General features: G+C 40.7%; 2 protein-coding genes across 2 annotated transcripts; one reads left to right on the top strand and one right to left on the bottom strand.

The window, feature by feature from the left end:
* Positions 1–36,198: 36,198 nt before the first annotated feature.
* Positions 36,199–45,890, top strand: nrsn1 (neurensin 1). Its single transcript, XM_030103356.1, has 6 exons — positions 36,199–36,311; positions 43,147–43,262; positions 43,371–43,463; positions 43,579–43,697; positions 44,040–44,227; positions 45,578–45,890. The coding sequence occupies exons 2-6, from the start codon at positions 43,164–43,166 to the stop codon at positions 45,679–45,681; spliced, it is 603 nt and encodes a 200-aa protein (XP_029959216.1). The 5' UTR covers positions 36,199–36,311; positions 43,147–43,163; the 3' UTR covers positions 45,682–45,890.
* Positions 45,891–50,628: 4,738 nt separating this feature from the next.
* On the bottom strand, positions 50,629–69,254 carry LOC115396853 (doublecortin domain-containing protein 2-like). Its single transcript, XM_030102920.1, has 9 exons — positions 68,955–69,254; positions 68,093–68,147; positions 64,568–64,644; positions 63,778–63,912; positions 62,882–63,031; positions 62,248–62,302; positions 61,610–61,793; positions 51,465–51,535; positions 50,629–51,334 (listed from the first exon to the last, which is right to left on the bottom strand). Exons 1-9 carry the CDS (start codon positions 69,239–69,241, stop codon positions 50,654–50,656), a joined length of 1,695 nt encoding a protein of 564 aa, XP_029958780.1. The 5' UTR covers positions 69,242–69,254; the 3' UTR covers positions 50,629–50,653.
* Between the last annotated feature and the right edge of the window lie 2,835 nt (positions 69,255–72,089).

Below are 72,089 nucleotides of genomic sequence, written 5' to 3'. Positions count from 1 at the left end.
CGAAATACTGGGCGAGGTAATTCTTGACAGGTGATACCACAAATATACCGATATTATTCCAAATGTATTTCACATTTATCCCTTTCCCCACTCCACCTAAACGTACTGAAAAATATGCTCCCACCAAAAGTTGGAAGAATTTGTGCGAATCACTCCAAAGAGATCTATTCAATCTCACATTGCCTTTGATTCAAAGAGGCCAGATAATACCTCAATATGCAGGGCTGGCCTATACTTACCGATAGTCATCCGTGTGAATTCTGCCCGTGCTTGACAAGCTCCAGAGAGCAAGCAATATGTAAGAAAATGAAAGGTGGTCTGGGAGAGAGAGAGAGAGAGAGAGAGAGAGAGAGAGAGAGAGAGAGAGAGAGAGAGAGAGAGAGAGAGAGAGAGAGAGAGAGAGAGAGAGAGAGAGAGAGAGAGAGAGAGAGAGAGAGAGAGAGAGAGAGAGAGAGAGAGAGAGAGAGGAGGGCTGTGGGGACGTGGAAGGGTAGATGAGGGAAAGAGGAAGGACAGAAAAGCAGCATATGAGGAGGAGAGATCAACAGATACACAGCAGACAGGGAGATAAAAAAAATGGAAGTGAGAGAGAGAGTGAGAGAGAGAGAGCGAAAACACAAATATGCTGGGATGAAGGGGCTACTACCTAAATCCATCATGATGAAATTCTCCTTTGTACTGGGAGGCCTCCACTTCCTTCAGGTCGATTGGCTTTGATGGCTATCATTCTAAAAGCTCGAGACATCTTACTTACAAAACCACTGTAAAAACTGTAATGGGGTTTTTCAAGGTATTGATGTGGAGTTGGAGTCTAAAAAAACTGTTGAAAATCACTATTTTTTTGTAGTTGGGGGGGTCCATACGTCTGACTATTTACAATTAGTCTGTTCTTTCAGCAGTTAGGTTTCCTATTTAGGCCAAAATATCTGACCTCACAGGAAGAGATAAAGTCCAGGAAAAATTCACATTTGTCTCATAAAGAGGTAAGATGTTCTTGTGCATGTTTCCACTTACTAATGTTTTGTTTGTTGGACAATCACTGTACTTACAGTTTGAAGGCCATGGATCCGTAAACTTGTGCAAAGATGCCCGTCTAGAACATTTCATACAATAACAACTCATTACCGTCAAATACACACAGCAAATGTGATATTACCACATACTGAAAGATTAAATCATCCTGAAAAAAGGGTTAGAGCCACTCACTCATTGCACATCTTTTGACAGTATTGCAGCCATAAAACGAAAAAGAAATCCAGTGAATCAGTTCATAAGCGGCCCATCTTCCTCACGCTCTTTAAGTGTATGGTATATTAGGTCGTTATGGTATGCTTCAGGTGCTGAGCATCAGTGTTGAGCTCACATTAAGGTGCCTGGGTTTGCTGAAGCTGACAGTGTTTGGGGTGTGATACCCATGTGTTAATCTTAGTAAGTGAAATGGCATGCACGTGCAGCATTTGGCTAGGTAAGTGAGCATCAGTGCTATCACTACATGAGGCTTGGCTAAGCGGAGGGGTGTTGGTCAAGCTGTGTAGGAGCCGTGGAGAGTTGGGATTAGCGGGAGTGGCTCTGAGACACCCGATCACTGTCGAGCCTAATGGAGGTGTTGGGGGACCCAACCAAACCTAACATGGATAAAAGGACGTTCTCACCTGATGACCCCAGAAACACATTAGCGATCGCCGTTCATTGGTCTTTGTTTGTGTATACACTCGCACACACTCCCAAGTACAGTTCCTTCAACATCGCACAACGTTCTTCCATTTGTCAAATTTACAAAATGAAACACTATTTGTCTACCAGTAACTATACTACGGCATCGGTTCAGGGGCGATAGAAGCCAGCAGAGATGCTGGCAAAAGCATGTTAATGACTTGAAATTCTGAAAAGCAGAACAGAGTTGTTGATGCCAACACTGAACAGGAGTTTTTAGTTTGCTTCGATAAAGTTCATGTTTTAGCTCGTCTGGATTATTTTCACCCTTGCTTTCGCTTGGCAATGTGCTCTAGAATGCATTTATCAAGTGGGAAAATAAACAACCTTCTATTGGCCTTAAGCTGGTTGAATCCACACCAGTTTTGCGCCTGACCTCAAGAAGAAGGATGCAGACTAAAACAGTCCTACAGCAATCAATAAAGTATGTTACACGCAGGCATGTCAGTGTCTGCAATTATGTGTGTGCAGGTGTTAACGTGTGTTTACAGAGAAGCAGAGCGAGAGGAGAAGAGATTGTTTGACTTGAAATAAAGCTGGAACTCGCGCTCTTGTATGGGAGGCTATTTTAAGCTATCACATCAGCTGCACATTTCCAACATTAGGTGTTTTGCAGTCAGTTTCACACATACACGCACACACATCTGTTATGTTGCTGTTCAGGCCAAATGCCATTATTCTAATTCAAGACTCAAGCAGTCCTGGACCACAAGAGGCAGTTGTTGGATAGCCGTACCCTTCAAGCCATTGACACAGAGTCTGTCTCTCACACACACACACACGCGCGCACATGTGCACACGTGGATACACACCCCCCTCATTCCCATCTCCTCACCTTACCCCCAAAACACCCTGAAACAAAATTTATTCATTCATTTATTCATTCATCCAATCATTTTGGCCCCTTCACTATTTGAGAGGAGGTGAATAGGCCCATTGTGCTGCAACCTGTGTACCTCTACCCCTCAAGCACTCTGGCCAATTTTTGCTCCCATGCTGTCCCCTTAAGAGGAGAGAGCTGAAATGAAAAGCCTTGTCCTTCTTCCTCCCTCCTGCTCTCCTTCCCCCCCTGCCATCATCCTCCCATCCTCCTCTCCTCTCCAAAAACAACCCATAATGGGGGACTGGAGGCTGTCTATCTATTTTTCTGCCAAAAGAGGAGAGAGAGAAGTGAGAGAGAGAGAAAGAGAGAGACCAACAGTGAGCTCATCATCCTTGATTAGGCCTGTCACCACCAGGTAGGAGGCAGCAATTAGCCTTGGCCAGGCCTGTTCCACAGAGACACACGCATGCACACATGCCCACACGTGCTCCCTCGCACACACATGCATAATTACGCCGACACAACAGACACTCGCTCAGACACACACCCATACACTTGGGAGACCAACTGAATGAGTGCGGCATCTGTTAGAGAGTGATTTGGCTGGTGAAGTGAAAGAAAGGATGGATGAATGTGTGGCGAGGAGGAGAGCAGCAACAGCGGCACACTGGCATGGAGGGACGACAACGGGAAAGAGAGTCAAAGTGAAGGACGGGGGCAAAAGCAGGGAGGAAGGAAAAGTTTGTCCTTTTCTTTTAAAAGACAGGAGAGAGGGAAGAGGACAGGTGTGGAAGGACAATGGCATGACACGAGGAAAAGGAAACAAACTAAGGATTCATGAATGTTTGAATTACTACAACAGTTGGAGTAAGAGGGCGAGCGGGAGAGGGAGGGAGGAGTAATAGAAACGCTGGAGAGGGGAGTGGGTGGGTCAAGAAATGAAAATGGGGGAATTAAAAAGAAGTGCAAGGGCGCATAAATTGAGAGTAGAGTTTGTGTCGGGACAAAAAGAAAAGGCCGAGCAAGGCATGGAGGGGAGAAGGGGGTACGGGGTGGAGAAAAGAGCGGCGAGGGGGAGTAGCGAAAGTGAAAGAATAAATGAGAGATGGAGGAATGGTGGGGAGGGCAGATGGAGTGAGGAAAAGGGAAAAGGAAAGCAGGCACGGAGTAAATGAGAGGTGGGGAGACGGGAGGGAGGAAGAGTGGGGTGCTGAGATGGACGGGGGAGAAGAGATTGGCTGTTTGGTTTTGATAGCATGTGCCAAATCGATTGTGGCTGACTAATCCAGTTAGTTATGGCAGAGGCATGCAGAAGAGGCGCTTATGGGGGTGTTAGGTTATAGTGTAGTGTGTGTGTGTGCGTGTGTGAGAAAGTGTGTTGGTTTTACTGTCTGCGATTGTGTGATTGGTGTATGTTTTCTGCATGTGTCCGCATGTGTGTTTGTGTGAAGCATGTCCAAAGCTGACATGAGGCAAAGCTACTGAGACTTTGTTCTCATGGGGGGGGAAAAAAAAAACAAAAAACCTCCAACACATTCACACAAACACAAAATGCAGTCGTCAATATGCACACATACATTTGCATAATTTTTTTTTTGTTGTTGCTAACATTACACTAAATTCAGCCGTATTGATCTGAGTGATGGATGCCACATCACTTCTGCAAGGTGTCTTGATACTATTGGCTAAGGCGTTGGACTGATTGGACTGTCTTAAGCAGAGATTTTGAAGCACACACAGATGAGGACAGATGGAGTCTGCTGGCAAACACAACCATTCGCAAAGAGTTCCCTTCAGCTCAAAACGGAGTCGTTCAAATTTCCCCTTCCACTAGATATTTCCAGGAAACATGGTGCAGAATAAAAATTTCTTTGTCACACTCCTTTTAAAGACATGGTCAAAAATTATTGCTTTGCCCATAGTCATAACAGGAGCAGTGCTATTGGGTGCTTAGTCTACTCTGCTCTGTTAGACTGCTCTTTACAATGAGCCACTTATGTAGAAAAGGAACGCTGGCATGTTAAATCACTTCATCTATAATTGCCTGCATTTACTTCTCCTGAGAGGGGCAAACATAAGAAATTCTCCCAGGCCCAATAAATGCTGCTGCTGACCATATTTCTGATTAGGGGCTGGGGGCGGAGGACGGGGTTTTGACGCTCATTTTTCACAAACAATTTTTCCATTTTTCTTCACAGGCAGACAGTTGGCATTAGATTAGGGCAGGCCTAACAGAGGCAGGGCTGCTAGCAAATTGTGCGGCTTGAAGGGCAAATGCCCCTCTGAATTTATCAACTTATGGCTCCAGTGAGCTGCGAGGGATGGTGATGACCTTAAGATACCCTCCTAAGGATGCCTTTTACCGTCACTCCATGCTACACGCAGAGGCTCTTTACAGGGCCATAGGCTACGAGTCCTCTTTCTATTTTTTTTAAGTTTCATTTTTAATAAATCTCCAAGTAAATTGGCTATACACGGCTGTGCTCATTTTATGTCTTTGCCATTGAACTGCAAACAAGATATGCATGGTTCTTACATAAATATACAATGTTTTCACAAACACAGACCGCACACCGAGTTACATAACCTTAATACTTTTACCGATATTTATTGCAGTGGATACATTCCCATGATACCTTGGGCAATATCATAAGTAAAATGTATTCATTATTTATAATAATGTATTCAGGTAGGCAATCAATATGTTTTTTCTGTCCGATAATGGGTAAAAAAAAACAATTGTTTCTGAATTTAAACAATTTTATTTGGATACATTTTGTGCAAATAATTTTAAAAAATTTTCAATTTTATTACTTTGTGAGATTATTTGTCATCAGAAATTACAAAAAGAAAGAAAAACCATTTTTTTCTAAGGTGGATTTTTCTCAGTGTACTAATATTATTTGCTTTTGTCTAATGTGAGATGTCCAGTGATGTTTCACACTCCTGTCTCACAATGAGCGCGCTCCTGTATTGACCCCACCGGTCAGTGGGGGCTGGGGAATTTGCATGTTATCCCTGTCCCTGCGGCTTTCCCTCACAATCAGGAGACATGCTCAAGTTAATTTGTGACAGTAAATTGGCTGTAGGTGTGATGGTGTGCCCAAGTGATTGTGTCTCTCTCTGTGCTCGCCCCGTGATGGACTGGCGGCTCAGTTTCTACCCTGACGCTCATCTGTTAGCGAGAATAGGTCGCAGCTCCTCGTCACTCCGGTCTAAGATAAGAGGAATGGACGGACGGACGGACAGAAGGACGACAGGATTTACTCTGACTGCTCTAACCATTTTATTTTATCGTTTAAAATGTAAGTGCTGGCCTCGTTAACTACATTATATGAATAGGAACTGCAGGAATCAAAGGAAATAATTCCAGTAATGTGAATCCCAATAAAAACCTTGACATAACTGTTGGGGTCATTTACCATTAAATCCCATTAGAATAGGTAATGATGCTCTTTATGTGCCCGTATACAAGACCGGATGAACTTGAGACACAGAAAGTGTGATAGAGAGACCGTGTAGCCACAGCTTGAGCACAGACATGTGTAAGTGTGTGCACTCTTGTGTAAAGCCGAAGTGTGTTTTCCCCAAACCCCATCACTCACTGTCTGTGACAACTCCATACAAAGAACTGTTTTTCCATCGGGGCCGTAACTCAACTGGAAGAATGGGGGAAACACACACATTTCAAAGCCATTCCAAAGTACACCATACTGTACTGCTGTCTTTCCTTTGAGGACTTGCACGGTTGAATAAAATCCAGCTGAATGAACTGTATAAAGACATTGTAGCTTTAAAACATTTGGTAAATGATACATCTGTTAGCCACTGTATGTGGCAGGATGCAAACACAAAAGCATGCGCGCACACACACAGATGGAGGATGATTAAAGTAAGTGAGTAAAATGTTTCATGTAACTCTGTATGGCTTCAATAGGGGTTATTTACCGCTGATGGCTTATAATACGCTGACATGTATCCTTATTTTCACAGAGAAAGAGGAAACAGTCAACAGTATAACTAAATATCCTCATGTGTGATGATGACACATTTTGTGCTGTGCGTTTCGTTGCTACATTTTGGCACATTTAAAAAAAAAAAAAAAGTGGCAATGGCGGTACGTATTAACAGGAGAGCACCACTACTGCTAATAGCATTATGATAATAATATATGTATTATCACAAACCTATTACATGCATGTGATTTAATACTCTGATGGAGTCATTTATCCAGACTGTAATTATCATGCAATCTGGATAATCAAAATGGGTGTTAGTAGTTTCGAGTGAAAGGTCACCCTTACTAATGCCTACTAAATGAAAAACGAGGTGTTACAGTATATGCTAATGTCACAAACAGCAGCAGTCCACCAGCAGCACAAGGCACAGAGCACGGCCCTCTCTCTTTATCACATAATCTTTACTGTCATTTTAAATGCAGCATGATTAACATGGTGTTTTCTGGATAATGCATCAACTGACATTGGACTAAATGCGTGGAGGCCTTGGGACTGATGGTGTGAATCCTGCTCTGTGGGGTCTCACTGCAACCCAAGCACATCCTCATAAACAATGCTAAGAGATGAACAAGGAGCAAGTAACATAACGATCAAGCCTATATGGTTTAACTCAATTTAATCAACTGCACTTAATTTTAAATGGCATAGTTTAATGGGGATGAAGAAACTGGACCATTAGGGAGGAAATGCACTTTTTTTCCTTCACTTTTTTTCCATATTGATTTGAAGCGAGATTAATTTCCTTAGTCAAGATAGAAAAAAACATTTTAGAATGCAACTGCTGGCAACACAAAGCTTCTTTTTATACGCTGTAACAAGCTCTCTTACAATTGAGTATTTTCTATCATTAGTGATGTGATGTTTATATCATGAATGAACCTAAAACTGTCTTAAAATGTTTTTTAGTCTTAATTCCACATAATTTCAAAATGGGGTCAGTGACTGAGTGCCATATCTCACCCTCGTTTATAATTTTCTTTCCTAACTTTCTGTTAATCAAAATCGAAACCCATCTGAAAATTGCACGGCAAAAACTACATCAACAAAACAATACTAATGGGAAATTAGCTTTGGTTCTCATTACCTGATTTCAACTGTTTAGTGTGACTTCTAACAGCCTGGAGGCCTCAAGACCTGTTTCCTGGTTATTAGTTGCTGGGATCTGGGGAGAGGCTTATTAGGTGGGGAAGCCTGACACCAAATCTGCTGTGAACTCTCACATATATCTGTAAATGCTCGAGCAGTCAGTTTCTCACTCCACTTTTGGTTACATTGTTCAGCTCTGCTTGGCTGCATTCTCACTTCAAGAACACTGTGTCGATTGCACATAAATTGATTGCATTTGGAATTAATTTCCTTAATGAATTAAGCTTTTTACACACACACACAAACATACACACACATATATCTATACATTTCCTGTTTCAAGAAGCAACCCCCCCAAACAAAAGTGTTTGTTTCAATGTTGATACAAGTGATATGAAGAATCGGCTTAACCATTCATGTATGCAAACAATTCATAAAGCAGTCTGAAATCTCGTAAAAGGTGCGCTCAGTTTGATCTATCACATCCTTTGTTGTCTATGGCAGGTTGTATTATTTTAGCGTTTGATGAATGGAAACCTGTCACATATTTGAAAGTCTACGACGCAGTCATGCATGGCGAGACCGTGACTTTATATAAACCATATGGTTGAATAAAATTTGCCTCAAACACTTTCCGAGCCAAATCAATGGAATCCCTACTTTCAATATAGTTTGCGTGATGCCTTTAAAATTGAAATCGCTTTATTTAGGCCACAGTCATCAATCAAAGGTTCAGACATATTAGAGTCAGGAGGTATTTTGATGGTATAACTATATCACTTTAAATTATATTTATGACTGTCTACTTGCATATGAGCACGTATGTTTGTGTCACTGTGTGAATAAACAAAACCCAAAGAATTTGCCTCTGCTCTCCACAGCACAGTGTCATCATTCAATATTTGCAAAAGGGTGATTTCAATACCACTGCTCTTATGAGTTCAAGATTCCTTAAGCAGCTTTTCAACCACTTAGCATCACTCAGCTCAAGCCTACTAACGGTTTTTGTGCACGCCCTTCCTTAAAATTGTTGAACATACCTTGTGTCCAGTGTCGAGTTTCCAAGTGAGATGAGGCAAAGGTGAAGTGAAGACAATGCAGATCGCTCAGTGGACAAAGATGATATTTCTCCAGAGTTGTTGTGTTGCTTGCATAGAGAAATTCTCAAACACATCAGTCCTTCATCTTGGCGTTTCCTCTGAAAAAAAGGAAGTTAGTGAGAAAATTGGGAGGACACCTTGAGAAAACACTAAAAGCACATAGTTCAGAAGCTGCTATCAAGCAATGGGCTTTCTTTCAGGTTAATTCAAAATAAGTCCACACTAAAATAAGTTATGCTCCGACTAGTCTCAGGGTGCTTTCATACCTACTAGTCCGCTAGAGTGGTTCGGTTTGGACATAAATTATTCATAAACGTCGCAGCTGTCAACTAGTTCGGTTCACATTCACACCACTTGTTTTTGCAGATGAACAATCCACTATGACCCTCCTGCCTCTTGGTGGCGCTGTTCACACAATAGTGTGTTTTGGGTGACGGAAGTGAACCCTGATTGGCCAGCATGTGTGGCGTGATGTGCCGCGCAGCTTGCTACGGAAGCCTCCGCCGACCAAAAAGCCTTCCCCACAACAGAGCGGACAGGACCGAGGCTGGTCAACGTTCACACCAGCAGCGGACCGCGCCGAGACCGCACCGAGACCGCCTCCTTGAGGAGGTCTCGGTGCGGTTCTTTGTCCCGGACCAAAACTAACTGGTCTGCTTTCACACCAGCGCGTACGAACCGAACCTGCAGGAGTTTGGGTCTCTAGTCCGCTTCAAGCGGACCAAATGCTGTTGGTGTGAAAGCACCCTCAGAAGATATCCAAACCTGGACAGCTGACTTCTAGAAAGCAGGATTGTGTCAGGATGGTTTTTCCAAAACTTTTTCCATCAGATGAATGAATGAAATGGATGACACCTCAATAGGAGAACAACCACTGCATGAATTCCATATCAATGAGTAGCAAAACAAAAAAAGTGTCAATGTATTGGGTAAGTGTTGTTTCTTATTCATGAAAGGTCACCTTAAAGCTGATATGCATTACCAATCTTGAAGACCATCTGAGGCCTTGTAGTCGTTTATTTGACACAGTTTGGAGAAAAGCAATCCGACATTAATTCATAAACATGACATGTACGTGCACACACAAACTAATGGGATGAAAATGTGCCATCAAAACGTAAACTTCAACTGTAAAGCAGTGTAACACACATTTGAGCATGTCATATATATGTGTGCTAATAATCAAAAAAAATTCAGCGAGATACCATGCTGAGCTATTACAATTGATAAAAGAATAGTTCTTTTTTTAAAAGGTACTTGCTCAGAAAAAAGAAACTGTATATATATTCAGCGTTTCAAATTCCAGCTCGCTGACACACTGAGGACTGCTGCGTAATATGCAATAATGACAAAAATCCATGTTCGAACTTTTAAAGGTATTACCTCAAATCACAGCTACCTCGATGTAATAAAAAAGGCTATGATCCTCTGAAAATCAATGCAATTACCTTAATCAACTAAATCAAACTATTGCCATGGACCTTTGGGAACTGAGCGAGCCAAACATATGAGTTCCAGCGACACAATCGCCCCTTGCTCTTGCTGTTCAAACTGTTATGGCTGCATTAAATTATGAACTCCTTCTCATAACCTCAGGTATTGCGGCGCTTAGCAAAGCCACAGCTGATTCAATTGGCTACATATAAAACCCTGGGACACGGTGCCTGTAATCAATGGATAATTTCCACGTTACATGTCCTGTGGATTTCTGTGGTGTCAAATGCAATCAGAAGTGTCAAAACCTGTAAAACTTCCTCTCACCTTGTGTGGGAAAGCGGGTGTGCGTGCAGGAGGTGTGTGTGTGTGTGTGTGTGTGTGTGTGTGTGTGTGTGTGTGTGTGTGTGTGTGTGTGTGTGTGTGTGTGTGTGTGTGTGTGTGTGTGTGTGTGTGTGTGTGCGTGTACTTGCCACTCAATACTCATACTGTCACTCACTACACTTTGAACAACAAATGGAACCAACCACTGTGGTGTGAATCCAATTTTCAACACCCTGTAGGTGTCATTGGGTGCCTTATGTTCCCATTCCAAATTTGCATATTCTTGTTATATCATTAGAATTAAAGCACATCACTTTTATTAAACTTACACTTATTATCAAAGAGCAGAATTCCTTGTATGTAAGTATACATAAAAATATTGTATGTGGTACAACACACATGCAGGCACACAGCACAACCAACAACAAAGCTTATTTTCCTGTTGGAGCATTTTTCCATCATTACCATTAGTAATGATTTTTTTTGATGAAACCTTACAAGTAATTCTATGGTAAAAATGTGTAATATAGTTATTAGCTTACCAGATTTAATACACACGCTACATCCATTAAAATAAAAACTTACTCCAACATAATGAGGGTTTCTAATCCTAGACATAAGGAAAATGCTACATCTCTGTGAGTTACTAAGTGTATCTCAACCACTCTACTCTCCCAAGACAAGCGAATAAGAGAAATGATTAAATTTCTCTCCTTTTTGGGGCTCGCTAATGGCATTACATCTCTTTGTTATGCCTCGCTGGTGCAGACAGCAGTCCCTCAGTAATTAAGTACAAATGCTAGAGAGAGAAAGGGAGCGAGAGAGGGAGCGAGAAGAGAACGAGGCAGGCTCAGCTGGTTCCTTGAACATAAAAACAGGTCTAATTAACAGCGTTGACTTCACACATGAGATTGACTCAAAGGGGAGTGAATAGCAGGCAATTACTCATACAGCAGAATATCATTTATAGACAATTCATTTGGAAATTTCTGCCAGTTTTATTCCTTTGAGTGCCATGCAGAGTGTAGCCAAGTCAAAATGTCTTTCAAAAAATGTTTCAGGTATAATAATATTTATATTTTTGTTAGGCTAGAGCTTTGGGAATTTCGTACCAAGATCCAAAATGATCCTGACTGTGTTTGTTCTTATAGCAGTTCTCAAATTGCATAATAATTGAGAAAGATGATTAAATTAGAACAATTTAAAATGAAAACATGTTTTATGAATGGAATTTTACATGGCAATAATAGTCTGTAATCCGCATTCACATTACTCGCATCCAACCAAATACCTACTGTTGTGAGGACAAAGGAACCCATCCATTTAGCTTAAAATGTAGGCCAATTATCCCCCCTTATTTTGGCTTTGTATGAAGTTGTTCCAGTTTCACAATAGGGACATTACCTGGAGTGGGGATAGTGCTTTGTCATCAGGTTTGTCTGACAAGAGATGGGGAAAAAAAGCCTCCAACGTCCCTCTCCCTCCTTCTTTTCTTTCTACTGTGAAGCGTGATAAATGGCTAGTCAGCGTCCCACCAGAGAATAATATAACTCCAGCCTCTGCTGTCTGTCCATGTCTCCTGTCTCTACCTCTGCCAGTATTTTCCCTTTTTTTTTTTTTTTTTAAACTTGCTGTCGCTGGCAGACACTCCCCACCTCAACACACACGCACATCCATATACACACACACACACACACATACACCCATTCCCTCCCACCTTAACTCTATCGCTCTCTTCAGTCTGGAACACTCTCCTTTCCCTCCCACCTCCCAATCATCACCCCTCGCCCTCACCCTCCTCCTTCTCCCCCCTTTGAGAGAGAGAGAGAGAGAGAGAGAGAGAGAGAGAGAGAGAGAGAGAGAGAGAGAGAGAGAGAGAGAGGGAGAGAAAGCGAGAGAGAAGCCAGCATTATTCTAGCAGAGGAGCAGGTGAGGGTTAAAAGGCGACCGTGGCCTAGTCTTCTAGGAATTAAAGGGAAAGAGCTCGGGGAAGCAGGGGATAAAGACAGGGCCTGTTTAAAATTCTGACACCTTTCTGCTATAAAGTAGGATTTCTGAGCCACTTGGGGCACAGGGAGGAGGAAAAGAGACTTAAGCAGATGCAGAGGGTAAATGCGGGGCTTTGTTATTTCTGACAAGCCCACAGAATGGAAATGTCATTAACCGACTGTAAATATTCAAACTGGATCTTTTTCGCGCTCACTCTCTGATGGAGGTTTTTCACAATGTTGTTTTGTCTTTAGGCGTATGCATAGATAATCCATGTTGCGCACAGAGAAGAAAATTCTCTGAGACTTAAATCAATAATTCAGGCGTATAGGTAGGAAAAAAAGATAGACACACGCAAGTCTCCCCACGTAGAATTATTCATTTCCGTGCATTTTGTGTGAGCTTTTCTGAATTATAAAACTTTAAAGGGGGAACAATGTCTTGCATAGTATAGAGAGTGCAGTTTATGATAATGGTAGGATTTTTTTTCTCTGTAGGAAGCAGTATTACATTATGCTGAAACTGTTTCATTAGAATTTTATTTCTGTAGCACATTTTAACTTTCTAAGACTGTAAAAGGTTCAAACCCCCCCCCCCCCCCCCCCCCTCGAAAAAAAAAGTTTCTTGTACAAAGTTTTAGATCTGTACAACCAGTGTGAGGTGGGCCTCCACTGGGGGTGCAACAGTGGGAGGAATCTGGGGGTCAGGGGGATGCCTTTTGTCCCCAGCATGAATTTTTACTTTCACTTACTGAGATGGAATCCTCAAAATGAAATAAGAGGAAGGTAAAACTATTATTTTAGAGCATTTAATTTAACACATGTTAGGGATAAATTCATCACAACATCAGGTGTATTATCATGCGTAGCTCCACAGCAAGAATATCTCCAGTTTGAGCTTGGGGACCTTTTGTCTGCTGAGTTTGCATGTTGTCCCTGTGTGTTGTAGTAACAAAAGTTTTTTTTTTTCCTCTAAGCCAAAAAACAGGCATTTGAGGAAAATTAAGATCAGCATCATAGGAAGGGTAACAATGGAAGTATTTTGTATTGCCTTTATCCCGGTAGCTGTTAATATGTCTCATGATGCAAAATATAAACAAGTAAAGCATTCAACCAAATGGCATGTCTTCATCAGCGTCATAGTCTTATAGAGCAAAGAACAACACTTCACTGGTTGGTTAATTTTCCACACTCATAAATTATACGGGGTAATATGATAGGCCCAATGGTAAATTAGGCGAAAGTAAATTCAGAACAAGAGGGGAGAGCAAAGACAGGAAAAAAAACGCGAGCAAGTGTTAAAGAAATGAGACTTGTAAATCAGAAACCAAAAGAAGAAACTCAGAGTAGGTACAGTACACACATAAACTAGATTCAAAAGACAACCCGAGCAGATGACAACATTTTCAGCCAACATCTTCAAGGACAAATGGAATAGTGCTGGCAGCCACAGAGCACCTCAGGGCAGCCAGTGGAATCACTCTCTACCACCAACAACATATATTTATCATTTAGCCCATGGCAATTCAGCCCCCTCGAGACATTTGGAATGCCTCATCAAATGATGCCGATGTTCCCTTTCGCTGGTTTTGTGTTGTTTGCCCAAAAGCTGCGAGGCACATTCATCTTTGGAATCACCCAATCCCTTTCTTTTTCCCCTTGTGGGTATGTTGAGAGGCCTGCTGATGTGGGTTATTTGTCCCCTCATGCTGAGTACTTGGAGTAAGTGTATTTGGGTTGACGCTGTTGCAATATACTCAACACTGTTACACGAGATGGCCATTGGGAGACTTCAAAACAAAAAGAAAAGCCTTTCATTGCATTATTTTTCTTTAGACACTAATGATGTGTCTTTAGGGCTGGAAATATCAGCTCGTTGGCCAGTTAGTCCACCATTGCGGTCCGGAGTAAAGTACTTCAAAAATGCATCTGCTATAAAACTTGTACAAACATTTTTGGTGGTCAAAAAAAAAAGCATATTAGTGATAAGCTGGATTGTTCAGCAACATATTTACTGTACTCATTTGTCAATGTAGGAAAAATGAGGAAACCAATGATCCACTGGATATCTCTTGTTCCACTGTCTTTCACTCTAATATCTGGCATACTTTGTTTTATTTACAACTGTCTGAAATTTATTAACATCTACAGAAATCAAGAATATATTTTGTGCGGATATGTTAATGACATACCTGTATATCATGTGACTCTTTTTCTTTATTGAAGCTCTTCCTTTACTTCATATTCAATTTGACTCAAAGATTGACCCTATTTATACTTTCCAGTACTGTCTTACTCAAGACTGTTTAACCACAAGTCGGTATAAAATCTTGTTTTCAGCAGCGCATTCAATTCCGCATATCCTTTTTTTTTTACATAAGGTGTCATGAAATGACATGTTACTGTCATGCCAATATTTTTGGAAGTGTAAACTGGAAATGTCCAGCTGTAAACGAAATCTCGGTCAGTCTGAATCCAGTGTCCGTGATGCTTTAGCAGCCTTACAGGTATATTAGCGTACTCATATAATGTCTGCCTGCTGCCTAAAAGTGCATACTTTATCTCTGATGCAATTTGTTACTGTTTTTTTAATCATTATTAATACTTCAATATCTTCCTTCAACCAACTGATGAGAGCCCAGATCTTAATGAGAGAACCAGTTAATAGGTTACTAACCACACAGTCCTGATGGCTAAGCCAGTGTCACAGCAACATTAAAGCGATAAACCCACGAGAAGCAACTCTAAAATTTTGCAGACAATTACTATGTTTGATCAATTATTAACCTCTACTAACCTTCACTGGGTGTGTCTGAGACTGAAGCATTTCTGTTCACCCACTGATAAATGCACCAGATCAAATTCTTTTCTGACCACATATTTAAGGGTCTAAATAATTTATGGCATTTATATCAGCCTTAGCGAATATGCTAAAGGTGGAAATCTAAAACCTGCAATCAGTTTATCTGCATCTGAAATATGAGTAGTTCACAGCGATGACTTTTACATTCAGCTCAAAATCCTACAAACAAAATAATATGCATGGACACGCATACATGCGAGGGTAAAAACAAAGGTGAGCTGTTGCCGTTCACTGTTAGTATATTATCCAGTGTGTACACATCGGAACGATTTATCAAAGAAAACAAATGGGTTTATCTCTGTTATATTGAAAAAGAAAATCAAGCCAGTACCAGTCTCACAAACAATGGTTTAAATTATTCCTTATCTGAAGCACATACAACCAATTGCAACAGAATAAGAATACTCATTATTCGTTCACTTACAGCAAAAAAAAAAAAACCCATTCTACATACTACTGCTCTGCACAGGCAGCTCGTTATGAAGAATGGAAAGGTACTGAACATCAATAGCATGCATGACTTCTTTTATGAGCCTTGCACACAGTTAAATTGGTGACATTTGGCCTTTAATGGGCTGGCTGAAAACTCATATCCTTTCTAACTACTGAATGAGGACTTCTAATGAACACCCAACCAGCTATGAGTTAGTGGCCAGTACTCAGTGAACTGAGAAACCAGGAGAGGCAATTATCAAGGTTCCCAAACAGCACTGATCGAGGATTGCTGCCCAGAGCAATGTTTTTAACCTTGGTTTTTAGAACTCAGGTTTTACTGCTGCAGCCTTGCAGCAATTTTGGTTATTAAACAAATGGAATAATGTTCTTTTTAGGGGCAAATCTTTATAAAATCTAACCCCCAAAGCAGTAGTAAATTGAAAAATTGATCAAGCATTCAATAACAACTACAATAATAATAACAATTTCAATTTAGGCTGAGCAAAAGTTGAGATGCAAGCATTTTTGAGCTCCTAATCACTGGTTAAGCAACCGAAAATCTCAAACAGCTCATTCATAATGATCTTAAAGGTCACATGGAGCCAACTTACTGACCCAGCTACCTGAAAACCTGCTGAGGGGGAATATATAGCACATGTTTTATACTTCAGCATCACTTTTCATGCCTTCATTTTTAGCACTGGAATGTGCTATTGATCTACGAGGGAGGTGATTGGACGTTGCGATTAATGACCTCAGATGAAAGAAGTATTCCTCTGAGGTCCATTCCCTGAAATGCCACTAGATTACTTTCCACCCTCCACCAGAGCTTTATCATGAGTGTGAGTGATACAGGGGGCAGGAGGCCTGAACAAATGATGGCCCCTGAGTCACAAGAGAGCTGTGGAAGTGTGAAGGTAAGGAAATTTTTGTAAGGAACGGAGTTTCCGTCTCCTTGTCATCTATTCATTCACTCCCGTCTCCCTCGTCCTCTTCCCCCTGTCCCGCATCCTCGTGCCCTCTCTTTGCTTACCCCTCCCTTCGCTTTAGCTCAAGTCCTCAATTATTTTCAGACTGCCAGGCAAGGCACTGCAGGGGCACAGGGGACCATTTGGACTTAGTACATTAAAGAATTCATGATTTGAAACCACCACAGCCCACCCTGACGACTCTATGATATGACTTTTCAGTGCCTGAAGCTGCTTCCTTCTTTCCCCCCTTTTCCACCAGACTGGCTTTCATTCCCCCTGACGACTGACATTGATCTATCCTTGAGTCTTTTAGCTCCAGGACTCCCATACCTTCAACTTCTGACTCCTGACCATTAAAAGAACAGAGCAGCCAATATTTATGAATCTGTCCGTAATGATTTCCTTGTCCGTTTCTCGTGTCGCCATCTGTAAATTGGCCTGTTGGTATCAGGCACATATAGCGACAGACATGACAGCGGACCCCTGAAAAAGAGATGAAATGTCTCAGCGCAACACATGAAATCAATCTGTAAAGAAAGCAGGGGTGTTGTTAAAGAGGATAACACTTAGCAGTATATATGTAAGAAAAACTGAGTTTTTTCATCATCATTAAGTCCAAATTAGGTATTTTTTAATATGAAAAACATTTTTACCCCTGATTGAAAAGCCTTATAGGTTTATTTTTTCTTTATAGTATGATATTGTAAAAACGATCATGTATCTTTTCAGTGTAGCACTGGAAAATCACTTGAAATTTAACCGGAAAAAGAAAAAAAATATTTCATTTAAATAGAACAGTTTATCTTATCTTTATTTCAAAGCACATTTAATAATGTTCCCTAAGGTTTGATCTGAAAACAACGGACAAAAGAAAGTGTCAAAGGTCAACAAATGACCCGTCTCATCCTACTCACTGTCACCAGTGCTTTCTTAGTGGTACAACAAAAAACTCAGTGGACTTCTGTTGATTCTACTCTACATGTGGCGGTTTCATTCATAAATTCATTCATAAGAGCAAAACTTTTAAAAAAGGGAGCATGTTCACTGTAAAATGTGTTTATCAAAACACCTCCTGCTGAGTGTGTAAAGTGAAAGAAAGAGCTTCTCTCGCAGAAAAAAATATTACAAAAGCACAATCAGTGCTAAAGAATCAGGTGTTGGGTTTATTTTGACATTTCAAAATGTTTGTATGATCATAGAGGCAGGCGCTAAATAAATGCCACAATGTTAAAACGCATACGCTTTTAAGGAAGTTACTCATTCAACCTCTACCTTTTCATTCAAGCCTTTCCTTGCATCTGATTCTGAATGTTGCTGTGAGTTTCTTTCGGTGGCAACAAGCTTTGCTGTGACCACGATGTAAGCCAGAGGGGTTCTAATGTGACAGGAACATAGTGCCATCTTCTGCCCACACTGGGTACTGTCACTATCCTGGATGAAAACTGGTTTACTATCTGAGACATCTGGTTGTAGACACTTAATGTGCTTTAGCTCAGTCACTGGAGACTCTAGTTTGCCTTTGCTCATCCCCCAGCCAACCTGGTGTTTTTAAGTACCTGTGTGTTTGTCTGGAGCTCCCCCCGAACAAAAAAAAAAAAAAGAAAAAAAAAAAGCACGCCGAGAGAGGAACTCAGATGGACGCCACTTCTGAAATACCCCTTTAGTCAGGATGCTGAATGTCCGAACATGTGTTTCCAGAAGGAGGGGGCATTCTTCCACTGCTTGGCTACAACATCTAACACCAAACAAGCCCTACTCACTGTGGGCGGCATGCTGCTCTCAGTGTGAGCTCCCTAATGGCCATAATGGAGGACAAGACCATTTATTACTACCAGGGGGGTGACGGTGAGGTGGGGACTGGGGGTGAGGTATGTATACGGCTACAATTAAGGAGAAAAACATCCTGGTGCTTGTAAAGGGCAGTAATGTGACTCTGGGAGTGATGGATGCAGGAGGAATGAGTCTCGCAGGCCTGTGGGAGTATCTTATTATCTGAGGCAGGTGGGGGATCCGTCATTGAGGAAAATTAGAAAAGGGTGAGCAAAAGAGTGAGAGGGGAAGGAGAGAAATGGAAGAGGAAGAGATGGGAAAGATAGGCCTCCTGAAACTGGAGAGGGAAGATGAGACAGGCCAAAAGAAGAAGTGGCGGATGAGCAGACAGAGGGTGAAACTCAGGTTTGCCCTGATGGTCTGTGGCTTCCATTAAGAGAGATGGGACTACCTTCTTTTTCCTTCTTCTTCTTTTAATTTTTGATAGGGATTCATGCATTCAATGCAAGGTTTTCCATTTTAACTCTACAATGCTCCACAGGGAATTACATCATTGGCATACATTCAACATTATGGGTGTGTATGCAGAAAAGTGTACTTTATTGTAATCACAGTTGTCCCACATATTCTACTCTGCAGCTATCTAGTGACATTATTGTACCACTGCAGATCCACAGTTAATAGTATGTATCTGGAAATACATTCCTGTGTGCATGTGCAGAACTTGCCGATAAACCCCGTTTTAATAAGTGGCGATCTATTTGAATTAGTGTAAACAGCAGCATCCCTAGTCACTATTTTACCCCGGGGACTCTGTCAGACAGACAGCATGGGTGGTCAGTAGCAAGCAAATCTCAATTACACTGACAGGTGACAGTGAACTGAATAAATTATCATTATGTCTGCCGAGTACAGCCAAATGCATTGCTGGCTGTGAGTGTCTATGCATGTTACTGCCTGTACACGTGTGCCCCCCTTTCGAGATGAACGGCCATATGCATGAATTCATTCGGCGGGGCAACAAATGCCAGGAATCTGCCTAATTGCACCATTAGGGCCTGACGAATGAAAACACTAACTTGGTCCAAAATGGAGATTCATATGTTTCAGTGCATTTGGTTTCTTAACTCCGGGGTCAATTTTATGATTATCTATGGCTGTGACATTTTGAACTGCGGTTGATTCGAATGAAACATTCGTGTCCATGGATCACTGTGATTCAGATTGTACAAGAGATGAAATTGTGGGACGTAATGCAGCCTGATTTCATTATCACAGGTGATTGGTAATGTCCAGTTGGAATACTGAGGAAAATCAGACAATCAGGCAAGGTTAACTCCACACTGACTTAGACTTTTAAACAGATATATTTGGTGAGTATGCGATTCATCTGATTAAGCTAAATGGAAATGACACACAGGCAAACCTTCAAAAGGAATTATGGATCCTGATGAGCAGTTTTTGCTCAAAAACAAATATTTAAAAGCATAAAATAAGGTATGGCTAAATTCAAAAATGTCTATAAAATGTTTTCCCTTCATCATGCTCAGCCATGTGTCACATGATGAAGAATAGGCACTGGAAACAAAATAGATGATCATTGCGGAAAAAAAAAAAATGCATTTATATTATTGTAAAAAAAAAAAAAAATGTTCCACCGAAAGGCCAATGCACTATGAACCATTTTTTTTCAGTGCTGCATGCTGAGAAGAAATGCAGTACATAATCTCGAGAAAAGTAATTGGTATTTTACACATGCATGGGAACTAGGGAAGTACAGAATATCCCATTTACACCATGCTGATATGCTGTGTAGACACCATGCAACGTTTTCCCATCTTAGCCTTATCTGGATAATCCAAAATTCCAAAAACGGGAATAAAATGTCATGGTCCTCTATCTCATGTACATAACCGTGACATTTCTTGAGAATGGGGTATAAACTTTGTATATCCGTCTCTCTGAGCTGTGCATGTGTGGTTTGGAGTGTGTGTAACCTTCTGTGTTTATTACATGCATGTCATTTGATGTTGCTGTGTTTGTCTGTGTGTGTGCAGGTGGACTTTTTTTAAATTGACTTTCTGGTAGATGTCCTTGATTTGCAGTGTCAGTGGCACGCATTGACAGACAGACCAGTTTAATACCCAAATAGATAATCCTTAGCCTCACGGTGGATTCAATACGATAAGAAATTTATTGTCATTGGGAATGTGCTTTCATTGATATCATCATCTGCCAAAAGTATGGGGAAAGCACGCAAGAGCAAAAAGCACCACAAAAGCAGAAAGACAGACCGTAAGGCAATTAGTCACAAAATGAGACAGAGCAGGCATGGGCAAGAATATAAACCCATTCAGTTGTGCAGAAAGAAAGAATGACAAAGACAGTGGGACAGCAGGAGCAAGTGATAGAAAGAGGCAGATGGGGGACATTAAGTCAAAGTTAAGTAACCATCGTCTGCTTCTTTATCTCACCCAGATATGCTAATCCAGTGAGCCTCTGCTGATATGAGTTTAACAGCCTGGCTGGTGTGTGTGCGCGCGTGTGCGTGTGTGTGTGTGTGAGAGAGAGAGAGAGCTTGAGAATGAGAGTGAGAAAAGACCCAGTTGTCCTTTTTCATCATGCTCCCAGTCACACCAGCTCTGCTCAGCCCATACAGAATGACACAGTTACTGTATAATCTCATTGCGATGGAAAAGTGAGTATAAATTACCTCTAGGGCACTTAAGAAAATGCAACTGTCTGTGTGTAAGTGTTTAAAGGGTAAACATGAGCACAGTGCATGGGGATGGTGCATGAGTTTGTCAGTGAGAAGGAGAAAGGAGTCTCCTTTGGGTCTTTACTTTGGAGATGAAGACATCAAAGAGGTGTGTGTGCATGTTAATATGGGCGGGGGTGTGCCAAATCACAAGTCACAAAGGGTAAACACTACATGTATACACATTTATACAAATTTAGAAGTTCAATGTGAGGTTACTGCTGCTTGATACGCTTTTGATGCATTCAGTAATCAAGGTAAAGATACAGCCTAATTAATACAAACAGACTTACATCTGCTTGAATCGTATAAACAGTCTTGAAGTTGTTGGTTGAGTGTCTGTAAGTAATGCAGACAATGCAATTATTCACAAATGTATTCTTTACCGTTTTCTCATAAATCACGCTGTAAGAAAATATACTTGTTTACTTCTAAAAATTATTTAAAACCTTAAAATCAGTTAATTATAGAAATACAACATATCAAATGCACATAAGGGACATATAGAGTCACCAACGCATTAAAAATAACGATGTAAGCAACTGCACTCCTTTGCAGTCCAGTGGCCATCGATCAATCACAAGCACTCTAGAGATTTTGAGGTCTTTTAGATCTTAATGTTATTTTGGTTGACCGCATAAGCAAGCCCACAAGTTCAAAATATATATTTTTCTTCATCCAGCCACATGATTATCCTTTGTAAACTACCTGACAAGCTTTCCTGTGTAGGACGAAAAGAGAAAAGAAGGATCATTACAGCTCATCTGCCATCATTTGTAGCTGCCCTGCGTTACTGGAAGGAATGGAAATATCTCATCCTCCTCCTCTGCAGTCCATGTTGTAATCTCCATCTCCACTGGGATTCATCACCAGCTCCCCAGGGAGCAGACGAGCATCCTGACATCCACCTTTGGTGGTGCTTTCAAAAATCTCTCTTCCCACGGGATTTCACCATTACCAGAACCACCAAGCTAGAAGTGATTAATTACCACAATTAATCAACATCTGATACATTTACTTGATATTCCCAACTTAATATTCTCCTGTGTTTTTTTAATCTTTATTCAGACTTGATTGAGAAAAGCTGTCTGTCACAAACACTCGGATGGTCATCACGCAGGTTCAATGACATGTCCGCATTTCAACACAACACAAACTTGTTTGTTTTCCATTGGCGGGTGACACCTTCCCATTATGCGACATTTTCACATTGTCATCTTCAGACTTGATGACATGTCATTAATGAAGATCCAGTTTCTGCTGATCCAGTGACTACCGTGTTGCTTGGGGTTGGGTTGTGCCTATCTTTTATGTCAGATTAAACTGCCATGTTTTTCCAACATGTCAGAGTTTTATAATTTCACAACTGATTAATCGTGACACTTCATCTAATGGCTTCTGCAACTGTCCATTCTTGCAGCCAGTGGGTATTATATGCAGGATGATCCCTCTGACACTGTCAGTAACACATTGAGATTTTTATTCACAGGTGTTTTGTTTGTAAGGGCATGTGTTGAGAAAGCTGCTTTGTTCTTGCATGTCTTGACTGAAAGCATCTCGGCTGCTGCTAAATTGTCCCGCTAGCTTCAAACAAGCCGTGTTTGATTTACTGAGTTTATGGGACTTTGTGGTTGGGTCCATCCACTTATTGTTTTCCCATAAGGATAGGAATGATATATTACAAAGTGTAACCCTACACAACCGCTCACATTCTGCAAGAAAAAGAAAAAAGAAAAGAAGAGCATGGTCCATCTTCAAGCGCAGACATGTAAATGTCTGCTCACACATGAATACACTCACACAGAGCTTGTTGCTGGTAGAATCCCTATTTGAGGTCCCGATGGCTAAAGTGAATAAAGCTCCATTAACTTTATCACTTCTCTCTACATTTCTCTCAATTCCACCCCCACTTCCTCTGTTTATTTCCTTTCTTGGGTTTTTTTTCTCTTCATCTCTCCCTCTTTTCTTCCTAACCCCCGCTTTCTATCCATCTAACTCTCCTTCCAAGCCCTTTCTCTAATATCTCCCCTGCAGCCATTTTCAGGACTCTACAGGGAGGGAAGCAATCTTAGATTTATTCTACCTCCAATTTCCAATTTGAGAGACCCCTGCTGCTGGAGGCGAATCTTCAGTGGGCCTGATGTGAGTCGTCCTGTTAAATTAAAGTCTGTAAAAAATGGGCAAAATATTTCAATAGCTCCCCATGTTTCTAAATAGAGTAACAAGAACCAGAACACCATCCTCGTACGGTACACAAGAGTGGTGTGCAGCAGTTTCCATCATGGTTTCCTAGGGATAAAATTCAGGGATCATTACAGTTTACTTCCCACATGGCATAAGAGGCTACATGAGTCAAAGGGCCTCAAACCCAAGATGAGACAGGAAAGAGCCCAGAGCTAAAAACCCATTAAGTAAAATTAAAAAAAAAAAGAGTAACTTTGATAGTAACTGAACTACCAGCACAAGATGAGGAAATACTTCAGATTTGAGGCTGTGAGATTTGAAGAAAAAAAAACTGCTTTAAATTCATTATTAGATGCTTGTTCATTGCTTTTCTTGCTATTATTTGTTGCATAATAGGTCTGGGATACACTGCATCATCAGGCAGCACCACAAAAAAACATTCAACAGTTACAGTTGGTAACATTCAGAGTAAAATGAAAGCTCTCCTTCTGGTCTTTGTGTTATGGCTACTCTGACCCCCTGCATAATAAAACCTCAACTATTCCCCAAATGTCCTTTGATACTCCATTACGACTGAAAAGAATACAGTCTGCTTGTAGTCTCCATATGTCCATTCCCAAATCCTCACACAAAAGAGCCCCACGCACACACAACTTCTTTTTTTTTTTTTTTTGCTCTTGATCTCTCAGAAACAAACTGTCTACCTCTCTCAAACACACACTCACGCACACACACGCACACTGTACTCTTGCATTCACACTTGCACAACGCACAGTCCTCTATTCCCAGTATAAAGCCTGGAGACAGGTGTTGGATTAGCTTTCTGGAAGAAAAGAGCTCAGCTCCTTTGATAGGAGTTGAGCTGGCCTGGAGAGCAGGGAGGCAGGTGCACCACGAGAGGGAGCGAGAAAGGCATGTGTGTCTGTGCATGCATAAGTGTGTGTGTTCGTGCGTGTGTGTGTGTGTATGTGTGTGTGTCAGAGGATGCAGCCCAGTCATCCCATCTATTGAGAAGAAAAGAGGGGGCTTTTGGCAGAGCCGGCTCCTGTAATTGGAGAGCTTGGCGCGGCCAGAAGTGAAGCGTGGTTGGCTGTTGCCACGTGGTGACAGTTGCTTCCAAGTCTTCCAGTATATACACAAATACACACTCGCGCACGTTTAACACACACGGACACACAAACACACTCAGACATTTAAACTTTTGAATGCCGTCCACTGACTGACAACTGTTCTGATTCATTTCCAGTTTTTTTGGCCGACAAATATGCTACATTCATCATAACCTAAAATGGAATTCACGGCGTCGCCTGTAAGATTAAGGAAAATCTTTCCATTATTAATCCTAAAACCAGGGTGTAATTCAATCAGGAATCTACCACACATATCAAATACTTACATTGCAGACTCGCACACTATACAAACATGCACAAGCTGCCAGCCGGTAACCAGGGTAACGGAGAGAGAGCAAAGGAGGCCTCTTCCAGATGCTTTTGTTCTTAAGGACATCCCTTGGAGACAGTCTGCCGTATCACCATGGGACTGTCTCTCGCTCACTCACACACGCACAGACACACACACACACGCACACAGAACGTGAGACAGGACAGCCAGAGGGGGACCTGCATCTCTAATCCTCCAATTTGAGGCTTTTTCATTTAAATGACCAATTACAGAGATGCTGAGGGGGGTGCAGGGTAAAAAAAAAAGGGGGGGGAGAGAGGGGGGCAGAAAAAAAGAGAGGGGGCTTGAGGAGAGGAGTAAAGTGAAGGGCAGATGGAACAGTACAAAAAGAGCAGTAAATGGGAGTGGTACTACAGTGTGTGTCTTGTTAAGAATCCAGCTGGATCCATGCAGGTGCAAGGCTGCATGTAGCAAGGTCGCATCAGGTTCAGCTTGATGGAGGATTATCAGGCAAGAAAAACTACGACACTAAATAAAAATATAAAGACAAGAAGGTAGAAACTTATTTTTGTTAAACAACTCATAGCAAGAATATATTTATTAGTCACTCTGTAATTTATTCAATGAAAATCAGCATTTTGTGATGGAAGCCCTCCTGAACAAGCTGGCTTTTCATATTATAAACTTTATTGAAGAAACTGACAAAGAAACCTAAATGCTATGGGGCTAAATCACAATCAATCAAAAACATTCTGTCTTCTTGTTAAAACTTCTCGGTGCCGATGGGAAAAGTAAGTGAACCTTTATATCCTTATTAAACCTAATTTTGGCAGGCGTCTCAAACAACGGGCCCCTCTGGAAGCTGAAGATCAGACTTTATGGTGCTTTCTTGATCATACACCACCTGCTTGGTGATTTGTTTTATTTCTGATGCAATGCAATCTGCTCAGTGTGTGTTTAGACTTACATTTTTTGCTAGATCATCATACAAACTCAATGATAGTAGCATGCACATCATGCATAAATATGAATAAATATTATGAACTGACTGCTACACTAAATCTGAGGCTGTACCGCTACAGCTGTAGGGTCAATAAGTACCGAGCTCTTACTGGTGTGACGTCTCTTACTTGGAGTGCAGTTCAGCATGACCACTGACTGTAGTGATTAAGAAATATCATTTATTCATCATATGTAGAAGTGACTTGAAGATCTTCAGCAGCAAGTGAATATTTGGTCCTCAAAGTTGAGACATTACAGGCTGGGACAATTGGCAAGCATATTGATAGTTTTAAGTTTGAGTTTGACAAGGCAAAGAAGTGACTGCTAAACATCTTTGTCAAAGCACCCCCCACAAAAAAAAAAAAAAAAAAAAAGAAAGAAAGAAAAGAAAGGAAGAACGAAAACACTGGCCAGTACCTATCAAAAGTGGTTCAAATGTATGTGGGGAGTGAAGCCTGGCCTGTGTGGTCTGATCCCACAGATGAGCCTCTACACCTGAAGCTGCAGCAGGTTAATGTTTGAACATGTAGTCTATGGCTGTTCCTCCAACAGCTGGAATTACACCTAAAGGAGGACCTGCTCAATAACAAGGCAGCTGCTCATATTATCAGTGCTGAAAAGTGTGGGTCTGATAGTTACCATGCTGTGGCACCCATAAAGAGCCACATAATAATTTCCTAAAATACATGAATGGCATAAGACAAACTTGATGGTAGTTGTGATTTTTGGCGCAGATTTCTCTGATAAGGTGCAATGACTGCTCAAGACACTGATATAGTCCACGTTTTCCAGTAAATCAATATTTTTTTTATCTCATGGCTCTAGATAAATATGGCAAATCCAGAAAGAGCCAGACAGCACACATTAATTCGACTTGTGCCGTGTGTTACAGAGTTTCTTGTGAAATTCAGCACTTGGTCCCGCTATTAAAACAAGCTAACTATCTCAGCACACGGTCAGCCATGATCACGCTCACTCATTTTAATCGTTCTTTCATTTTACACGTCCACTTAACAATGTAAAGTTTTGTAAACAAACAATAATATTAAATTCACAATCCAACAACTTGAAATATTGATTAAAATGTGACACTTACCTGAAATACAGGTTAAGAAAGAGGTGGGGCACAAACTTCCAGTTGCAGTCAACGAGGAAACAGTTGCGCATGCGCAGTTGACTCCTATTAGTAAAGTCGATTAACTATCCCGTCATCTTCCTGGTTGGTCTTCCCAGTAAAGCTCTTAACATTTCAGCTCATTTTGGCTTTAATAAAATCAAAACAATTTCTCTTATCAAAAGTGATCAAACATAACTTGGTCTTACCAAAGTTTTGATTCACGTCTTACCATTGTATATTTTGTCTTGGAAGACAGCATATATTTTGCTTTAAGGCAGAAATTACCTAATTCCAGAATTAACTCTTTTAATCCCGAAATACCCACATCCAGCGTTCAATCAAATGCAGACCTCTTCTTCAAAGGTGCTATCTGCCAGACCCTCCAGGACACAGCCTTAACCCAATTCCAACAGTAGCTTGTCTGACATTTACTTTTTTGGCAATACTCACCCAAATGGCTTGAAAAACACAACAGGGAGCAGTGTGTGACAGAGAGTCTGCAGGGTGTGATCCAGCATGATTAATTGCTATTAAGTGTGTCTCTTATAAGTGATGTTGTGCCTGGAGAGCAAAGCAGGGACTATTACAGCTCAGACCCATACATCAAACCCATACACAGAGCAATGAATGATGAGTGCTCAGTGCAAATGCTTGAAATGGTACAATTAAAATATGAGGGTAGGTGAGGATCACAACAGGGACACTAGACTCCAAAAATCTGCATGTGTGTGAGAGCGTGTGTGTGGGAGTGCCTTAGGGTACAGTGTTGTCACAAAGCTTCAGCAAATTACTTAGTATTAATTATGTATGACATATGATTAATACTTGACACTTGTTCCAAATAGAGACTTTGAGTGTGTATGTGTGTGTGTGTGTGTGTGTGTGTGTGTGTGTGTGTGTGTGTGTGTGTGTGTTGTTCTATATTCAAACCTGTCTCTGATCATAAGTGTAGCTTTAGCCTCTTCATATCATTTTTGTATTGCCACCAAAGTTTTATTGCAGACTGTTGAATCAGCATCATCAAAAAATCGAAGTGACTGGCTAAATGCATCGATTGTATTGTTATCTCTTGTAAATGAGGATTTATGTTGTGAAGGGGTTTTCTTCCCCAATTCAAACTTTGTATTTGATCAATTGATTGCAGATCAAGCCAGTGGTCACACATCATCCTGGTATCAGAAGCTATGGTAATTCATGTCATCTATACTCTTCTGTGCGATGTCTCCAATGATTTAATAAAAAGTAAACAGTGAAGCAAATATATATAAAGTCAAACAAATCAGCATTCAGCTTTTCAATCCAGCAACAGTTTGCATTTCCCTTATAGATGTTGCCTCAGCTTAATGTCTGTATAGTTCTAACTTTGACAGCTTTGTCCCACAGAGAAGGATCACTTCCATCACAGCGACACTTTTTCGCCCCCTCCAGTCAGTGGTTTATGAAATACTGTATGGTCCAAGTCCAAGTGGAAAGTCCGAGCTTCCAGCTCTCCTATGGCAGAATGACAGAGGAATCAATATGATGACAAATGGACAACAACACCAAGGCTAAGGTTCCTGAGATGGATAGATCTTGTGTCCATTCCTCTCATTTATCATAAAATATAAGAGGGGAGGAGAGGGCTGGCACAAAGCGGCTGAAATCATTTGTACTCACAAGAACACAATTTGTCAAGCATTTTGAGAAATTTCACAACAAACCTCTGATAATTATTTTTCTGAGAATGAAGAGTTGCTGTTAGGTTTAGATGTACATGTATAACTCTAAAAACATTTCATTAAAGATAAGAGGGTTTCAGAGTGATAGTTGTCCCCAGTTTGAGTTGGGCTTGGAAACCATTGAAGCTTCTCTCTGTGCACGTGTGGATTTTTTTTCCTGGTGTTCCAGTTTCCTCTCACAGATCCAAAACATGTATTTGAGACCCTAAAGCTGTAAAACAGTGCATATATGTAATTGTATTGTATTTCTGTGGTAGATCAGTGACCTGATGTCAACTGGAGTCGGGTCCTGCATCTTCTTTAGTTTTGATTACAAGATAAATGGCGTAAAAGATGCAAGAAACCGGTCAGGCGAAATGTCAAACAGGAATAAGCTCCAGTGAGTGATGAAGAAGATCTGAATTTTACACTGTTTGTAAATACACATTAGTTGGTTGAAGGTGTTAAAGCTGTATAAACTCATAAATCTTGTGCTGACCACAAAGCAATTCTCCCTATCATTTGAAATAAATCCAGACTTGAGCATGCACTCACTGTTGTTGCAGATCCCATGAAGGCCAGTAGATGTCAGCCTTGCTGGGGAGAACTCAATATTGACTCTGCTAGTGTTTACATGAGTGGCATCCAGTGTGCAATCTGTCTTGAGGTGCAAAAATGATTTTTCTTTTCAGTTAATCAGCATCTCAGTATTTATAGAAACATTGCAGTCGCTATGGAAATGTGTTCACCTCATTCACGTGTAGGTAAAAGAACAGAGAGAGCTATTTGCTGGAGAGGTTAGTAAGCACCTTGAGTCGAATGTGTAATTTGTAACACTGGTTTCTGAACAAGAACGGGCTCAGAGAGCTTCCAGGGGTGCTGTAAAAATGTGAAGATCAGGGGGAAACTTTTACCCTGCATGTAGTTTCTTTTAAGATTTTTTTGGGGAAGAAATCAGGGTATAAGGAAATACACAGAGGGAATTGTGTACATGAAATAAAGAGCAAATAATGAGCAAAAGGTATGGTTTGGTTCTGTTTTTTGTTTTGTGTGGCTCCAAATAGCCGATGGTAATATCCTCTCATGGTGTGAAAAGCATTTTGAAGTTCAGCATTAATCCAGGAATTACAAACTTGAGAGTCAAAGCATGTCCAGCATTCAAAGTTGAAGTGTGGGAGGTCCGTGGTTCAGCCTCTCTGAGGGAGGGCCTCATCCTCCCATATGCTACTTACCACTGGCATATGCAGCAGCTGTGATGAATTAATGATTTCTCAGTTTATGTTTTCATCAGAAAATATCATTCCCTCCAGAATGTCAAATTCCCAGATGCCCTCCATATTTTTCCTGGCTCTTTTACACATTGTAGCAGTGTTTACTGTCACCACAACCTGATCCAAGAAAACCTGTACTGTGTCAAAATTATGTACTTTTTTATGCAAACAACATTATGTTGCCAGTATCAGGCTCAAAATCAAGAGGGAGGAGAGCTTTAAATTTTTCCTGCTTTGCGATAAGTACATAAAATGACGAATTTGAGTTTTGGGGAGTGTGAGTAAATTCATATGTTTGCAATGGAGCCTGCAAGCAGTAAATACATAAGAAGCTCACACTGAAAGGGGAAGAAAACAATACACACTCTGGAAGAAACCATGAGCTTAATCCTAAGCATAGCCTTTGGTAAGATGAAGGAAAACAAAAGATTATAAGCTTAGCTTAAACATGTGTCTTTAAACCAAGGTTAAAGCAACCCAAATGATCATAAAGCTCTACCTCTTCAAACACGAACTGTGCAGCAGGGTAGACGTCTACGACAAAATTAATTCAGAAGAAGACATACTCTGAAGGACCTCTGGACAGAAGATGATAATTTGATCAGGCAATTTGATATAATTGCCTTTTTTAAAGATCTCTGCAGGTTGCTTCCTCTTCGACTGCATGCAGTGGTAATGTTAATTCAAATGGCCTTGGTAATCACATCATGTCATAGCAGTATACAAAAGAAGCATGTTCCCTGTCAGAATATAACTGCGGCTTTGCTGATGATGTAGGTCACAGTGTCCTGCGAAGCGGCCCAGCAGCATCGCCCCACATATCAGCGAAGACTTGTTTCTGTCTAAGTCACCTGCCAACAAGTCAACCCCATAACACAAGAAGAAGAAAAAAAATCATCAGAGGAATGAATGTGTTGTTCATTTCCTTTATCAACCAGGGCTACATATTTCCCTGCAGTATATTCATCTGTGCATCACTTACATGAAGCTGATATTCCACATTATGTGGGAATAGCATCTCTGGACAGTTAGATACTAACACATAACTGAGACAGTGTGACATACCATTAGTGTAAATTTTCTATTGTTTCCATCTACTATGACTAATAATCCCTCTCAGTCCCCCCACTCCCTCCACCCTATCGCTGTCTCTCTCCCTAATGAGCTACGGTCTGTTATCAGTCATTACAGGAAGCCTGATTATCCAACTGGCATTCTGCACACGCTCCCAGAGAACTTCCTGAAGGTGACCTTTTCACGTCACCATAGAAACCGCCTCTCTCTGCTCGGCAGAGATGCTCGGCTAGTACACAGACTGGGCGAGAGAGGGAGGGAGAGAGAAAGAGATAACAAAACGTTTTTTTTTTCCCCCCTCCATAATAAAATTGCATTAGTATGCTGCAATGTAATAGCACGGCCACAAATCGCTTCATGATGGCAGCACACATTATTTGTTAATCAGTGATAAACAGATATAAGCTCCCCTTTTATTAAACACGGGGCTTCATCCTCGCATGTTTTATTGCAGTCAATTTATGACTGTAGAGGTGTGTTATTTCCTCTGCCTATGAGATAGTTCACACAAAATCACAACTGCTTGAGATAATTTAAACACTTATTTTTTTTACGACACCTCAGAAAACAGTCACATTGTAAAGTCTTTTAAAAGGTATTTGGTAATGGAACATTAAAAAAAATATTCATTTCAGGGTAAAGGTTTGAGCTTAGTGCAGTTATACTGAAGGTTAGTGTGAGCTTCCAAAAAAAAACAAGGCAATATTAAGTCTAATAAACTGTGTGCATCACTGATCTGAACACATCAAGCTGCTGAGACTACGCTGCTAAGTGAACTGATCACCACCGTGACTTGAAAACAAAACTAACACAATGACATTAAAGATGTGTCAAAGTACTCTTCTAATTCAGCATCAGAATAAGTTTAATTACCTCATGGACAATACCTGGACTGCTGTTATATGGTGCCCTTCTTTTGTGTTGGATTGCAAAAGATTACCGTACATCTTGGTATATATGTATATGCATATGTACTGATACCAATCCATAACAAAGCTGTTTTAGGTTGAAATTTTGATGTTTCCCAACTAGAAATTAGAACAGTATACATTTTTAGTGTAATTTTAATTGTTTTAGTGGTCTTACCCATCTAAAGTGGTTTTAGCTCTTTTACCTTTTTTACCATTGCAGTAGAATTTGACATTTTTGCCATTTTAACTTACTTGTAGCCATTTTGCTTGTTTTCTCTCCTTTTTTTAATGTTTTTTTTTAGATCCTTTCTTTTATTGTAATTTTAGCTGTTTTAGTCATTGAGCTTAAATTTTTCGAATATCAACCTTAATTCCTTTTTTTAAACCTTTTTCTTAGTCTGGAGATTGAAGTCCTTTAAAAAAAAAATCTTGGTTGCAAGTAATGATAAGAAGAGCCACATATTTCACCAGAGTCACATGTTGCAGATTCAAGCAAGATGCTGTTATAACACAGTTTGCATGGGACACACCTTGGACATACCACCTGTCCATCACAGGGCCAACACGAAACAGACACGTACAGACCGATCACACATCTTTGTTTGGCATGTGGAAGGAAGCAAGAGTTGTCAGAAAAAAAGAAGAAAAAAAATCCAGTGTGGTGTTCTGTATCTGCTGAGATCAGTACTTACCAAGCAGAGTTTCAGAAGGGAGAAACAGTGTGGCGGCACAAGTTTGTGATGGTAAAATCATCCAGGTCTGTGAAAGGAAGAGAAATGGGCCGTGTGGTCTGAGCTGATAGGAGAGATACAGCAGCAGAAACTGCTGGAAAAGATCATGCGGGGTCAGACTGTCGCTGCATGACAGTTAATGGGGTTGTTTATCTACAGGTTCGTGAGGACATCCAGGTTAACACTCCACAACAACAGTTTGGCCTCTAAAAACAAGAAATTGGTCTTGCTTTCCTCAATCTTTAGGCCAGGGCCACTCAACTCCAGACCCCGTGGGCCTCAGACCTGCATGTTTTGGGTCTCTCTCTACTTCACCACACCTCAATCTAATGTTGATGTTACAACCAGGCTTTAAAAAAGCCCAGTGATCAGCCCCTTATTGTAATCAGGTGTGCGCAAATTGGAAGATACCTAAAACATGCAGTTCTGCAGCCCACGGGGTCTGGAGTCGAGTAGCCCTGCTTCAGGCCATTACTCACCTGGGGAAGACATGGCTTCATGGAAAAAGTTTACTCTGTGTCAAGAAGGCAGCAATAAACACAGATGATTATCTCTGTCCTGTTTTAGGTTGAGTTGAGAGTTTTATTGTCATCAAAACATGACAAAATCTGACACACTCCTGGCTTAAAGGCACAAAGCACAAACACAAGTAAATAACAAAAACTTTACAAAGAATACTTACAAATATATACACACTTGTGGAGGAAGGAGTGTGTTTGTTTCTGTCTGAATGTTCCTGTACTGTTTTCCTGATGGAAGCAGTACAAACAGTGCATTTCCTGGATGAGTGGCACCTGTGGCAATGTGTCTGGCCCTCCTCTGGACTCAGGCAGCATAAATTGGGTCCAGATCAGGTAGACGGTGTCCCACAGTCCCCTATGCTGTCCTTACCACCCAGGCAAGGTTTTTCTTGTCTTGTGCCTTGCAACTGCCGTACCATACTGTCACGCTGAAGATGCTCTTGATGGTCTCGTTGTTGGAAATGAGACTAAGCACGGTGGTGTCATCTGCAAACTACACAACTTTGGTTACGGGGTAGCCGGCAGAGAATTCGTGAGTGAAGAGAGAGAAGAGGCCCAGGCTGAGCATGCAGTCTTGGCGTGTTCCAGTGCTGAGGATCAGAGGTGCACATGTGGACTCCCCGACCCCTCACCACCTGGAGCCTGTTTGTGAGGAAGTCTCTGATCCAGGAACAGAGCGGTTCTGGAGCTTCAGGGTTAGCATGTTTCCTTGCTTCCAAACTCCTGATTATAATGATTTATGATCAAGTTTCTGATAGAGAGAGCTGACAATGCATTCATTAGATTACAACAGAAAAAAAAACCTTTTTTGTGAGCGTGAGAGGGGCGAAGCTACAGGAAAGTCTACAGATGACAGATTATTGAGGGCTCATCATAATGAAAGAATAAGTGGAGCGTGAAGTACATGAAGTATTAATTGTCTCATTAAAATATACATTCTAGATATTAATGTATTGTATTTTTATGGTTTAAAATAAGCATTGTGTAAAAAAAATAGCTTACCTGCTAGGGCTATATATAAAAATGTAACATATTTTATTAAAGCCATATAACAAGTACAACAAAAATTATGTTTTTTGTAGTTGCTGATGATCCCATCCACAAACAAAGCACCAGTAAGTCTGATAATCAACCCATATTCATACTCGACGTGAGACACAAACACATCAGTGTCATGAGAGCTGAAGGAATAGCTGCTTGGTTGAGTAGGCCGCGTCCTCCAACACAGTATGGATTGAACAACACTGCTTCAACCAAGCTGAAAAGCCTTGGGTGTGGTCATTCGTGTTATTACTATGACACATAATATTCATTTTTACAGGCTTATTCCTTGGCACTACTATCTTTCTGGTCAAGTCAGTACCTCCACAGGTCAGATCTCTCTGATGGCAAAGGAGGATTTGGATGTTGTATAGGTTTAAAAGTCTTAGGGTGAAGGTCAAACGTTCAAGCATTTCAAACATTAGACAGATCATCATGTGATCAATCATGTTGATACTTTTCAAACAGAAGTAAGCAGAGATGAGCTGATTTTCCTCAGATGACCATTGTTTCACTGCTGACAGAGTTATTGCTGTTTTATCTTTGGAGATTGATTGTGTCAGTTTTGTTCATTGTCCTGAATCTATTTTGGGTTGTATGTCACTAATCCACTGACACTGCTTCCCCCCAACAGCCACTGGAAATTAACAAATACTGATGGAGGTTATTTAGGTGCAAGTAGAATCACTTATTTTAACAACTGATTACTCAAAGACATGGAAGAATAATGATTGCAAACACATTTTAACTTTATTAATACCCCCCACCCAAAGCAACAAAACAAAACGAAAAACTCTCCACTTTCACTTTAAACGTCAAACATGAGAAATGAGCATTGTCAATTTATTTGTCCTCTTGGAAATCTTCAACCACTGGGTTGCATCGCCTCACACTGAGCTCGTGGAGCTTTGCTCAGTATATGAGAAGTCCAAATGCAGTTTGCATGTTCTCCCTGTGTCTGTTTGATATTTATTTTTAATCCAGGGACACTGCATCCCTCTGACTTTGTGAACATTGTAGGTATGTTGTTCAGGGAGTTAAGTTTATAATATGTGATAGGTGATCATGCGTCTGTTTAACCTGATGGATATACAAGCAGTATTTCCAAGACTTACCCTGACCTTCTCCATGATGGAAAATAGGAGAGAATAAACAGTTCAGCTGGAAATTCTTAATAGCATTGTTCCAGAATAGAGCATCTACACAGAGTGCACAAAACAAAATAGCACAAATGGAAGAAAGGATGAAAAATGTAAATAAAATACATACTGGACGAGAAGAACAAGAAGGTTTGTTTGATGTTACAGACTGCCGACATCGTTCTACAGAAGCCATGATTAGATGGAATATAAATGGCTGGGGTTGATAAGATTCTTATGTCATCAAGTGGGCCTGAAAGCAACAAGAATGAGAGAGAAGTCCATGTTGCACTCATCATTTCAAAATGTATGGTGAATGGATTCTCATTTTTGTATCAAGGTTTTTGACCTTGAGTCCCGATGCTGGACCGTCTGTGGAGGTCATTCCTTCACAAGGAGGGACACTGAGATGGTGACTAACGCTTCCTTTAACAGGTTACGTCAGAGCCAAGAATAGACCAGCCTGGAATGTGACCGGAATTCCTGAAAATGGTGTGAGATGTGTCTCAGTGTTCACCTTCTGAGATCTGAGGAGATGCTGTAAGCAGACTATAAGAACATGCACTAGATCTCTATCTATCTATCTATCTATCTATCTATCTATCTATCTATCTATCTATCTATCTATCTTTCATTCATTGACTGATTCATTCATTCATTCATGGATGTAATTCTCTTCTGCTGCTGGTTCTTCCAACTCCCCCTGACTGCCTGGTTATTTATATTCTCTGAATCATAGCCTATATTGTCATGGCAGAGGCGCATGCGCAGTGAAGAGCGTGAAAATGTGAATCATCGATGGAGAGAGAGAGAGAGAGAGAGAGAGAGAGAGAGAGAGAGAGAGAGAGAGAGAGAGAGAGGGAGAGGTGACTGTAGAGTGATGGGACCCGGCTGAGGGAGCAGCAGCGAGCGATCACTCTCCGAGCTGCAAATGACAGGTAAATAAACATTTATATTTTGAATATAGTGACGAGGCTCGTGGAGCATTGCCGCGCGGAGGCTTTTCTAAAGAGCGTCAGTGTTGATTTCCAGCGCGCGTCGCTCCAGTCCGTGCACACCGTCCGTCCGCTTGCACATCTGGATCATGTTGCAATATATTAAAAAAATCTGGATTTAAATGCGTGGCTTTTGTTTTCTTTTCTTCTTTGTCATAAAACGATCACTCCATGCTAAAATTAAAAGCATTTTTGGCGCTGGTATCTTAATGAAATCAAAGTAAACTTCAGCCACATGATTGGACTCAGGTCGTGTTTTTTTTTTTCCTCTTTTTTCCTTTTTTTTTCAAAACCTTTCAGGTGATGTTCTCGTTCACATTCTCATTCATAGGATTTTAAAGTCCACCTGTCTGAAGTGTGTTTTTGCGTCCTGAGTGGGGGCTGGGAAGGGAAGGGAAGGGAAGACGGTCGGATGAGGTTTGTTTTCAGACTGGCGTCACACATTACGTGTGTGCGTGCGTGTGTGTGTGTGTTTTCCTGCTGGGCCGAGGGCAGGATGGAGGCTAATAATGGCGCTCAGGCTCCAGCGGCTCCTCGGGCGCGTTGTAGGCACGGATACACTCCGCCGTGCGTCATTTCACTGATTCAATCATCTCAGCTGAGATTTCACGTCCAGGACGCAGCTCCTGCTACAAAACACCGAGCTTCACCCTGTTCAGCTCCAGTGAGAGGTTGTCTGAGATTTTGTGCATCAAAGCAGTGCAACAAGAACACCAGTGTTGGATGACATCATTTTTAAAATTTGCAACTTTTTCCATATCTTTGGAAGTTTTCCACACAGGTTGAAAACCAAGGTAGCTTTTTTCAACATGACTTTTGAGGCATTTCATGGAGGGTGACAATAAAAGTGAAGGGTAACATTTAGATGGGAGAAATTTGGATTTTAAATGTAAAGGACAGTCATTACATCTACTTTAAATTCTAAAGATGCTAAAGACCCACGACCATGATGATTTCACACTTTTTTAAAGTTCCTTACTTAGATCGTTTACTTTCTCCCTAACTCTCAGCCTACATATATGTTGTTGCCATTTTTAAAGAAGGAACAGACTATAGATACTTGAATAAATGTTCAGAAATACAATTGCAAAAGAAGAGCTCTGAAAAGATGCTACATTTTAAAGATTAAAGAAAGTCACAAAAAAATCAATGATGCTAGATGGGATCAATTTGGTATAAGATCATTGATTAATAATATGTGATTGTATTCAAAGTGATTTGATGGAAAATAAACTGTTATCAGTACTTACATCTTGTAATATTGCTTGATTTTCCTGACACCTCATTACTGTTGCTCAAGCATTTTAGCACACCTAACTTCTTGATTCCTTAAAAATGTCCTCAAGACTTCTTTGGGCATCTGTGGTTCACAGATAAAAGTGTTGTAGTGAAAAGATCAGCTTGGAGGAACCATTGTCAATAGTGAAGCTACAGAAGGCCACAAACAATGTCATTTTAGAATTTATTGATTAAGTTATGATGGCAAAGTTATGGCGGGATTTCCTTGTTTATAAGTGAAAATGGAAAGTGGGCCTGTCAAAAGAGTTGAATTAATCACATAACTTCCATAGTTAACTGTGATTAATCACATTTTAAATTGCATGTTTAAAATTCCTTTTTTTTTTGTTGTTTTTTTTTTTGTTTTTTTTGCATTTTAAGGTAGGTTTAAGTTCATAATGTGAAGCTTTCATCAATTGCGCCAGAAAGTTAAGATGCTGTAAGTAAATTACAACAATGAGCTTAACTTCACCCAGTCTCCATGAATTCTGCACGACCTTGCAATTTTGTCCAATCACAGCAACTTAACAAAATTGCAAAGCCTCAGTTCTGTCTCATTGTCTCAGTTGGGAACCAAATGAGCACAAAGACATAGTTTCCTTTTCGATCTTTTTATATTTCCTTACAAAATAAAGTACCATGTCGACCAACTTAATACAATGTCTACATCAAATACAGTTTTCAAAATGGAAAAAAGCTCTATCCCCAATTCTGTGATTAATAATGATTTTAAAAATTAATCTTTTGTCAGCGTTACTTTAATTCATCGTAGTTAATATGATTAACTCTGACAGCCCTAATGGAAAGTTAAAGGGCTGAATTGAATCAACATGAAGTCATTCAGTACTTTAGTTGCTGAGTTGAAACTATGATGCTTTGTTCATGATTACTTATGACTGGGCTTATTTACGTTTGCTTGCTGAAAAAAAAAAAAGAAGCATTTTCCATATGTTTCCTTTTTAGTTTTGTGTGTTTCAAACTCTGCAGCCTAGTTCTAAACTCAGGAAAATAATTGTGTACTTCTTTTTATGCTAACAATGTGGTTGCTTTTGCCAATTCTGGTCATTTTTGGTTCAGTGTGGGACTTTGTTAGTTTTCAAACTATAGGTCTTTATGATTGCAGTTTTTCCTCAGTCATCACGAGACTTGGCTTTGAGAATAATCATCTCAAATGTTTCTCTGAATGCCATGGTGAGTTTACAGAAGGTAGTTTATCACCTAAAACACCGGCTTGAACTGTTAAATTCAGTGATTTATTCAAAATAACAGAGCAGCTGCTTAATCACATCCGTGAATCCTGGAAATTCTCCAGTTTTAAAAAAAGTGTTTAATGCTTTAGTAAAGTTTTTCACTGTCAGATGCCAGTGGAAAGTAATGGTAAAAGTCAAGTTGTCTCAAACACACATAGAAACTTGCTTTTCAATATAACAAGTTCAGTGTATTAGCAATTTGTTTCATTTGATGTTAACAGAACAGAGTATTCATATTGTAATGTCGGCGACGGTGAAATAAGGAGCGTTTTGGTATTCCACAAATCCGACTTTATTACAGGAACACAAACACATCACCAATGGAGCTTCCTATGCCACAGCAATACCAAGAATCACTCAGGGTGGAACATGAACACAGAACCCGGCCAAAATAACACACTAAACGATGCATAACGTAATGTCACAAAACAACAACTTAAAAGCAATAACACAATTGAGTTTGAAACGAGGAAAACACCCCCCTCGAGAACATGTCCCATAATGCCTTTCGGCCATTCACCCCAGACCGCCGCTACAATATTTTTAATGCAAAGTGTCTTCAGAAGCTTTCACATGAGATCTAGTTCGATAACTTACTACAGAAAATTACTGTGGCATGGACCAAAACAAATCCAAAAATCAGCCAAAACATTTTTAAAGAAGTATTTGGATGAGTGTGATATGTAGCTCATCACAGTTAACTATTAAGACAGTTAACTAACTGGCTGGTACGATTCCTCAGCCGCCACACGTTTTTCAGTTTGTGTATGTTTGTGATATGAGAAATAATCGCTTTAGTAATCGTTGAAATTATGTAACTGTGATTAAAAGTTGAGAAAAGCTCAATAATTTGACTGAAAATCATTTCATTTTATGGTCAGTGCACCGAAATCCAGTGTTAATTATACAAACCTGCAGAAAATTGCATCAATCCTTTTGCATGCTTGTATTAAAACAGTCACATCTGGCTGAAAACGAGAAATCCAAAAGTATTGTGAGAAATAAACAGATTGAAATTAGATTCGAACTAATTGCTTTGAAGGTAATTTTCTTTGCAGGAAACAAACAAAAGCATTTGAGAAAACTGTAACAACTTCTGGGACCTAGCAGCATCAAAAAGCACAGATCCTGTTGTGCTTGTTAACTGCTTCCAATATGAAATGTTTGCTCTTCATGTGCAGTCTGCAATTACTGTAATTGTTACACTATTACTCTTCATTACAGTTATTAGAAATCCGGCTCAAAAAAGTGTGTTTTTATCAACCTTGACCTGCCGTGTGTGTGTGTATATGGATGATCTCATACTTTCATTCACAAAAAAGAATAAATAATGCCGGTGAAAGCGGTCCTTCCCTGCTTCCACACCTCCAAACATGTCAACATTCTATCCACGCAGCACAAACACACAACAGACAGAATTCATCTCTGAATCAGGACTGAAAACAATCCCAAAAACAGCCTGCCACACACTTTGAACCACAGCATCTCTCCATTAATGTTGGCTGCAGTCCCAACAGTCAAGGGCATTGGCTGATTCTACAAAAGCTACAACTCACTGTATGTCTGGAAAGGTTTTACATGATCAAGAAAAAATATCTGCATCTCTGTAAAATTAATGCATATTTACCCGGAGTAGAAACCCGACCTTGACACAAGAGCTGCAGCTGCTGTTCATCATTAATACTTTTCTATTATCATATTATATTTTTCATAATTTAGTAGCAGGATGATGAATACTCTTTCAAACCTGCGAGCACACAGAGTCTTGGTGACATCTGGACAGATCTGTTCATGACAGTCCTGAGCAGGTGCAAATTAAGTGATAATGTGATTAACACTGGGTACTACAGAACAGGGTGTCTTATTATACTAAAATATTCCACGAGTCATGCCTCTGCTACATTTTCTGGCCGCGGTCCTGACGCATCCCTTCCACTGTGAGTATTTATGTTTGGCAATTTATCGATGTCAGAGGCTGTGCATCTTACCTAAACATCCGTCAACCTGGAGACCAAATCTTCCCCGGGGTTGTCGCAATCGCAAAAACACGCAGAATAAAATTACCCTAGCCAAAATTCAAACTTTGATGCTGCATGATAATTACTCATTTTGATCATCACTTAGTATTATTTATAATAACCGTGTAGACATTAATTTGTTTCCCAAAAAATGCTCCCAGATACCAGCTCTCTGCAAGACGTGTGTAACCAAAGTCACTTTATTGGGGATTACATCACCCAATTGATTTCCTTGATTTACATGGCTCTGTTGATGAGCCAGAACGCCTATTAAGCCTCCATTTGTCATGCGAGGCATAAGATCACACAGCGCTGCTCTGGAACCATAACACAGTGAGTTATTGCTTGACTGGGATTTGCATTGTGACTTTTTTTTTTTTTTAATCAGTTGACATTTACAAGAAACATTGCCCACAGTGCAATCAATATTTTATTTTCATTTTTGCTCCACAGTCCAACTCCATTGTGCTGCAGCAGTTACATAGAAACTTGTGCGTGTTGAACGACAGAGCCTGTTAATGCATGTAGATCGAATTTCATCGCATTAACTTTGAGAAATAGAGCTTGTATTTGCTTCTCTTTTATCTTGGGTTAGTTTCTTGTCAACACTGGCAACAGCAAAGCTTAGTACATTTACCTTAAAGTAAAGATGCCATTTTCATACGGAGGCACCTAAAGACTCATTAATATGATCAGAGAATTGTAAATAATCTCTTTTTTTTAAAGCATGCATCAATGGATGAGCAAGTTTTGATATCTGACAATGTGTGAAACATTAAACTGAGAGATACTTCAAATTTACCAAGGGGCTACTCAATACAGATTTACCAAATATTCATACTTTGCATTGTTTGTATTGGAAACTGTTTTCAGAGCATGAACATTAGAATAAAACCTCAGGAGTAAAAAACAAAAACATCAGCATGATGAATTCACAAATACTAAAAGAGATACTGACTGCATTCGCCACAACATCAAAATAACACCTGTTATAAATGTTACTGGTCCCTCACATCACATTTCAGTCTGTTTGAGAACATTACGTAATATTACAGCATGACAAACATGTATGGGTGCCAGTAGAGAACGGGGTTAACACCGGTGAGCTCGGTGTGGTTTTATGCGTTACACCTGTGGGCTACTGAGGCGCCGCGTCGGCTGTGTGTGTATGAAATCCCCACCATGGACTGAGCTGCAAGAAGTCTGACCAAAGCCTGTGGTTGTATTGTATGACTCTGAGAAGATTTAATATGCATAATGTAATTTGCCGAGGGGAGAGGATTTGCTTTTCGGTTTATGGATCCATCTTCATGGCTGCGTTATTTGTATCGCCAGTGGGAGGAAGAAAAAAAATCTATCCCTCTTCATTTTCATGAAGACGATGGAAAACACAGAAAGTATTGCAACATAACAATGGTTCATAGCTGAAACTGAAAAGTCAAAGTAGGATTTTTGCTGTCTGCGCTGGAGTTTTTATGACCTCAGACTTCAGGCTGCAACAACATGGCAATCCTGGATTTGCTGTTCTGGGTCCACAAACAGTGCCACCAAACCCAAACAGTCCAGTAAAACCTTAAGTCAGAGCATCTTTTGTCATCTCTCTTTTTTTTTTTGAAAATACATCAGCCACCACAACCCAGTGAATCACAACAATGTGTAATGTCTGAAACATTTTCAAAGACAGGCAATGAACAACCTCTTCTTCTGCAGAGGAGCTAACAGTAGCAGATATCAGCTCATACTCAGGTGATTCTTGGCACAGAAAACACAAGAATATGACAAGATAAACACCAAAACACTCAAATAACCTCTTTCACAAAAATAGACTTTGCTCCCATCATAATGCGCGGCAACAAAATGTTCTTTTCCCCCCTTGAAGCGCAATAAAAAAAGGATTCTGTGCATGTCAGCAGTCTCCGCATTCAGCTGGAAGTGTAATATGTCATGGTTTATTTCCCAACAGCCGACAAGGAGAATGCATCATTAATCTAGATGCACCGAGGCGGCGTTGACCTCAACACGGTGTTGCGTAACTTTCCAGCAGTGTGTGTGAGGGCACATGACTGTGTGTATGAACATGTGGCACATGTAAATCACTGTGCACAACAATTACCCCTGAAGTGAAAGCGAGAAACAGTTTGTCCACAAACTGTGTGGGTGGCCTCTTGAAGAGAACATGCATTCATGAATTCATGTGTGTGCGTGTGTGTGTGTGTGTGTGTGTGTTCTCAGGGAGACAGATGTGAAGGATGACTTCATGCACAGAGATCTGCGGGTCAGACTACGGAGAACAAGCTCAAGCCAGTGGAAATTGCCAGCAGTATGGAGTCCGATCCTACCTACACCAGGTAAGAGTCGAAACAGGAACACAATAACGCGAAGAGGAAATCATAACCAATAAGTATTCTTTTCATATTTTGTTGGTTCCAAAAGATTTGTTTTTGTCCCTGATTCAGTTTTATGAAGAGTGCACAGCTTCTATCTGGGAACGTGACGAAGATTTTCAGATTCAGAGATCGCCGAGCAGGTGGAGCTCTTTACTCTGGAAGGTGAGGCTAAAATACATCTGATACTCCAAATGTTTTAAGCAGCCAAAAACCTTTCAGCTTACACAATATCTTTTTGGAAACCCTCCTAAGATTTGTACCATTCCATGTGCTCCAGGTCTGTCTCGCGTTCGGCGCCCTGATCATGCTCGCAGGCCTGATTGTTGTTTTGGTGGGTTATGCCACTCCAACCAGGATTGAAGCGTTTGGTGAAGATGACCTCCTTTTTGTAGACAGGTAGAGTAACGCCTATTAAACCCAAAAGAATGTCTCAACTAGTTTTTATTTATTAAACAGAGTTTTACTGTGTTTTACAGGCTCCATACAGTCTCATATCCAATCATTCTTACTCTTATAGTTTGTTTTATTGCAAAAACGCTGTTGATTGAAGCAGATCTCAATACTAAAATACAGCTGGTGTTCCAGAACACGGAATATATTTATTTGGAAATCACGTAGAGAGAACTTTGGATCCATTGCAACAGGTTGATCACACACAAAATGGCAGCAAATGTGAATAAATGACAGTGCAACACTATAAAACGCTGCATCAGACTAACTGCTTCCTGTTCGGCGCAGCCACGCAGTCAGTTTCAACCGTGCACTGGACGTGTGCAAGCTGACGGGCGCCGTGCTGTTCTGCGTGGGAGGCACCTCCATGGCCGTGGGTCTCCTGCTGTCTGCCTTTGCCAAAAGCTACTCCAAAGAAGAATTGTATCTCCAGCAGAAGTTTAAGGAGAGGCTGGCAGACCTGCATGCAACAGTTGGTAAGGCTTCACTCTCGACTCTCCCGCTGGATTTCTCAGCAGAAGGAGGAAGATTACTCATACAAGGAGATTGGTTTCTCCTGTTTCATTTTGAAGGAAATGCACTTTGAAGCAGATTATGGAAAAGCAGGGATGGGGCAGTAATGCCATTTTCTCATTGAGCGGCGGCAATTCGTGACAGGAAAATGAGACAAAATACGTGAATTAGCAACCCTTCTCGTTTTGAGTAACATTGAACTCTTTAACAAGATTCACACGGCTCAAACGTTTGCTTCTTGCCACTGTATTGCAAGTGATGAACAAATGTTGTGAATCGGCGGTATAAGTTATGCCAGACAAGTGAGAAATGTTCCCCTTTTGAATATGAGGCTTTTCCCCAGTCCAGCAATCATCACAAGTCAGGTGAAATACAGCTAAAGAAGAAGAGCAGAAACCAGACTAACATCCTGAAAGCTCATTTGTAACTTCAGGTATCTTCCAATTTGCAGAAAAGGGTTTGAGGGATGTTTTGAACCATTTTCTTCAAAAATTGAAGCTGCATATTTGCAAGAAACTGACTCAGAGGAAGTAACCGTGAATGCTTTCTGAGACATGATAGAAACACAGAATGAAACAGGCTCATTGACACATGCATGAAAAAACATGCTCATAGTGATGCAATTTTGCATTATTGATGTATATACAGTCCTGTCCTGATGTCTCGCTGATTTCACTCCAGTCACTATTGCTCTGATGCTCTACTTCCACCCGGTCCTCTCATTGAGCATCGTCCTCTCTGTTATCTGAAGCATTAAAGATGCAGCATTTTACAGCCGTCAAATGGAACATCAGCCCCAACATTCAGCACCCAAGGCCAGTGCAGGAGTCCACAGATCACATCCAGCATGGTCCTTTAGATTCTGGCTCCCTTGGTGTTTCATAAAAATTCAGTAACAGCTGAATATTCAACTATAAATATAAGACCACTATGTTTTTTCAGATGTATTTCTAGTATTAAACACTTGTCTTGAACCAAAACCATTACTCATTTGTGCTCATAGCCCAGTGAAAAGAAGCTTTACAAGATAAAATGATATGGAACATTAAAAACCGAATCCGATTATTTTGCTGCCTAGACCAGACTAACTTCCAGAACCCTTTATGCATTTGTCAGTGTTTGCTTAACTTTAGGAATAGGCTGTTGAGTGACATAAAAAAAATAAAATCAAATTTCCATCCAAACACCTATAACTTATAAAGTGACAAGCTTGTACCTGCAGCTTCGCAGTTGAATGAAACGTCAAGAAATCAGTTTTTGTTCTCAATGAAAGTCTTCTTTTTAAGAGTAAAACTGCTGTCCATTATCTCCAGGTACCCCGGTAATGAGAGCTCCAACACCCGGAGAGGGAAAGGTGCCCGTCACTCTCTCTAAAGTCCAGAACATCCAGCCAGTCACTACAAAGTCAGAGACCTGATCCCAACGGAGGCACAAGGAGAAGCGTGTGTGTGTGTGTGTGGACTGACTGGTGTGCAGACTCTGTGAATGTGTGTGGGTGGATGTCTCTTTTGTGCAGGTTTTTTTTTCTTCTCTTATTTTGAAAGGTCAGCTTTCATGATAGATAGTATTGGTTGGTTGTTTTTATTTGCCATGCTTGACATTAAAGCCCGGCTTCAAGGAGTTAGTTGAAAAGAACAAAGCTTTTCCTCTCGTTCATGTTGTGAAACACATGATTATGTAATAACAAAAACGCACGCTGATTTTCAGTTTTACTCAGAAAATCTGCAGCAACAAATCAGAGTGCACCCGCTGAAGAGCAGTGCCGTGGTTTACAGTGCTTCGTTTTCTGTCAAGAGGACTCACATCTGGTGAAAGTGATTCGTGAGTCTTCTCAGAAGTGATCAAAGTAGCACAGAACAATCTTTACCTCTGTGGACGGTTTAGAGCTGCTTGTACGTACAGGATATTTATTTCTTTGAGCGTGTACTTGTTTGTTCAGCTCAAGATCAGCCGTCGGTCATAAAATGAAGGTTCTCTTAAGGCTGCTGCTGCTTTGTCCAGTCGCACACGAGTTATAGAGTCTTTACAGATTCTTTAATGCCGAAATGTCGACTCTGATTCGACACAAACACTGATTAAAACAGACCTTAAGGGCAGATTTACGCTGACATTTTCATCTGTCTGATTAGCCTCCCGACCATGTTTCCTTCAGTAAATCTTCAGACAGGATCAATAGGCGAGAGCAGACAGACAATGGACGGCGCATTGAACTAGACGGAACATGGAGAACAGCGCGGCCTGTCAGATTACCGTCCAGATTTGACAAATAAGGCGCTCATCACGCTTTTTGAGTTTTTGGGGGGGTTTTTTTTCGACCTGAACACGTTTGTTCTCCTTGTGGCAGAATCGAGCTGGAACCGGTGAAATCGAGCACATTGTAAGCTCAGTGTCTTCAGCTGGAAGTTAGGAGCTGGTGAAAATCGAGACGGGGAGAAAGAGAGAGGTGCAGAGAGGCAAGCAGCAGCGAGCAGACGGGTTACATAAGAGAGGGATGACGAGAGCACATCCCACACTGCAATCAGGCATCAGCCGCATCGCGTCTGACAGCAATCACTGTGCTCATGTCGTGAATCAAAGACGCTTCAGAAACAATAACTGCCGTCCTGGTCTCACACACAACACTTGAAAATACATAGGTTAATACACTCAGCCAAACATGCAATATGTGATTCTGCTGAACTAAAGTCATTGAAGCCTTTTGAGATAAGTTGTGTAATCTATATTAAAAACATGTGATGTTTGTTTTTAGATCTATCAATGCTGTGTAACTGTACAAGCACAACCGGTTTTTATTGGGCCTGTCCTGCTGCTTTTTAAGATGCTGTGTCTGAATGGATTTTACTGCCGAAACAGAATTTCTATGTTTATTTGCACAGAACTGCAACAGATTCTAGTTTCAAACAGTCATTATGGAAGTTTCAGATGAAGTTCCATCGAGCTGAACGCCTCCTACTGTACATGAGTGCTGCTGGTCATACAAACTACATCCCATGTTGACTCTATAACTGATTGAACTGGTATTCCACAGACCCTCATGCAAGTTGACCTTTTTATGTCATGGATCTTTGTTTTTTTTTACTTCGAAAAAAAAAATCTGTAATGTCATTTTAAGCAAGATTGGTCAGATACAACACAAAAATGTAGCTAGAGCTATGAAAAACAGATTTCTAATGAAGACGGCGTGCTCAAGAGACTCACTGTACTTCTGAGCTGCAAACCTACAGTACAGAAAGAAAACATCAAGCTGTCAAACAAGCTGCTGTGGAAAAAAAAAAAACCCTCCGGTGTGGTCAAAGCTTTACCAAGTGATCAATAAATGTCTTGATTTGTAATTCCATGATGTTTTATGCTGTGTCACAGTTTCACATCCATATCGGATATGATTTTATTCTCAAGCAGCATTAAGTGACTGATGTAACAGTGGATTCCCCCGGTAAATAAGATGTACACTGTATTAAAGGTGTGATTGGATGGAAGAGCAAATAGTATGTTAGTCTCGACATAAATATTATTATACATTGTCTATTTTTCAAAGAACACAATAAAACGGACAAACCTGCAGCTCAACAATTGTGTGCAAATGGTATTTGTTCCTGAAACTGCTGGAAGTGATTGCATTCACATTGGGTTAGTGTTCTCATATGAAGTCTGGAAGATTTATTCGTGTTTTATTCAGTTACTCTTGCAGTCTGGTTAATTACTCGATTCCTTAGCTCTTCCTTTTACATCCACTCATTATTACATTAAGGATCCACTGCACTTCTTTATACGAAATGTTTGGTATAAGTGGTAACTTCAGTAATGAACAGATCGAGTAAAATAAAGGGGCAAAAAGTCATATCAAGAGTCAGATTGTTTAAAGATGTAACATGTCAGTGTTCAATATTCAAAGCTTTCAAGAGGCGTCTTTTTGCCAATAATAGCTTTTAAAATACAAAATTCACTGTGAAACTAAAGATAAAAAACTAACAAAAACTAAAAAGCCCCCCCCCCCCCCCCCCCACACACACACACACACACACACACACACCACCACCACCACCATCACCCCCCGCGTCACTGCCACCCACACACACTTTGGGAACCACAGGGTTAATTGGTGTCTCTTACAGCCTGTAGGTGTGATTGTGTACCAGACGGGTGACCTTTACAGGTTGTATCCTGCCTGTCACCCAGTGTCATCTGCGATCGGCCGCAGCCCTCCACATGGATTAAGAAAGTATAGAAAATGAATCGGTTCAATTCAAATCTGTTGCTACTGTTGGGATATCGGCAACAGGAACATAAACTATGCACAGCCATTATTTTCTTTCAATATTTGCCCTCAATAAATATCCAGATTCTGCCCATTAAACAGCTCTTAAAATGTAAAAAAAACTGTTATGTGTTATTGTTCTACACACAGTGTTCTAACTGAAGAAGAACAGAGCGGGTTTATAATAAAGCCAGTTCAGAAGGTAAGAGGAAATTGATGGCGAGTCCAGAAATAGCATCGTCAGGATCATCACCTTAACCAGCCAGGGATTATGACTCACAAACACACGTCCGCCCCCGCTGCCTCTGTCTACTGTCTCTCTTTATCTTTTTTTTTTTTTTTTATACCCCTCTCCCTTTTCCTCACGCAGGTTTCACGTCTCTCCTGGGACGGTGACTCACCAACACAGTGACTGCATGGATCCCAAACTGAGCAGCTGCAGGGTCGAGGGGAGACGGGGGGAGACGGGGGAGACAGGGGGGCAAGGAGGCCGTCACGAACAGAATGAGATCATAGTTCACAGTCCTGCTTCCTGCCTGTAGGAGGCACTTCATATAGCGGCTCTGTGAAGCTTTAATTTAGGGTAAAAACAGTCAGGCAAGATGATGGATTGAATGTAAGAGCTTTTTCTTTATTGTGAAGACAGACCTTGTGGAATCTTTGGTTTTGGTGGAAGAAAGTCTGCTGGACACATCATGAGAAGTGTCTGATCACTTGTAATATGGTATTTAGATTATTTCCTTTATTTCAGATGGAGATTCTCACAGTAGATTGCATCACACTGCTGAAATTGCGAATCATTGCAACAGTGGTAGTTAGCACCTTCACCTCACTTTCCACTGAACTTTAGAAAGCACTTTACAAAAAGTGCAGCAGCCCTTGACAAACAAAAACTAATAAAACACACAAAAACTATTACTTTTGGCATATTCCAGGGAAAATATTCCTGATCCGAGTCTGGGTTTGTGGGGTTTTGTGAGGGGAGTTTGAATGGCTTTCCACCCTCAGCCCAAAAACAAGTTTGACCTGAGTTGGCGACTTTGATTTGTTCCTGGTTTTGTCTGTCCATGGATAGATGGACAGACCAGGCTGATGCTGCCAGACATAATTGCGCTCCTTTAAAATATGTTTGCATTTGATATCTTCAGACTTGCTACCTCAATACATTTTTCCTTTTCCCAGAGGGCTCGGTTTTTGACATTTTTACAGAGATTTAACCCCACAAAAACTGCACTAACTGGGGAACATGTGTATGGCCGTAGTTCTCGTTCTGTTCTTATAAACTATTCAGCAGTTAAGTGCTTAAAATTGCTTAAACTTCACATCAGTGCTAATAAATCTGGCAATGAGCGGAGTGAGCCCTCAGAGTATGTGTTACCCTGCAGGTCTTCTAATGTCAGTCCCAGTTGGTTCGTAAAGGTCATTTCCTGCATTAACTCCATGGAAGTAGTTAGCCCCTAGCAGTTAGAGAGATTAGCTCCCATGGCTGTGCAAAAGTCATTCCAGATATTTGAGATTGCTTAAACAGAACATACTGGAAGTCTTTTTTGACTATGTGGGAAAATATTAAAACTGAAAACAGCTTATGCACACAGTACAGTCAGTATTTTGTTTATTTTTTCCATTTTATTTCCTGGCCATGGGTATAAATACATTCATCCGACATGATACATACATGAATATAGGGTATTTTTAATTTAAAGACTTTAAAATTATATTCATAGTGTGACTTATCATTCAGAATTACATGAAGCTTGTTTTACTCACTTAAAAGCTCATCTGTATCATCTGCTTCGGCGAGTACAACAAACGCACAACACATACAAAACACGGTAAAACAAGCTACAAGCACAATCTCACCACTTAAAAAAAAAAATTAAATCAGTTCTGTAACTATAATTTCACATTAATCAGCATCATTCACTACCACAGAAGAATTTAACACACAATAAATGTATATTGCTGTAGCTTTGATTTATTCTTTTGTAAATATAATAGTGGTTTAATCAAAGTATACCCCAAAGTTTGAGAGTTCGCACATAACAGCCAGTTGATCAAAGATCTGGATTTTCCTTGTTTCTCAGCCACCAACTTTGACTTTCTGTCCTCGTCTTTTTTTTTTTTATCATTTCATCTACTTTGTGCTCTTGTCATCCACCTCTTCCTTCTCTCCATTGGCTGCAGCCTCTTTGGATGCGTCTGAATTATTTCCCTCCAAGTTCAGCTCGGCTTCACTTTCCACCTCATCCTCTGCACTGACCTCTCCGTTCACCGTGCTAACTTCGCTCGTTTCTTCTTTCGCTTTGCTCCCATTTTCTTCTTGGTGACCGCTGCTGCCGGTTTCATCGATAACTTTCTCTCTTGTCTCGTTATCAGGCTGACTTTTACCGGCTTCTTCAGTGTTTTCGCTCTCTTCCTGCTTCTCCCCCGTGTCTGCATCGTTAGCGTCGGCCTTGCCGTCGTTCTCTTCCTCGCTGCCGCCTTTATCTTTCTTGTCCTCTACAGATTTTTCTTGCACCTTTTCTCCCTCAGAAGATGTATGGCTCCCGTCCTCCTTCTCGTTACTGTCCTGGTCCTTATCACTGTTAGTGCTGCTGGACCCCTGCTCCTGACTCTTGTCTCCCTCCTTACTCTCTGCCGCGACCTCCTCCACCTTCCCCTCTGTTGCTGCTTCACCTTCTCCCTCATTTCCACCATTTGTCTGCGTCTCGTCGTTCTCCTCCTCTTTGGTGGCGTCTGCAGGGGGAGCTTCCTCTTTCCTCTCGGCCTTCTCGCCGCTCTCCTCGGCCGAGCTTGCACCATCCGCATCAAGTTTCTGTAATGCGGAAGAACCACAGAAACATTTTATAGCTATAAATATTTCAACAGTGAGCTTGTGATCAGCAGTGATATCTCAAATATAAAGCATGCCATTCTGCAATGACAGCAGGAGAGCATGTGCGTACCTCTTTAGCTGGCTCCTCTTGGCTGGTTTTGCCCACAGTGTTTCCATCGTCAGCCTTTGATTCCAGGTCATCTGAAAATACCGATTGTAAATATGTGAGGCCCATTTTTAAAAAAGAGTATGTTATAGGAGGAAAAAAAAACAAACCTGTTTCATCTTAATGTGTTATATTGCCTCTTTGGTGTACTTGTTGGGGCCAGTGTGAAGTAAATAATGAGTGTCCAAGTATCCTGGTGTAAATATGAGACGATTGTTCTATACTACAGTTAGATGCGGACTTGACTTGTCTGGGCCAAAACAGGAAAAAAAGGGTGGCGAAACAATACCACGGTCATGGAGATTTGGTTTAGAAGACTTTTTCACACTATTTATAATGCATTTTCACACTTTCTGAATAAAAGCCCCCCCCCCCCAATACACACTGCATGAAAAAGCAGACATTTTAAAGCATGTGTGTTCACTAAAAGTTTCACGTCAAAGCAAATTATTTCGTCTCAGAAGTCCATAAAATCCGCCCTATAAATAAGGAAGCTTTCTTTATCCTGCTTAAGACTTGTTGAAATTACACAGCTTTCATTCAGCACCTGCACCGTCAGACTCCACCAAGCACAGCGCAAGAGTGACACCTGGTGGCCGAGAGGGGAAGCCCACCACTATCACTCATGTAAACAACTTCCTCCAGACAATGGAAACCTGCCAGAGAGAGCCAGTAAATATTTTACAAGCTCATTTAATGATCTAAATGTCACTTTGGATCACTATCATCTCCATCATCATTTTTTATTATCAAGGCTGCAGTAATTAGCACAATCATCACCACAGGCGATACGAAGCAAGCATACCCATTAGTCCTAGGTAATGCTACACATCAACATGCACAAACATGATTTGTTCCAGGGACTCTCTCTGGTCCACACTCCCTCTGAAAAGTTTGGTCTGCACTCGCACAGTGGTAATTATTTAATGCTCCAAGACTGGTGGCAAGGAAGCGCCGAGTCCTGACATAAGTTTGACGCCTGGCGTCGTTTATAGAGAAGCCACGGCTCAGTCGATCGAGCTTCCAACCCTGAGACAAGTGGTTCAAACCCCCATATGCTGAAAATGTCACTGGGCAAGACGTTGAACCTCGAGTCGCCGGCGATGGCGCGTGATCGCCCTGCGTGGCAGCTGTCAGCCGGGCGTTAATGATGTGTGCGGAAGGGTGAATGTGACTGATCAGCTAAAAGCTGAAGTGGTAAAAAATTTTTTGCATACAAATGAAGTCCATTCACCATTTAAACATCTGCATCACTGAACTCTGGGCCCCAGTGTTTAAATGAAGATGTCTCGGTGAGACTCAATGCCACCGATTTTCTGTTTGAAGCAATCAGCTCAGTGGAGCCGGTTTGTCGGAGTGCAAAATGAATATGAAGCTTTTCAGTTTGCATGTGAGCATGTGCATCAAAGACCTTGGAGTAATTAACCCTAAACATCATAAGAGGAATACAACTATACGCTCTGATAAACAACATAATTACACACTTGTTTTGAAACACTGGATGAGACTGAAAATTCCAATCAGAAATATGCAGCAAACGAGCGGAAGAAAAAAAAGGAAAAAAAAAAAAAAACAGCACAGTGTAATTAATGCCTTTAATATTAGTTTCCCTTTCTACACATCCCAGTTAAAGAAGAAAAATGACTCGGGAAGAGATTAGAAGAGTTTATGGAGACATTTAATGCATTTCAAATGCAAAACTGATTGAAGTTTGGCCATGGTGGGAGATGAAACGCTATGGTAATAATATCGGACCTCTTTAAGAATATTTTATGGAAATCACCCGCATTCATTAACAGCGAGGGCCAAACGATGGAGTGTAAGCAGTAAGCAGTGGATGAGCTGCTATGACTCTAAACATCTTAACGTGATTTGCGGATGAGGCACAGGCTCATGAAAATGCTAAATCAAATTAAATACAATATTTAGAACCTCTCCTTCTTACTCTTCATTAAATCCAGTAGATTTGGGTTCTGGCATTGCAGATGGTTGGACAGCTTTGTGTGTGTGTGTGTAGTCGAGTGAGTGTAAAATGTCTGACTGAAATTCTCTTTCATGATCAGGCAAATGCGCGCACACAGACGCACACAAACCGCTCCGCACACCAAGATTTCCAAGGTAACACTGCATCTCATCCATCAGTTTGAGGTAAAACAAGGATGCAACTGTAAGTGGGTTTAATTACTCATATAAATGGGTCTCGCTGCCATTGTCTTGGAGGGTGAAGTTATAAATGACTGTTTTTCTAAGAAGGTGTAATGAAAAAACAACTGAAGATGAAGCGATAGTCTGCATAAATGATTCATAGTCCTTAACAAGAAAATCTCATCTTTATCGTACACACACACACACACTATATGTGTGGATTTTTTTGATACATATCAAGCCTATACTCATCCAAGTGTTTAACTCTAATCTTGACTCAATCCTTAAAGCAACTAATCTTCGCCACAAAACTACATATTAACTCCACACATGAATGTATACTTAATCTTTTTTTTTTCTTGTGGGGAACCCCATTATGTGTTTGTGCGAATAGATTTATATCCATCCAACCATTTGTCTTCAAGACTGCTTTGTCCAACTAAAGAGACGGCGTCAGACGACACTGACAAAAAATATCTGAATATACAAACAGACACCTGCAAACGGAATTTTCTATCACATTTCACCATAAAAACAACACTAACTGACGTGGGTCCCAACATTTTGAGCCTCATTATACCATTAACAAACCTCATTATAGCATAAACTCAGTTTTTTAGGCCCCACAAAGAGAGTTTCCTGACCACTGACAGAGAAACACACATTCAGTTTCCTGCCACTGTGTTGTTTTCTCTGATGAACCCACAGCCGACGGTTTGCCACCGAACCATTTCCACACATGTGGATCCTGACACTATGTAAAGAAAAAAAAAAACAGATGGATTTGATGCAATTGCAGCAATCTTTGCTTGTTTACAGAATTGGTAGCAATGAGTGTAACTTAGCGGGGAGTTGGGTAACGAACCCAAATGTGAACCAAGATTTCCTCTCTGAATGGAATAAAAGCGCTGCACTCTAATATCACATGTAAAAGCTTTCCCACTTCCCCAGGAAGCACGTTTGAGTTAAAATCGCACAGTGCCATCAAGCCTTTAACTCCACGGGACATCCGTTTCCAGCCAGGTGGAGAATACAGTTTTCAGTAAAAATGGGACCACAAAGAGGGTCAGTCAGGATGCACCGACGCCTTTGTGAAGTCACCCCACTGCTTTCTTTTTGTTAAATCTCACAGATTACAAACTAGTTTGTTGTGCATGTAAGATTTCCAGGATCAGAACATGTTGTCAATGCGGGGACATTGAATATTTGCAAATTTCCACCTTGGAAAGAGCATTGAAAAGCTTAAAACACATTCTAGTTCAGGGGCCGCGTGCAGTTGGCCGGACTGGTAAAATTGTACCATCATAACCTTTGAATTTAAAATTTGAAGTTTTTCCTTGATGTGCTGCAGAATATATGGTGAAAATGTTGATATTTTCACAAAAAAAACAGTTACTAAGGATTGGGATCATTTAGTTTGGGATTCCACATTGAAACGGATCGCTTCGCCCCGTGCGTTACGGTTTCCTCAAAAGGAACCGTCGACATGGCGTCTACAAGCCAATTCTACTCTCAGCAGATTAGCTGTACACTGTTAAATTAACACTCAGAGCTTGAAATACTACTTAATGTAAATAAATTACTTTACATAACACTCCTTGAGTATCGCCCTGCAGTATGGTAAATTGCTTATTTACAGCCAGTTGATTTAATCCACTCAGCACATGCCTGAGTTATAGTCGGGTGTAAAACAACCTGGGCAGTAACTCCGAATGGTAATTATGAAATGTTGCCACTCAGCAAGTGTGCTCCAGTCACTGACCAAGGTCCTGTTAAAGGCTTTAATGACTGTATGGCCTGCTACCACGTGACGGGCCCCAGCTCCCGTTTAGTTTATGGTGATGGAGGGGAAAAAAATTAAAACGATGCTTTGTATAAAATCTGAAAATGCGATGACTCGACACTTGTTTGCCGACGCTTACACACATACTTTTATGTAAATCATGGCTTTTCAAGGCAGAGCAGCATGAATAGCTAGTGGTGCTGGTTATGCTCAGTCCCATAAATATAGAGCAGAAATGCACAACCGCACTTAATACAGCTGCAAGGGAAGATTTACGGTGACCTCTAGTGGATGTCCTAATTATTGTGAAAGCATTGTAGAGTTACGGTGCGTTCCAGTTGTCTCGGAATTCCGAGATGTCTTCGGAGATGCAAGGCGGAATCAAAAAAAGACAGTTCAGTTTCAACCTGGCAGAGAGCAGTGTTACATTTTAGCGGTTTTTTTTTTTTCTGTTCGATAGACAATTTTTTTTTTTGTCATGCATAAAGAGTCTGATCATAAAGTGATGAAATCTCTTATTTATGCTCAGAAAGAGGAACCGCAAGATCAGATTCATTATATGAGCTCATATAGTTTTATGACTGTGACTAACAGAAACACAAGCAGGTTTTCCAGAGGATGAAATTTATCGAGTTTTAGGGTCGGAACAGCATGATCATACTACAAACATCACAATAATAACCCCCTGGATTTTTCTACAACGCGCCTGAATCAATAATGCAACATTCTGACCGTGGCTTGTTTTTTTTTTTTTCCTATTGTGCAGAAAATTCCTCATATCTACTGCAGTCCTGTTTAGATAGATTTGACATTAAATCAAGGAGGAGCTCTGCTTAACAATGTTTCAGCCAGACAGGTGGAGTAATATTTATAAAGGTCACGGCTTTTGTTAAATTTTTAAATAATTCAGGGAACTTGTTCTCTCTCTCACTTCGCTCGCTGTTAGCTGAAGTCTTACCATCTGGTATCTTCATAATGAGGGTTTTGATATGAATGACTTTGGTCTGATTGCTGTAATAAGAACAGTGAAAAACAGAAATGACACGGGACTTTATAGGGAAGTTGTATATGAAAATCTGAACTGGTAATGAGGTTTAAAATAACGAGAGCATGGAGTTTGGAGACGAGAGGTTTTTTAATCAAAAATACTTTTTTTCTAATGTGTCTGAATATAACATTGTGGCCTCTATATGCTCTCTAGAATGAGGGATAAAATGCATATTTTACTGTGACCGACAGCAATGCAAACCGGTTTAATTTGGCAACTCTAGTCATTTTAAACCCAGCTTCCACCGATGATGTAAATATTTTCTGTAAAATGTCCCTTTTTTTGCTGTCGCCATCGAGGGTTTGTGCGTCAAAGCTGCTATAGTATCTCACACTGATACAAACCCTGCAAATGTTCTTATCACAAGGGTTCAGATGTGTGTCTATCGTGGAAAAAAAAAAAAAAAAAAAAAAAAAAAAACTAACGTGCAAAACAGACTAGATTAGACAAGACAGACATGACAAAAAAACGTGTCATTGAAAGTGTCACACGTTAGCCTAACCCTATACTCCATGTGTCACATCCAGCACTGTTGTATGTCACAGCTGAAACACTTGTTAGCAGATTAATGTGGCAGATTAGTAGAGCTACCCTGCTCTTTAATCCAGTAATCCTGCATCAAAGGGTAATGAAGAACCTTTCCCGTGCTGAAGCGGAAAAAAAAAAAAAAAGGGGGGGGGGAGATGAAAGAAATTGAAGAATGCAAGAAGGATAGACAAGGATGGCTGCGGTGCCTGAAATGTGCTATATGTGTGCAGGAGCACGTAAAACATGCAGCGCGAGCCGTACTTTACAGAAACTTTGCAAACAGGAAAAAAAAAAAAAAGAATCTTCCTTTAAGTGTTGCCATCTCTCTCATCCCTCGCCGCTTAGCTTTTTTTTTTGACACACATCCTCTTTGTGTACATGTCTCCTGCCTCGCATCGCTGTTTTGAACCCTATTTCTCTCTGACAGGCATTATGGATACATATGCTAAAAACGCTAATTCCCAAAGGCAAAATCACATTTTATGTCACGGGGAGGCAGAAGGTTGAGCTGGCTGGATGGCTCGTGCAAATAAATGCACGCGTGCGTATAGACACACACACATATACACACAAATGTGGTGATCTTTATTTCCCTCACATTCAACTTGCAAATAATACAAAGAATGTTTTCATTTTCCCTTTATTTTTTTTTCCCCTCCACAGACTTTGAATCAAACACCCTTCAAGGAAAATTGTGGGAGTGAAAATAATGTGCATCCTTCATGTAACATAAATTGAACTGGCTCCTTCTGCATTCAGAGATGGAGCCTTGTGCGAGAAAAGAAGGCAGCGGGGCTATTCAGACCGCGGAGGATTTGTGCAGAGTGGATGCCCTTGAGGTTTCAATGCAGGCACTGACGGCGTTACCTGGGTTCTCGGGAGCTCGCCAAATGTTAAACAAAAGCACGATGATCCATATTCCAGCACAGGGAGGAGACAATGGAGTTTAATACCGTGCCGTAGGTGTGAGGGACTGGTCTCTATTAACTGCCCATCGGTTCACTTACAATCACATTGGCAATTCAAACTGTGTTCATATTTTTAATGGATTTTCATACTGCGGCTTTTAGGGAATCTGTAGTTTCCAAAAGTGCACAAAGAACTAGTCAAACTCAGAGCACTAATATTATGCAGCTTATATAGCATGCAGCAGTTTCTTCTATGCTTTTTTAATAACTGCTCCTTTTTTTTTTTTTTTGGAAAAATCAGCTTCTAATGCTAAAACTTACAAAAAGTACTTCAACATGTATGACTTACTCAAAAAGAACTGCAGAAGTACTTAAAGGATCAGAATAAATATAACTTGTGGCTCACCACCTCTGGTTTTAATTAGCATTCTCCCTTATTACCGTCTGCAGGAGGCACGAACAAAGCATGTGAAAAGTTCAGATAATCAAGTCGACACCCTTCTCTCTATCTTTGACTGAAAGGTTTGCGCAAGAGGAAATGCAGTCCTTCCTTCTTGAAGTACAAGACTCTTTTGTTGATTTCCAGAGTAGCAATTTGGCCCCAGCGAGGGGCGCAGGCAAGTAAAAATCTGCTTTGATGACTCTAAATGGAGAGATTATCCAAATGAAAGGCAATCATCCAAACCCCACCCATCCCTGTACCCTTCAACATCTCTCCGCGCCTTTTTCTCTCCCCACTGAGCACTCGCGCTTCATCATCTCAGGCTATTCATCATATTCACTATTTGATTCCACCTGTACTCTATTTTTTTCCCCACTTCTCCTTCCTCTTAATGTTTCCTCTCCCTCCATCATCTTGACCTTTTGTTCCCACTTCTTTAGCCTTCTCTTTTATCTTGCCGTCTCTTTACATCCCATCTCCACTCACCTGACCAAACACACTCTTGCCTCTTTTACTCTCCCTCCTTTTACTTCCCCTCTCCTCGTCTCCCTCATGGGAGCCATTAACAGAATCGGTCACAAAGGTGCTTTAACAAAGAGAACCGTGATAAACATCCTATTCCTATTTTGAGGTTAGCAACACTTGCTAATTGCCTCAATACAAATGGAAGATGTTTTTGAAAACAAAAGCCAACACTGGTGAAATTGGACCAATAATGCACCCAAAAGCGGTTCTATAAAGGAGGGCTATGTCGGGTGAGGCGTGAGACAGGCAATACGCCATGTTGGTTCAGTCTTTTAAGCCAGATGTCTTTGTTACAGCAAGTTCAGATTCATTCTATGACCTTTGCTGCATGACTTGTCCCACCTCCATCCCCTTGTCTTTGCTGTCACTCACCGCTGTGTTCACTCTAATGAAGCAGAAAAGTTCCAAGCTTTACAATACACCAGACAGAAACTGCTGGAGTTATCCTCAGTCTGGCTCCCAGCAGCTGATAGACAGTGAATAATGGGGACCGGCGTACCGGCACACAACCACACACACACACTTCCAAAATAACCTCACTGTCACAACAGAGTCTGCACAGAACAGAGGGGGAATCTCAAGTTACAGGGTCACCGTCTCATTTTTGTCTCTCTTTCCCCATCATCTGCCAGCTTATCTCAATTTCTCAATATCGCCACGCACATCGTGATCCCTAAACCTGTTTTTGATGACATGACACCTTCATAATAATCTTTTGCTTTTGTTCCAGTGTTCCAGCACGCCGGCGAACTGAAGTGTGGGTTTCACGCTGTGCTCTTTTCCACAGTCTCTGCCAGTCAGCTAACTTTTTGGCCGAGTTCCTCTTGGCACCATGCGTGAGATATGTTTACCTCAAATCCAGCCCAGGGCAAGATTTCCCACAGGGAAGATAACACTAAAAACAACCCTGTGCTGTTGTGAATCATCATAAAAAAGGTGATGCAAACACTTCAGTGATACAGACAAGCTAAATATTACAGCTGCTCCAAGCTTGGCTGCTCTTAAAATGCCAGTAAAACACAATTTAATTGTTTTGAAAAGGCCAGTGGTACTCACCGACTGCTTCTGCTTTGCTCTTGGCGACTTAAATGGACTTGTATCATTTCAGTGGATTTTTACGGGTTGAAACAATGAGGGGGGAAAAAAATAGTGTGTTTGGAGAAGCCTCAACTGGCAGCATTCTACATGAAGAGAATTCAGCACCATGGACAGAGACGGGCTAAAGCACATACATCATATCTCTGCAAACATGAACACACACTGTATGTAGGTCAAACAATGAAAAGTGCATGTGAACGTGAAATTCTCTCAAGGCCATTCAAAGCATTCATGCCCCGTTGCTTGATCTTGTTTTCAATACTGTCTGTTAATTTAATTTCCGCTCAATGTCATTCAAGGAAACCAATAACGCAACTTTTTTTTTTTTTTTTTTTTCCTTTCTATGCCTGCAAAAATGAGAGGACACACAATCTTGATGCGGAGGATTTTGAGAATGGCATTAACAGAATCCAGCAGACAAACAGGCGCGTACACACGCCTCAATCCTTTCTTTTGATGCGAAATGCCAGCTCCCCTGAACCACAGATACAAATTCTCCATGCTCCTCTTTAGGCTGCTGTTGTCAACGGTTCCGCCAGAGGACCAAACGGGCAACATCTATCAGGAGCTGCGAGATGACGTAATGCGGTTTGCACCACAGGGGGAAGGTATTATAAGGTCAGCAGCAGTCTGCACGCCGTCCGCATCCTTTTCACTGTAGCTAATATACCAATATATCTCTACATGACCTAAAGCTGCTGTCAGCGTTCAAAGTTTTAAAGTTAAAATGAAAATTAGCATCTAAAAAAAAACTAAAGAATAAAGAAAAAGTTCCAAGAGGACAGGATAATGTACTGATCATAAGCCAAAAAGATGACGTAATGTGTTTCTTCTAATAACTGGCAATGTCATCATGCTAGACCTACTTTCAATATTTCAAGCTTCATATTACAAAGAGCAACAGTGCCACTATGTGGGCATTTAGGCATGCAGCAGGTTACATAAGATTGCACAGACAATGCATTACATCATATGTCTGTAACTCATGATCTTTATGGTAAATAGGCTGCTGTCTGAGACACATCAGACAATGGGAATTAACAGAGTAGATTATTACTGATGTAACATGATAATTATTTATAAAAAGGTCATATTTTGGAAATGGGATCATTGTGGCTTTTGTTGATTGGAATTAAATTTGAAATATTGTAATTGTTTTGTGAGCATATAAACTATCTGGAGCCAAATTGTCACAAAAAACGCACAGCTGTTTGTGTTCCCAGTCACTTCTAATTTGGTTTTTAAATCAGTTAAAACTGGTACTACCTAAAGCAGGGCCGGCTCTAGGCATAGGCGAACTAGGCGGCCGCCTCGCTCGTCTCGGGCTCGCCTAGGGCGCCTCTGAAGCCCGGGCCGGCCCTGACCTAAAGTCCAGATACACCCCATAAAGCCAAAACTCCTTAACTTATTGTCAACATTAATTTCTCATTATGACATTCATGGCCTTTGGTGTAATAAATATAACTATAAAAAATATTGTATGAGATTAGATGTTTTTCAGCTATAAGCTACAATTATAAAGAAAACAAACCAGATAAGGTTGGAACTTGTCAACAACAATTGTTATTTCAAGATGTTATTATAGCTTTCAGGCCACCTTGAAATTAGCCATTGATGGGTGTGTTGCATTACCGTTGTCGGATGTGCCCTGAGTCAGGCTTTGTCCGCTCTTCCTCTTCCTGAAGGAGAGCAGTCTGGCCTGAGAGATCTCCCTCACGATGGAGGACAGGTGCTCCTTGTTGCTGCCATCCTGGCTCGGAGGAGAGGCCTTGGACTCTCCTTCTCCACTGTCAATGCTGCGAACTACAGGCTTCCCCTGCAGGAAACGGTGGTTGGATTCAGCGGGTGAAATTCAAGAGCAACAACAGATGTTTTATACATGCACTGTGGCAAAATGAAAGGAAAAGACAGATTATTAGAAAACATAATTCTGTTGAAAAGATACTTTTTGTTCAACTTTTCTGTATCTGTTTTTCTACAGTTGACCACTGCTGATCAGACATGCTGCCTGACAGTTTCACATTGCATTAAAAAGAAAGCATGGAAGATAGTTGAGGGATTACGGCATAAGTCCAAATGACACAGAATACATCCGAATTTATCAGACTTGAAGGCCTAAACTTGCAAACACCGTCTGTCACCACTTTGCACAAGAGGATTTTTCATTTGGCTTTTTTTTTTTCTTTGCAATTGGATTTTCTTATCTGCTATCAACTGTGGGATCATGAACCGGCTAAATAAATAATGCAAGAAGCACATGCAATTCTTACATTTCCACTTTGCTTTGAGAATCTGTAGATGGGCGGCAGAGAATAAGCTTTCATTCTGGAAATGAAACGGACAAATATGATTTTATTCATGACACGAAAACAGTGATATCTCAAAAGAAAAAAAAATCACATCACTATTAAGTTTTCATAAGATATAAACTAAACTAAAAAGTAAAAAAAAATGTACATTTGCATCATTGCATCAGGAAGTGAACTAAAAATTGATTCTGATGTAAAACTTCCTTCTGACACGGTAAACAAAAGTCATTAATTTCCTGTTTGTATTTACTTAGGGGCAACAATAAAATATTGACTTTCATTCAAGAAATATTGAAAATAATATATGGAGCCAGGAGATATACATAGTTCTCTGAGGATTCGAGGAGAATATTAATCCTGAAGGAGTAATTAGCTGTGACTGTGGAAGACGCAAACAGACTGAACGTCTCCAGCAACGGCCCCTGGTAGCCATAGTACTGCATTCTTAAATTTCCACAACTCTTCATTCATAAAGCGCTACATAGTGATGCTCATAATGTATGTAGGTATGTGCAAAGTGTTTGGATTGTGAGATTGACACAAAAAATAAAGAAGAAAATTGGAGATTTAATAGTGAATGCAGACACTGCCTCACCCTCTGACCCGCCGTGTTCCTCTCGGTTTGGTGAAGAGCAGATCGCTGTAAGGAAGCTTCTTAAACCTCTCTCTTCCCACTGCCACGTAAAGCTGGCCGCTCTCCAGCTGGTTCCCATCAGTCACCTGCTGGCCTTCATATGTATAGAGACTAAAGCAGCACACAGACATTGGAAAGAGACTTCAACACTGTTTTTTCATGCCAGTTTACTGAAAAAAAAACAAACATGAAATCATGATAAAAAGTAGAGTTTAAAACTGATATCTTCATAATGTATTGTAATCTAAATGAAATAAGGGCTGATTACAGTTTCAAAAAAGCAGTTTCAGAAGTTGTAGGCTTTATATTATGGTCTATCCCATCAAAAGCTGCTAAAAAGCAGTCCTACAGTCCCTAATGACAGATTTCCCAACAAGCCAAACGATGTGTAGAAGTTCATGGTTACAGTAAACTGATGAGTTTGAAACTCTCTCTGTATCTGAGTTTTAACATTTATATTTAACACTGTATGTGCAGACCGCTCTGGTGAAGCAGCTTCAATTGCTCTTAAGGAGGGATCAGTTTTATTACCATTAGCAGAAGTGGTGATGACAGAAGGACTTATTCCCTCCAGTAAAATGCAAGTAATGTTGCACAGCAAAGATGTGTCTCTAAAAACACATGTACAGTGTGTAAAACATGAGTAGTAAATGCTGTTTGAAGGGAGATTTTTAATAACTATGCAAATAAATGCATCAAGATGTTGGAAACCCGAATAGGATCACCTGCTATGCAACATATGGTGGAAGCCAGAAGCTGTGTGGATTGCAGGTAAGTAGAAACTGAAACTTATATCATAAATTGCGGAAGCAAACAACAGCCGTATGTTCAGATTTTTTTCTTTTTTAAAGTCGCACCTTCGCGCTCCGCCCAGGATTTTCAGTCCCATCTTCTCTGTGATCATTTCCAGTATCCTGTCGAACTGGCCCAGCATCCTCTGGTGGACGAGCAGCCTCACTGCAGGGTCCAAGATGTCCCCGTTTGCTACCACACTAAGTGAGGAAAGTGAAATCGGTGTCATTTATTTTACAGAAATCTGTAGCATTATCATTTACAACAAATATTTACAGAAGACTCAGGTTCTGTTCGTCCAGAATAATCAGACTCCATCCATGAAGAAATAACATGATACAACGTGGAATTTAGGTGACTTTGTGTGAAGTTATTTGTTTTTTAATCTTACTGTGTTCAAGATTTGATCACAGATCTCCTGTCCATCTGTGGTCCCTCAGGGCCCTGTCCTGCTTGTTTTACTTGTCCTCCTTCATTAACACACCTGAAGCTAAAGACTGCATCTTCAACAAGCTTGCAAGAAAGCCCAATAAGAAGCCCATCACAACAATAATGTGCTTTACAGCTGGGAGAGACTCAAAACATGCAGGAGGATGGCTGATCAGGACCACGGTTGGACACCAGTGATCTGCAGTATTCCGTAATTCTCCTGTCCTTATGTTTGATGTTACTTTCACCTAAGTTTTCTTCGAGTTTTGAGTTCTGGTTAACCATTTTGTTTCTAGATTCAAATCCCACAGCTGAAGTCGCCACTTACAGTCCTTGAGCATGACCTTTAACCCTGCTCAGATTGTATTCATGAAGAACAATTAGAGAATGTGTCAAATCATACACGACAGCTGAAATTCTGCTTACAATATTGTGCAGGGTTCTTTGATGGGTTTCAAGAATCGAGCAGACACAATGATTCTATTCTGTGGAAGTGGCTTGGCCTGGAAGAAGAAGAATGAAAAGAGTCAAAATCATCTAGAAACACAACATCTGTACATCTCACACCGGCGATGAAGCAGAAGAATGTCTTATTTCTATCACTGATGTAGGACCATGGGACGGCAGTGTACGCTAAAACCTTGTTACCAGACCAGTTTCGTTCATTTGGGATATTAGGGGAAGTTTGAGGCTCGAAATAACAGACCTGGACAAACTTCAGGGAGGTTTCCTTCAGGGATAATGATGAAATCTTAATCAGCATCGAAGACCCAGCTGGTTGATGCAACATTCAGGACAACTGAAGCTTTGAGGCACGAGCTCTCTGCAAAGAACATCTAGCTGGGTTTACTTTAATTCATTACTTTTTTTCTGTAATTTAGCCAAAAAGTCAAAAATATTGAATTCTGACCAATAACATAATTTTGGTCATTATGAATGTAATAAAGCCAATAATGTAACAAAACACAAATACTTTGTGCAACCACAAGTGAAAGAGTTTTGCATAATATGTATCAACAAGTAATGGAATATGATGATGACTATTATATCCACAATACCTATTTTTATGAGGCAGAATGCACAAAATCTATATTATTTCCAGGAAATGCAGCCCTGTTTATATATCAAACTTTTGGTTGCTGTTTTAATTATTCCTCTGCTACTTCAGTCATATAAAGACTTCTTGTCAAAATGTTATGTCAAATTTCTTAATATGCTATTGGCAGGTTATTGCATTATGGGTTTCATTACATTGAAAAAGTCAAAATTAGTACATTATAGGCAACATTATTACATGACTGATTAATACATGTATTTTCTTTAACAGCTTGATTGTTGACGTTTAACTTTCTGGTTGGCATCCCCATTTCTTGAACTTGTGGTTCGTGACGCTAACAGCTGTATAAATTCACCACATGGTGGATTTCAACAACTCCATGAGAGCCTGAGAAGTGTTGAGGTGAAAGCTGACGACTAACACGGTCATGTTTGAAGCCAAGAAGAAGCTCCACATAAGTCCTAATAATAGATAAAATACTTTTAGCTCCTTGCACTTAGCCTACAAGGTCATGCTTATGCAAAATTGTAATTTATGGAAAAGACTCAGAACAAAACATCAACTTAAACAAGGCGACATAATATTGCATATTACTTTTAAATTTGACACATTTGAAAAGTTCAATAAGGACAACTGTGCAAATTCACAGCCAAATGATTTCCTCTGAAATGCACAGATAAAGTATTATTCAATGCAAGTGACAGGATGTATCTGTTCAAATAAAAATATTTTATCTCTGTCTGACCTTTTCAAGTTCTGTTTTTAGTGAACTCAAAAGTAGCAAACAAAGACATCAAGCGCTTTTATGTCTGAAGCGAAGGACGAAAATCTTTCGCACACAGGAAGAGTTGATCTGTGATCCCTGTGACAGCTGAAGAATGACTTCCCTGTGATCCTCACAAAGAGGGAGCTCCGCAGGTCCCATAACACCCGCAGCCCACTGTGACTCGGAGGCTCAGATTTGGATCCTCCGAGATAACGAGATAACAGAGGAGATTTATTAAAAGTCTTACGGGGCCTGGCAGCGCAACCTGGCAACTGGAAATGAAGAAAGCTGAGATATTCAGAGATATGTTAGTCGTACGTAACAAACCCATATATTCTATGAAGATAAAGCCATTCCAAATACTGGGAGAGAGCCTACCAGCATTTAACAGTGTAAAATATCTGTGGCTGCACTTTTATCTCAACGTTTTACCTTCAAAGTGTACTTCAAGGAGAGGCACACATCACCCAGCTGGCAACTTCTTAAAGTAAAGAAAGACATGAACAACAGAAGATTTCATTTCTACCGAGTCTTTTGTTTGCCAGCCTGTGATCTTGCACTGTAGAGGTCAAAAGTCTCCTCAGCTTGTTTTAGTCTTAGCAGCAATCAAAGCGAGGGAAGTGCCTATTATCTTGCTTTTTACCTCGCATCTGCACAGCTCCATCTTTAGTCTGCATGTGCACATTGAAATCCAGTTAATGCATCGGTCTTCATTGACGATTTCACTCCTGATAAGGTCCCCAATCTCGACTAGTGACAGAAATCACTACGAGAACCAATTTTCATTATGAAACACTCCAACAGCTTTGTATCATTACGGTTTACTCAAACCAGATCTGAACAAAGTGGACTGTCTCAAGTATATCTAATCATACAGTAACAAATGAAAGCAATGCATTTCAAGGGGGGGATGCATGTAAAAGCAATTTAAAACCTGCAGGAAGGAACATAGGTGTAATGTAAACACTAAACTGTGGTCAAAATAATAGAAAATGTAGCATTTGCATGCAGGGTCTTTAAAACTTTGTTGATTTGTCCTGCGAGTCCCCCCAAATCAATAAGGTCAAAGATCCAACATGCTAACTACCTGCGTCAGCCTGGAGTTCTCATTAATTGAGCCAATCAGGAAGGTTAAGAGGGTTAAATGAGGGGGAGCGGGGTACTTGTATACTTAATTTTCTCACGAGGCAATCACAGAAGCAAAAACAGACTCTAAAGGTGAGCTGGGAGCTACGTTGGTGTTGTCAGTTCACTTCACCGACTCCTCCTTGCTCGTATGTGTCACCTGCATTTTCATTCTAATGTTAGCGTGGACTTGTGTTCATTCCTGCTGAGCTGAATGTGAAAAGAGAAACTCCAGATGAATGAAGGCGCGCTGTGCCGCTCCTGCTTTGGCTGAGACTTCACCGCAAGTGATTAAAGATGCATTGAAAGAAGGGATGATTATGATCCATAAATCAATAATGCATGGCCACTGATACAACAACAAAGTGATTCCTCGCTCAGAACAATGGAGGAGGAATGCTCAACATTACACCTTGCTTCAAGGGTCTTAATAAAATCTTTACAGCGTGGGTGTTCCCGGAGCCTCACGGATCGTCCATTTAGTGGCAGCTTCAAACGCTGACAACTTGGGTGACAACTTGAATTTCCACGGTCTACCATTTTCTTGAAAAACAAGTAAATGAGTTCGAAAGACCACTTATGTTCTGGATCTACTGACTCTCATGAGCACGTGACTGAGTGAGGAGAGCACATGAACCTCGTTTTCAAATAAGACAGGATTAGCTGTAAAAGTGCTTCTCACTGCACAACCGAACCCCATTAGGATGCACAAACAGCTTAATACTGCAGATCGTTGACAATCTTATCTAAACCAATCATCTTTTTCTTTTTGTTTTTCTAACAGGCGAGTGATCGATCAGAACTAAACTATATTTTGTTTGAACTGGCTGCTCACGCACACGGTTTGTTTTGTTGCAGTCAACAAGCCTCTCTAGAACAACCAAATCTTGTTAAACTAAAGCATTCATGAAGAACATCAATATGGCTTTCTCTGCTAACGCAGCTGCGTTATCGACTCTCCTCACAGGAGAACTTGCTTACTTCTGCAACACTTTTGTCTTACCTGCAGTGGAAGAGTCTGCAACATCCTCTTCTTTTTGGAGCCAATTTGCAGATAACTGAGAACAAAGAGACATGAGAGGTCAGTATCAGATGATCAGACAGTGGTGGGACTCTTCCAGAGTTTATATTTAAAGACATTTAAAAACAATGTTTTGATCAGGATGGGAAATTGTTGCTTTAAAGTAGGAAGTGACCAATATCCATGAACAGCATGGATGCTTGAAGTGTTCATCTCACAATTTGAAGCAATTAATGAATTGGTGAATCAACAGATGTGGTTTGTAGTAATTGCTGCACAATGAGAATATTGTGGGTTTGATTCCAGTTGTTTTCCCTTAGTCTTTCTTTCTCACTCAGTGTGTGTGTACCTGGATAGTGGCAGAAAAAGGATGAATACAGTCAAATAACTAGTTACAAACATATTCATAATGCTAAAAATGTACATATAGTTTGATAATTTACTCATGCATTCACATCTCAGAATGAAGCAAAAACAACTACGATGTGGCATTTATGCACATCCTTTTCAGTGGAGCTGCTTCCATGAAAAAAAAAGAGCCATTCATGGTTCCAGGTTATGTTCAACTGGTTCAGCCTGCAGTCTGTGAATAACTGGCTGCACAAATCCCATTAACTGCTGTATAAGTCTTCTTATTTTTAGGCCAGGGCAGAGCACACCTCTCTCCTGGTCCCGTTACTGATCTCATTTGGCTCTCATGCTGTGACTCAGCACTGCTGTCAAACTGTTGAGTCACAGAAACTTTAAGACTCGCTCGACTGTGAAACTCGCCCCGTGATGTTTCCACTGAGCTTTTTTTTCCCCACCCCACTAAAGCAACCACAGAATGTAAAGAGTATCTTACTCCAGCTTTTTGAACCGTTCCCTCCCGGCTGCCACGTACTGCTCGCCGCTCTGCAGGCTGTCCAGGCAGTCCACCTTGTGGCCCCCCCTCGGCGTGTAGATGTTCCTCACCGCTCCGAACGGCGGCTGGATCCCGGCGGTCACCTCTCTGAGCAGAGTCTCAAAATTACACACCCGCTTATGGTTGATCACCACCCGGCGAGCCTCGTAGTACGGATCGCCGTTTCGGTACATGAACACGTTCTTCACCACGGGCTGGGACAGAAAGTTTGGCTTGTCCGAGCTCATCTTCGTGCGTAAAAAGCAGCGGAGGCGCACAACGGAGAGAGAGAGAGAGAGGGATAGAGAGAGAGGGAGAGAGAGGTCCGTTATCGTGATCTTACAACAGGATGATCCCAGTTGCGATTAAAAGGAGCACGGGCCATTATAATGTCATTAGAGTCGGTGCATCCTGGCCAAATGTCCACTGCAGCAGCAACAACAACAAAAAAAGTGGCACGCGAGTGTGGCGGGACAAACAGGGTCACGCACAGTTATGGAGAGAGTTGCTGGTAAAAAAGAAAAAAAGTATGGCAATCTTGATGTGTTAAAGTATCAGCATTTCATCTGCTTTCCAGGATCTCTGCTGCTGCCACAAAGTCGCACGGCGCGGAAAAGAAAAAAAAAATCCCCTTCCGTGCGCGTGCGGTGCCGCTCCACAGGTGGTGGTAAAAGCCAAACAGCTGAGTGTGGTTTTCCCATCAGGCTGAGCGTCATGGGAATTCATGTGTTGGGATGTATCTATGGGAACAAGCCGCCGTTCTCGGGCTGATCACGGGACCGCAGCTGGCAGTCAATCATTAAGTCAAGCGAAACCAGTTTATTTCAGAAAAAGGCGCAAAACGCTGAGCGCAGTGCGCAAACAAAGACGCAATAAAAGGTTTGAGATCAGGAGGAGTGAAATTAACAACGGTTAAAAAAAAAAAAAAAAACTTCATTAAACTGTACATAAGCCATGTGAGAGAGTTAATTGGGCATCAAGAGACCAGGCAGAAAGCAGGCTGCCGGTGACATCCCGAAAGTGGGACAAAAACATGTTTTGTTTTGTGAACTATAATTGAGCTGCGCAACAACAGGTACACTCTGTTCTTTTTGGTTTTATTGTCAAGTGGCACCATTTGTGTTGAGCCCAAAAGCCAGAGGAAATCATAACACACTGCAAACACCAGGATTAATTTATTTTTAAACTGAGTCCCAAAGCGCATGGGGACTATGGGTGTTGTCAATTAGTTTATTTTATATTTATTGGTTCATTTGTAACCCAGTCTACTTGTGTTTTTCAGAACATTTTAAAATTAGCATCAGAAACGTCCTCTGTCCCTCTTCTTCATTTATCTTAAGTAGAACTTGCCAGGATCATCAGCAGTCAGTGGAAAAATTGTTTATTTTAGTCTTTTTGGGCGGAGAAGCTAAAATAAAGACGACTTCATGATCAATACAATGTAATTAAAGGAGATACGAATACCATGATAAGGTGCATCCTGCTCAGTGAAGTCGGTTGCAATCCTCCTCTAAACCCACCAGATGGCGATAGAGCATATCATAAGGAATCTCCAATTGCAGGTCAAAATGGAGACTTTTTTTTTTTTACTTTATAGCTGTCATTATTTCACGTATTTAAAATGTATTTATTAATCAACAAATCTGTCAGTTTTAGGTTTATTTATTCCAGAGAGCATTTGTGAAAAATATCACGCCATGTTTAGTGGTGAGATTATATTCCTGATTCAAGTCTGGGTTTTGTCAAAGTCTCTCCCTGCATGGGATTTCCCACAGTCCAAATGCATCTGAGGCTGATTGCTCCTTCTAAATCTCTTTAATATTGAGTCAGTGGTCTAAATTGCACTGCGCTTGTGTGTGTGTGTGACATGGCAACCTGTGGAGAGTGTACAGGAGTATAGGAGCTGGATGGATAATAATGCTGTTTCTCATGTAGATGCATTAATTCTGTTCTCTTGAAGCTCTAAGAAAATGACCACTTCACTTACCCGGAATAATTTCCACTGGAAAGTGAAACCCGCTTCATGGCACACAGGCTATGAAGTGGAAAACCCCAGACTGAATAAAAGCACCTTTTGTAGGATCACACTGAAAAAGAATATTGACTTTGTGTGAAGTCAAATTCATAGCAGTACTCAGTTGGGATTCTCTTTGCATGAAAAACAGAGTAAGAACACAGAGTCATCACTGACTGGAGAGAAAAGACCCAAAGCAGCTTTAATTGAGAGTATCTTCTCTGCTCCTCCACCTTCTGAGATCCTCTTCAGGAAGACCCTGGAGCTCCGAGCAGCGGCCCTGAGTCCAGGTCAGGCTCGTCCAGCTCATTCTCCGCTTCAGAAGTGAATCGGACACTTTTAATAATTTCCTCGACATGTTTCCCACTTGCTCCCCAATTACTTGATTTGGCTTTGGCAGGAAATCTTCTCAAGAATCCAATCGATTCTGTTTCCTCTGCAAATCATTTGTGGCATATTTTGACCCTCCAAATATATTTACATGACTCTGTACTGAGCCCTCTCAGAAATGAAATCCTTTCTCTTCTGCAGGATGTTTGTCCTCATTAAGTGTGCTGCAGTTGGCCAAGAGGCTCATGATGTTTTAAGTTTCATAAAGAATGATTAACTCTGTCTGTCCCAAATAAAGTCACATTAATGCATTTCAGTTTATATGCAATCTAGAGTCTGCAATACACTTGCAACATGTTTCAGTGTTTACATCACGCAAGGAAAGCAATATTATTTACTTTAAAACTCAGATTTATTTCTGTCAGTATCATTGTGTTTTAATCATTAAATCAAAAGGAAAATAACATGTTTGCAATTTGTGATCAAGCAATACTTAATCATAAAAAATTGCCTGATTTTGTGGATATTCCCTAGAATAGGCTTTCAGCATCAAACTGGGGAAGTTTCTTTTATATGGGATGTAATTCTCATTATTTGCCCACCAAAGGGTTTCAGGTAAACCACAGGTTGACTTTGGGTTATTTGTATTGTGTTAAACACAACGCAGAAATCCTCCAAGGTGCAGCGTGCCTCTCTCTCTGTGCAAACTGAAGGAGACACAAAATTATACATAATTGTTGTTGCTTATTGGA

The sequence above is a fragment of the Salarias fasciatus genome, chromosome 11 (assembly GCF_902148845.1).
Source record: "Salarias fasciatus chromosome 11, fSalaFa1.1, whole genome shotgun sequence".
Lineage (NCBI taxonomy): Eukaryota > Metazoa > Chordata > Actinopteri > Blenniiformes > Blenniidae > Salarias > Salarias fasciatus.
This window is presented reverse-complemented; position numbering and strand designations above follow the sequence as displayed.

What these genes read in the sequence shown, in the direction of transcription:
- nrsn1 (XM_030103356.1), top strand. Translation starts at nt 43,164, where the DNA reads ATGACTTCATGCACAGAGATCTGCGGGTCAGACTACGGAGAACAAGCT. An exon ending in GGAGCTCTTTACTCTGGAAG is followed by an intron (nt 43,464 to 43,578) that starts GTGAGGCTAAAA and finishes CATGTGCTCCAG; the next exon opens with GTCTGTCTCGCGTTCGGCGC. An exon ending in GACCTCCTTTTTGTAGACAG is followed by an intron (nt 43,698 to 44,039) that starts GTAGAGTAACGC and finishes TGTTCGGCGCAG; the next exon opens with CCACGCAGTCAGTTTCAACC.
- LOC115396853 (XM_030102920.1), bottom strand. Translation starts at nt 69,241, where the DNA reads ATGAGCTCGGACAAGCCAAACTTTCTGTCCCAGCCCGTGGTGAAGAAC. An exon ending in GAACGGTTCAAAAAGCTGGA is followed by an intron (nt 68,148 to 68,954) that starts GTAAGATACTCT and finishes CTTTGTTCTCAG; the next exon opens with TTATCTGCAAATTGGCTCCA. An exon ending in AAAGAACCCTGCACAATATT is followed by an intron (nt 63,913 to 64,567) that starts GTAAGCAGAATT and finishes TTCCTCACTTAG; the next exon opens with TGTGGTAGCAAACGGGGACA.